This window comes from Rhineura floridana, chromosome 2, assembly GCF_030035675.1.
Source record: "Rhineura floridana isolate rRhiFlo1 chromosome 2, rRhiFlo1.hap2, whole genome shotgun sequence".
NCBI lineage: Eukaryota > Metazoa > Chordata > Lepidosauria > Squamata > Rhineuridae > Rhineura > Rhineura floridana.
Genome location: NC_084481.1, coordinates 187,360,655 through 187,432,743, shown reverse-complemented (window position 1 = coordinate 187,432,743; position 72,089 = coordinate 187,360,655). Strand labels below are relative to the sequence as shown.

The 72,089-nt window shown below is 41.2% G+C and overlaps 1 protein-coding gene and 1 long non-coding RNA gene across 2 annotated transcripts; one reads left to right on the top strand and one right to left on the bottom strand.

Moving 5' to 3' along the window:
- Window positions 1-15,942: 15,942 nt before the first annotated feature.
- Window positions 15,943-40,070, bottom strand: LOC133377489 (uncharacterized). Its single transcript, XR_009760720.1, has 4 exons — window positions 39,389-40,070; window positions 33,115-33,218; window positions 23,058-23,189; window positions 15,943-16,855 (listed from the first exon to the last, which is right to left on the bottom strand). It is a non-coding gene; the product is annotated as an uncharacterized LOC133377489 (long non-coding RNA).
- Window positions 39,923-62,155, top strand: MBIP (MAP3K12 binding inhibitory protein 1). The gene is made up of 9 exons (XM_061611670.1): window positions 39,923-40,151; window positions 45,091-45,201; window positions 47,023-47,244; window positions 47,352-47,448; window positions 49,814-49,879; window positions 57,919-58,071; window positions 59,376-59,473; window positions 60,523-60,561; window positions 61,087-62,155. Exons 1-9 carry the CDS (start codon window positions 40,020-40,022, stop codon window positions 61,189-61,191), a joined length of 1,023 nt encoding a protein of 340 aa, XP_061467654.1. The 5' UTR covers window positions 39,923-40,019; the 3' UTR covers window positions 61,192-62,155.
- The last annotated feature ends 9,934 nt before the right edge of the window (window positions 62,156-72,089 follow it).

The window sequence follows — 72,089 nt, the reverse complement described above, 5'->3', positions numbered from 1 at the left end:
ATCAGAGACATATCAAGACATAGTATGAAGAAATACTTATATAAGCATGAATGTCAAAGATGTTTATTATTTACACAACCTGTAAAGATATCTATAGTGCAATCTTATCCATGTTTACTCAGAAGCAAGTCCCAGTGTATTCAATGGGGCTTACTCAGACAGGGAATCCTGCACAAGACTGCAATTCAGTGATAAGGAACTTCACTCACCCAATCCAAAATTCTGAATCATGCCACATTAAGCTGTTTTGCAACTGTTTTATACTTGTATTATGGTTATTGGATTTTAAATTGCTTTATTTCTTGTGGTTTTTCCCATTACCATGTTGCAAGAACACCTGCACTTGGCTGACTCTCTTCTCCTAAAGATACAGGATCAGTCTCAGGCCCTGAACCTGGCAACCCTATTTCTAACCCTACCTCACGGGGTTGTTGGAAATATTCCATATACACACACACTGGAGATGTAAAAATACATGCACCCCATATAATAGTTTATTGTCAAAACCAGTTGGCCATTGCAGAATATATATTTTTTTAAATAGTTTTCTGCCAAATAAAAGCAATGACACCCAAGTAAGCCCTGCCTAACTGCTTTTAAAAAAGGGATCAGAGAGGGAAAGATTTACAACACAATGCTTTTCTATGTTCACTCAAAAGTCCCACTGATTTTCAGCACAATCCTAACCATGTCTACTCAAAAGTAAGTCCTACTGAATTCAATGGGGTTAACTCCCAGGTATGTGGAATTAGCATTGCAGCTTTCCTCCCAGAAAAGCTTCATATTGGGAAGGTTTTCAAAACAGGATATGAGTAAGACAAATAAACTGCCCTCTTCAACAGTCTAGTAAAATTTAAACTTGTTTGACTCCTTAATTAGAAAAATATAACACTGCAGCATGTACACTTTTTAAAACTTCTGTTCAAAAATTAATTGAAAGATAAAATATATAATATGCCATTTTTTGCAGGTAATTAAAAAGAAAATCCTGCATGTACACTTTTATACCTACCAAGATCCTGCTGTGATCTTCTGTTGTAGTGAAATCCTATGCATGTTTACTCAGAAGCAAGTCCCAATCCTGTACAGAGAAAATACTCTTTATGCTGCTGAAAGCTATATATTTACTGAGTTCCTGATGTGAGACAAGGAGGAAAAGGAAACTGCTCTTAGAACTTGAAATGGAGTTTAGCTATTGCCTGGGGATCAACAAATCTTGTCAATCACAACCCTGACTTCACTTATTGGCTAACAACCTGAAAGGGCAGGGATTAGAGCAGCCAGTACAAACATAAGTTGTGGGGGGAAGCTGACAAATTGGTTTATATCTTTTGAACTAGACCACCTAAAAGTTAATTTTTTTAAAAAATGAAAGCTAAGAGTCTCGAGATGTTATGTTATGTTTATTTATACCCCGCCTTTCGGCCAAACAGCCCTCAAGGCGGCTTACAGAAAAATAAACACAAATATAAAAATACATCAACAAGGCAATACATCAATAAAGCAATACATTGTACAAAAAAATTAAATTAAACAGTAAATAACATTAATTAAGAAAAAATATCCAGGAAAGGCATTCCATCTTGCCTGAACTTAAGGTGGCTCACCTGAAGACCTGGAGGACCCCCCAAAACTGGAGTCTACAGGCAAAGACTGGAGATCTGGCAACCCTAGACAGTGGGCCCAAAAAGGTTTGGCAACCCCTGGTTTAATACTTATCTCGGAGTAAGCCCTATTAATGTCTGAGCAGACATGGATTGCAATAGGAATGCAGCCAAAGTCCCATTAATCTCAACTGAAATTAAGTCAATAATGACTAACTTGTCCAATTAATTTCAATGGGACTAAAGGATGATTTAGTCTGGATCCAATCCCATCAAAACATATTCTTATCTAACTCTGAATATTTCTAAATTTAGGAGGCTGCTCTCTCTCTATCTTGTGTATGTGTGTTTAAAACTGGACGTTGATGGCAATACTAATGCTTTCTATGTTTCCAGGTAGCTGGAATGTAAGATTCACTCTTAATTTTACAAAAAAACAAATTGAATATTTACAGGAAGGGCAGAAGCACAGTGGTAGAGCATCTGCTTTACATGCAGAAGTTCCCAAGGTTCTACCCCTGACATCTCCAAGCAGAGCTGGAAAAGACTTCCTTGAAACCTGAATGAGCCACTTCCAGTCACTGTAGACGAATACTGAGGGACAGAGCACTCCTACATCAAGGAAGCTGGCGTAACTTAAGCCGGCTGAAGTTACACCAGGTTAAAGTACGCTAAATCATAACTCCATTCAGGAGCCCTTGGGAGGGGAGAATGCTGGCTCAGTTGGCAGAGCAAAGTGGGGGGGGAATAAAAGCAGGAAAAAACAGAACTATTGTATGTTTTTACGTAGACCACCCTTAATTTATACCAGGAATGGAGGTCATACGACTAAGCTGAACAGATGTAGGATATGGCATAATTCCCCTGTCCCTCGGTCCCACCCCTGCCAAAACCCAGAATACTCCTTTGTGGGGATTTAAGACACCTTAATTAAGCCAGTCTTGGCTGAGCTGGCTAAGCTGGAAGAGGCAGGGGTTTGTTGGCTGAGCCATGGCTAAGACACGATGAGACTTACTCCACGCCTAACACAGGATGAGACTTAGCCATGGCTAAGACTTACTCCAGTGTAGCCCAGCATAGCTGGGACCCAGCTGACTCAGCTGGAGATCCACCATATCCTAACTCCCCTCAGCCCAGCATAAATACCTACAGGAATGCATCTTTAGATGGATAAATGTATAAGACAGCTTGTCTTCTTATGTTCCTATAAGAGGGGCTTCTCTATCATAATTCAATTTCTGACAAAGCATGTGGCATTAAATTATTTTGTTGTTAGGAAAATTTTCATCATCACTGAAATTATTGGAAACCCCAGATGGAACGGAATAAGATCCTATTTTTCTTTTTTAAAAAATAATATTTTAATTGATTTTTTAATTGCAATTTCATTGAGGAAAGAAAAGAAAAGAAAAGAAAAGGGAGGGTAAAAAAAGAATGAGTAAAGGAAAAAACCCTGTCAGTTAACATCAACAGAACATTTAAACATCTATACATCAATTTTAGTTTACATGTATCAATCAATATATGCTGTCCAAATGTCCAAGTATGTATCCAGACAAAGTTGATGTTTATAGAAAGTGCGCTCAATTGTAGCAAGGGCATTTAGGTCATCAGTCTATTGCATAATTGTTGGCAGGTATTTATCCTTCCAGGCTCGAAGTATAAGTCTCTTAGAGACCATTAGGGGACATGAAGTCCATTCTTGTTGCCCTGTTATTTATCCTCACATAACAGGAATATAATTTAAAAGTACATGGACATCCACCAAGTTCAAGGATTTCGCGACTTCAAAGTTAACACAGACAACAACTTCAGACCAAAAAGAAAATATCACTGGACTTGTCCTCATTATATGCCTCAATGAGGCATTTCCAGCATTGCACCTCTAGCATCTATCTGAATTAGACAATGCCTTCCTAGAAAGACATTGTGGTGTCCAATATAGCTAGAATACCAATTTCTGCTGAATCAATCTCAATTTTAAATCTAGAGAAACATTAGTATAGACTCTAAAGCAATTTTCCATTTTTTAGGTTGTATAGCATATTCCTGTTCCATTCTTCCCTATGTTCTTGAGCTTCCACTTTACGTGCTTCCAATAAATATTTATAAATAACATTTACAGATTGGTTTTTCTGTGAAGATCCAATTTCCCCCCCAATAACTAAAGGGGTGCTGAAGCTCTCAAAGTACATAGGCCGTAGATAGACACCAACAGGTGTTGTAATTGTAAATATTGCCATTTATCACTCACTAGTAAATGATATCTAAACTGCAATATAGGAAACTGCAAAAAATTTCCATATGTTTCTATCAACTGATCTAGCATGTATATCCCATAGTCTACCCATTTCTTCCACAAAAAGAATTGCCTCTCTGTCCTCAAATCTGGTTAATCCCGTAAGGTTAATTTAGCATGAGCATATGGATCAAACTGTAACTGCTAAGCCAATATATACCATGTCTCTCCAGTTGCTAAAACTGAAGGCGGTACAAGTCCTTTCTTTTTCTACAATTTTTTAAATTAATAGTTTTTGATTCTGTGATGGTTTTATAGCACAAAAGCAGATAATTCCCACTAGTATGGGTAATTAGTGACTATCTTATCACATTAGAGCACAGAGGAAATGTATTTGCCATACAATAGCCTTCCTAATTGGAGATCCCTAGGATGACCATGCTCATTTTATATCTACAAAGATTTCCCACTGTGCAATGCATTCCCCTTAATAATGCCTGATAGCAGCAGATTATAACCAAAGGAAATCCCAACAATTAATCTACAATGGTTCAACAATCACTACAAGTGAGTCAACAATGTTCATTTATGATCAGGACAAGTCACCTAATTAGTTAATTGAAATTGGGCCTTTCTGCCAGTCTCTTGCTGTAGGCTTGTGACAGTGCTAAATAGTGAACAAATACAGATTAATACTTATGAATTTAAAGACAGAAAGTTCAGATTCAGCAACAAAGTGTAGTCTATAGGGTTGCCAACTGGTCACATACACACAGCCAGGCAAGTTCTTACGTTCTGAGGAAGTTGACTGAACAACAAGGAAGCAATGCTCTCTGTGTGTGTGTTTTCCACCTCAGCCTTTCCCCCACCAAAAAAAAATTGACATAATTTAAGTGAATAGATAGCATTTGTGCTGGGGTCAGTCATGGACCTACCAGAAACGATGGTGCTCTGACCTTGAAGCCACCAAATACTGATGGCCTCCACACACATCTCAGCTCCACTCCTAGATAGCGTCTAGGTTAGTCAGGGCAAGCGCTGGAGAAGATTCCCCACACCTGAACTAGACTGTTGTGGGTTTGCAACATAGGCTGAATCTAGAATGTGTGGCATAACATGTGCCATTTAGGAAAAGTGTAATTTGGGGAGTACATTTTTCATGATGTATGTAAATCCTTCATGACATTTGAGTGTCTTTCTTAGCGCAAATGATCCAAGCAAAGGTTTGAAATCCTATCGATTTCAATGCTAAGGTGGAAATCTGTCTTAAAAGTGCTTGATTGGATTGGATTGTGATCAAAATCTGTTAATGCTTGGAAATTGTTTAAAGAAGAAAACTAGCAGCTCTGAGCAATAGATGTTATGTTCTGTGAGTCATGAGGGAGGCCTAAAGTTTGGTTCCAAAGGTGGCATTGCATGAGTGAAGAGGGAATGATGCCTCCTTTCTGATGCAGCTCCCTATTCCGCTTCAGAAGGTCTATCTAGTATCTACCCTTACAAGCGGGTTTTCAGGGGACACAGGAGACTGCAGAGCAGTGGTATAGTGTTAAATTTAGATGTGCAGGGCCCCTTCATGTCACGTCCCCTTGAGCAGCAGTGCCCCTTGCGGCCCCCTCACTCACACACACACATACACTCCATGGATTCATCAGTGCTGCCAATCTGCCATCCCTGCTAACACAGAGAACAGGGAGGCAGGAGAGGAGGCCCCTCCAGGCCGAACTGCAGAGTGGAGGCATAGCAGAGCCAGACTGCGGAGAAGAAAGAGGAGGTACCACACCACGGAGCAAGAGGCAGGCTGCAGGCTGGTGCGGGTGAATATCTGATTAATCTGAACCCCCATGGTTGGAATTAAGCAGATTTTTCATCTGCCCCAGCTTGCAGCCTGTCTCTTGCCCTGTGGTGTGGCGCCTCCACTTCCGCAGTCTGGCCCTGCTTAGAGAGGCTGTTGCAGAGGCCTCCGCTGTATTGTTTGCCCGGGGGGGGGCTCCTCTCCTGCCTCCTCCTTCTCCATGGTGGTGAGGGGAGGCAGATTGGAGAGGGCAGGAGGGGGCAGCCTGCAGAAAAAGTAATAGGACGAAGTCCTGGCGCATCTCGCCAAAAAAACACAACTGCTGAAGACTCTCATATTGGAGGGAGGGAAGTGTTTTCATCACCCCTTACCTGCACATGCTACCCAGCAGTTTTTGCGTGAAAATAGGATTGAGCATCAAATGATTTTCAATTTCAAATGAAAATAATCAGGTTTCAGATATGCAAGAGATGGGTCTGTAGTAAAACATAAAACGGGTAAGACAGTAGTATAAAAGCATATAAAAACAAGAATTCATACAGATAAAAACAGGGCCTGATGTTATGGATCAGGGAAAGGCTGGGCTAAAGGATATGTCTTTACAAGACATCTGAAGCAGCTGATGGTTGCTGCTTCACATATGGCAGAGGGAAGGACATTCCCTAGTAGTTGCCTAGTAGTTTTTCTTGGTGTGCTGGTGTTGGCAAGTGTGTCAAGGTGATTTATGGATGCCTGTTGTAACTGGGAAAACTGGACAAGGGGTGATCCTGCAAACAGTAGGGGTTTCCATTTGGATTTCCGCCTACAGCTAATGCAAAATGCAGCAGGTTGAATGCTCACTGGGGCAGAATATTGCCAACATGTTACCCCACTGCTTAAAACATTGCACCGGTTGCCAGTTAGCTACCAGGCTAAGTTCAAGGTGCCAGTATTGCTGTAGAAAGCCATATACAACTTGGGGCCAGGATACCTAAAAGATCATCTCACCCCTTATATACCCAACCAATCAGACCATCCCATTAGGCTTTTAATGTGGCAGCACCTACCCTTTGGAACTCCATCCCATTATATACTATTATCCTTTTGTTGCCACCGGAAGGCCTTCCCTTTTCAACAAGCTTGTTAAGAGAATATTTTTATCTGATTCTGTACTGTATTGATTATTTTTATATATGTTTATATTGTTGATGTTTTTATGGGCTTTTTATTGCTTCAGATTGTTTCACAGAAAGCAATTCATAAATGTAATTGAATGAACGAACAAACAAATGAACAAATGAACAAACTTCCCTCTTTCTTGGGCTTTTATGTCTCTAGCTTCTGGGCTTAGCAGCTTTACCACTGGAATATGCACCCAGGCCTATCCCTATGTAGACAACCCTGTGACATCACCAAGCCTTGCTTGTTAAGTTTTAGGATTTGGGATGCTGCAGACCTGGCAGCCCTCCACCAGATACATGAGAATTGTCCTACATATGCAAGAATCCCAGCCTCCCGTGTGAGGTAACAGACTTTTTGTTCTCTTGTCTGCAAATGTATGAGAGCCTTAACTTGGACACTGCAGGAACAGTTCTTACTGTGGGTGCCAAATCTCAAGCAAAACAGTAAATGGGAAACTGTGCTGGATGGAATGAAGGAGAGAGAGCAATATGAAAGTCAAGGAAAAACAATATAATACAAAATGCTTTGCTGAACATTACTGTCACATATAAATATATAATCAAATATTTTGAAAACAAAACCAAACATTTAAAATACAAATATTTTATCTAATCATTACCAATGTGCAAAGGGTGAATAATAATTCCAGCTGCCATATGTGTTTCAAGTATTGTACCATTGTTTGTTTTAAGATACTCCATTATGGGTTGTGTATCCAACAGTGTTGCTCAGCTGATGGTAAGGCTTTCTTTAGCAGAATGGGGAAGGAAGCAATTTTTATTGCTTTCCCTTTCCCTTGCAACCTCACATGCCTTATAAATTTGCTCTCGAGCCCCCCACCCACAGACTTCCAGTTCACATTTAGGGGATGTGGACAGTGTAAAATTCTGGACAAAACCAAAAAGCAATATTCAGCACACATGTTCTGTCAGAGCAAGGACATTTGGCTGCACAACATAACTTCCCCTCCCCCTCCTTGCACCCCCATGCACCCCTAAATCTGTTCTGGGGGATTCCCTCAACCCTCCAGAACAGATTTGGGGAGGGTGTAGGTGTAGGGTCACATGGGGAGAGGAGGGAGGAGTTCCTTTGCATAAATGGAAATCCTTGCACTAATGGAACGAGTGCATTGGATACCACCCAAAGAACTCGGAGGCTCCAAGATGAAGATTCTAAATTGATAATCTGGCAACACAATGCTTTTCACATGCAAACATCCCCAGGGCATGCTCTGAAGGTACCTGGTATCCTGTGTTTATGATGGAAGGTGTGAATAATATAAATGTACTAAATAATAAAATTCCTAGAGTGTATCATAGAATACATAGCTGACCACACAATTCATTCTAGAATTTGGGCAAATAGTAGAATGAAGCTCACTGGGTGACCTTGGGCCAGTCACTGCCTCTCAGCCTCACAAAAACCCTATTCATACGGTCGCCATAAGTCGGAATCGACTTGAAGGCAGTACATTTACATTTTTAGAATGATTTCGGAATGGAACCAAGTGGTCGTGGTCATCCTTACTTGTTGCCTGCCACATTTTTTTGAGGCTCTGGCTTCCAGTTGTCCTCAGCTCCCCGCAGTCTCCAGACTTACCACATTCTCTAGCATTAGATGTTTTTCCCCTTGCTTAAACTAACAATCCATGATTCCAATTTTTTTTTTTTAAGGTTGAGTGTTGGTTCATTATACCATGTAATTGAGTCATGTTGCTATGTAAAGTAGACTATTTGGAAGCAGCTGTGACTCAGTGGTAGGATATCTCAGGGTCAATCCCTGGTGTCTCCAGGTAGGGCTGAGACTGTTGCCTGTCTGAAAACCTGAGCAGCCACTGCCAGGCAATGCAGGCAATACTGAGCTAGATGTCATGATTCAGTACAAGGCAGCTTCCTATGTTCCTATGTCTTTGGCATCATAGGGAAAATGTAAAGTAACATGTCAAATTAGGTCCCAAGGTGTGAGCATCATGTTCACCTCCACTGGTATTCAGAGTTATTTGATTTGGCAGTAATCTTCAGCCAAGAAGTAACAATGCCAAAGGAGAACAAAAAGCCTTTGTATGGAAGAGAGGTCTTTGCCAAAATGCTTTTGACACCTGGCAAATGATTATTTTGTCTATAGATATTTATACACTGACTGCTTCTTATGATTCTAACATATAACCTGTGAGAATGGTAAGTTTATATTTTATAGAATTTTGAAAAGCGTATACTGTATGTATTTCTGCTATCCCACATATTAGTGAGAAGATTAAAAAGGTTTTTTTAAAAAATTGTGTGAGCTGAACTGGAGTTTCACTTAAACCTTGAACATGCAGAGCTTAGCATCAATTTCTATAGTTAATTACAGTGCAATCCTAACCATATCTACTCACAAGTAAGTCTTATAAAATTCAATGGGGCTTTTCCCCAAGTAAGGAGTTAGGAGTGCAGCCTTAGATACAAAATTATAACCAGAAATACAGTAATTGATACTTCATCTCTAGGTCATCATCTGTATATTAAAAGTGGCTTAATGTCAGTAAGAGTCTTAATCAACTTTAGTCTAACAGTGACATTATAAATATGGGTTATAGGAGTATACAACTTTTACGTTAAGCTCAATCAGTACTGCTGTATGAATCCCTATCAAATTGGCTCAGTTGTGGCACAGTTCCTTAGGAAGGGGTTGTCCATTCGATAGTGCACTTTGGATAAGTAACAAATCTGTCACCAAGATCTGTGAAGATCACTCTGAAGCTAGAAAAGGATTTAATATAAAATGCTCTGCACCTTAAAACCGTCATAGTTAATTTAATTATGTAATCATTACTGTTTAAAATTATTGTTGATATTATTGTTGTTTTTATTATCATGCTGCTGTTCCAGAATACCAAATTATTTTAATATAATTCTTAATGCATCTCTGTCCAACATATATAGCTTTTAGATGCACAATTATCCCAGACCTCTTTAATGCTCTCTGGAGCTTTGTTTTTAAAAGTCTGTGGCATCTACTTCATTCCCCTTGTTATTCTTATCCTTAGAGAAATCCAGAAGTTAGTGAAGCATGACCCTTCATTCCTCAGACTGCATTGGCCATCCTTAATCAAGCTGTGCTTTTCTAAATGTCTCCATTTAATCTCCTAAAATGCTTTTTAAGACCTCTCCCCCCTGCTACAAAGGAATCAAAACTAAATGGTCTGTAATTTCCTGAAGTGTTCCCAGATCCTATCTTAAATAATGACATTTGGCTGGCCACTTTCCAGCCATCAGGTCGCTCCTGAATGCAGTGACTTTGTAAAACCTCTGCTGAATCTTGGATAAACTCTCCCCTACTGTCTTTTACAATCTTAGATGTAGGTTGCTTGACAATATGTATTTTGTGGAATGCCATTCTTAACTTTGCTGTGTTATATAATGAAAGATTTTTATTTTTAAAAAAGAATTTAAGAAATGATTTCTAGAAAAGATTACCTTCCAGAATTTAGCAAAATATCGGTTCTTTATGACAGATACCTTAAAAATTGTCAGTATCATTCCATATAAAAAGCCTCTTCTTCAAAATACGCTGCACAAATTATTTAAATGTATTTTTAATATATATATAAAAACATAGAAGCCTAGGCAGGTCAGTATTCACTTTATTTGGTCTCACGTGTTTTCAAAATGCTGCCATTCAAATGATGCCAAGATAGCAGGTAATTAACATACACACATGTAATAGTGTGGGACAATGAAATGTGGAGCAGTTCTCTGCTGCACTGGGACACATGGAAATGATGCTGTATATAAGTTTTGTCCCTCAGGTGCATACAGAGCCTTCACTTGAGCTGGCTTATTGCTTGCAGAACATTCATTAATTTTAAAGTGGGAGAAAAAAATAATGATTTATTTTTGTTGTAAATGTGCCAGGAAAGGTTTCTGCCAGGGATCTGTACCAACAACAAATGAATACAATTGATGGAGTGATGGAAACATAATAATTAGGATCAGCCATCACAGCATACCCATTATACTTTAAGTATTTTGCTCTATTAAATCTAATTCCATTTTCTGGCTTATGCATAATACTGAATTGTTAGCCCTGTGTAGATGTTCACTATACATGTAAAGTGAGAAGAGGGGTCATGATTGTGGCAACAGTCCTCCATCACTTCTGCATGCCCAGCTCCTGACAGTCAGATATTCGGCATTGTGACCTATGCATATAGGCAGGAATCACATTAGTGCTCTTCTGTACAAACAGGTGTATTGATCACACAGTTCCCATCTTATGTGCACAAGTCTGACCATGCATATAATCTGGCCAACACACTGATGATGAGCATGCAGAGGGCTAATAGTACAATTGTGGGCTTGGATCCTTCACTTCTGTTCCCAGAACAGAGCTCCTGTCACAGAATGGGGCTGTCCTGCCTCGTCCTTCACTCTACTGGGCAAAGTGTTTCTAACATTTACAGTAGGGCCCCGCTTTATGGCGCTTCGCTTTATGGCGCTTCACTAATGCAGCCGTCTCAATTAGACGCAATTAGACTAAAGCCCCACTCATACGGCACTTGTTCCACTTTTACGGCGGTTTTTGGGCATCGCACACCATTCTATTCAATGAGGTCCACTTTTCAGCGGGGGTTTGGGACGTAACCTGCCGTATGAGTGGGGCCCTACTGTATTTCTTTAACAAGATTTATCTACTGCTTAATCAACAAAAACCTCTCAGCAGTTTACATAAAACAGTATAACAATATAAAGGGTTGTTCCAGTGCTAGTCAAACTCAGAGTAATTGCAGAGTAATTGTAATTAAAGTTCATTAACTTAGGTTCATTAATTTCAGTGGGTCTTCTCTGAGAAGAACTTAATGGGATACAACCCAAAATATTTATTCAAAATACCAATAAAAACAAACATTAAAAACAAACTGACATAAAATTTATCAAAATATAAATAAAAACAATATATAATTATTTGTTAAAACTACATCTTAAAATTACATGTCTCAGGCTAGGTACACCCATATTATTCTAGAATCCATGGAGACTGCATTCTTGTTTCTTCTACCTAGCCCACTCACAATCTAGACTTATTGCATATTAATTTTTGCCCCTGAAAAGTGCTTATTAACAAACTGGATTCATTCAAAAAATAAAAGCTCTTTGCAGATTGATTCTGCATTATCCCACAGTGTGTCCATTTGCAAACAGATATAGGCAATCCCAGCAAGTGGGATGGGTGGGTAGTGGTGCTGTTGTGGGTGGGACTATACCAAGATTGCAAGGGGGCGGTTTTCAGGTAGAATCTAATCAAGAGAAGGATCTACAATTGATCTAGTTTGACAGCAGCATGTTGAACTATTCCATATTAAGAAAACCTGCATTTTTGTGTTACAAACAGCTAAGTGTGTACACTGCCTGGCTGAGCTTGCCTAAACAGAAAAAGGTTTTCGTGGTGCCAAAAACAAAACAGTGAAGGTGACTGCCGGGGCAGTGATCTTGCTTGCTTGCGTGCGTGCGTGCGTGCGTGCGAGTGAGAGATGGTACTTGACCACCAGGGCTGTGCACCAGATTCAGCCGACGCCTATTTGGAGGGACTCGGACATTGGATGTGTTGAGGCAGCTACGGATTTTTACGGGGGGAGTTAGATGACTCAGCAATCCGTGGCAGTGGGGTGGGGCATCAGTCAAGGAGGAGACCCAGGCAAGGCAGGAAAAAACCCACAGACCTACCTCAGATCTGGGAGAAAGTAGGCCCACTTTTTCTGCCTGCCTGATGCTCTCTTGCCTGCCTGATGCCTCCCCCCTGCACCGAAGGGAGATTCGCATGGAGTGGGGTGATGCTCCACACGTGGCTAAAGAAAAGTCAGTTGCTGAGCGCCACCCACACAGAATCGCCCTCTCCGCCTAACAGCTGCTCGATTCTACAGCGTGAAGGTGATGCTCCGCAAGCAGCTTTCCTTTAGGAAAGCTGTTAGTGGAGCATGACCAACAGCTATTCGGCGAAGGGGTCAATTCTGCAGGATGTTGAGATGCGCCCCCGCCGCCTCCAGAATCAATGTCTCCTAGAGTGTGGGGAGGCACTGCAGCACCCTGTAGAACCGACATCTTGGCTGTGGGTGGAGGAGGAGATGCAAGGTGGGAGGGAAGGAGATGTGCAGAACTGACATGTTAGTGTGGGGGGGAAGGAGACCCCCCTCTCAGCTATTGTTTTAATTAGGGTTTTAAATCCTAATTTAGCATTAGCCCTGACCCCAAACTTATTTGGGACCTGGTCTGGGGCAGGGTGGTGGTCCCCAGGTCAACCCAGGGCAGGTAGACCTGATACCCCCTGAATCAGAACCAGGGGACTGATAGGGAGGCTGTGCAGAGCCCTATTTACTGAAGAAGAGAGGAGGGTAGGACATGTTCCTTAGATCCCCATCCCCCACAGGGAGACTAAACATCGTCTGTGGAGAAGTCTCATGCGGACAGCCAGGCTTTCAGCTGAAGGTGCAAAGAATCAAAGAAATATAGAGTTATGCTTTAAATACACTGTAAACTCTTGAGTTTAGGACAGCTTTTAAAACAAAGTGTATGATTGTATGTTATTGTGCTCTTCGTCAAAGGAAGACTGAGCTTGTGCCTTTTACATGGTTCACTTAATAAAAATTACTGTGTATTATGTAGGCAGATGTAATTTGTTCAGAAATGAGTTCTGATTCTTAAATGCCCTTTAACATAACCTGTAGTATGTAGGCACTTGGAGAATGGCTTGAATGGGAAAAAGTAATGTGCTTCCATGTTATCACAAAAATAACCTTGAAATTATGGCTCAAATCAGAAAAATAAATCCAATATTTGTTCTTATAAATATAGTCGGTGTATTATAGTAATTGATTTAAGATCACAATGTGGAACATTCTTTCAGTGTGCAAAGTTATTTGCCCTCCCTTATTCTCTGATGCCCATGTGAGCATCGCCAGCAAAGTCTTTCTATGCATTCCTAATACAATAACCTCTTACTTGCCCCTTCCAAGAGATACAAGGTGCCATAATAAAAGGCAGAAAAATATTGGTATTACATATTAAACATAGAACATAACTAAAAGATATATGTATTGATGTCATTTTCTGGACGTTCCCATGCTAATGTGCCATAAAGTAGAGGGAGCTGTGATAATTAAAGCTCAAATCCAAATCACCTCTGCACCGGACAGGGTAATGGATTGGGCAGAGGTATGCAGAAGTGCCACTGGTGGGATCCCCACCTGTGGTAACCCATGGAAAGCCTCAAAACTGGGTGTTCTCAGGGCAGGGAAGGGAAGGAACTGAGCCAGCCCAGGATGTGTTGGATCCCAAGCCAGCCTCACCACCATCACTTGATGGCATCATGCCTAATTCACTGTACCAGCTCCAGGCTGGGGCAGCGATTTGCCTTCCCCCTTGCCTTCCATCCCAGCTAGCATGAGCAACAGGGCTGCAGATGCTACTCTGTTCAGCACTGCTGCTGCCTGGACAGGTTTTGGCTTGCAGTGTTAGTTCCTCAAACAAATTTTTATATCAGTTCCATTATATCTCTTTGCCGAATTCGAAGCTTTTTACAATCTTTTTTTTTTGGGGGGGGGAGAAAGGGTTTTATTCATAAGGCCAGATGTATCAAGGACATACCTGACATTCTATACTGTGGGTTGTATCCAGAGCACTCAGAGTAAACTCACTGAAATCAATGGACCTAAGTTAGTCATGTCTATTAATGGGTCTACTCTGGGTACAACTAACATTGGAGACAACTCAGAACTGTTTATTGGACCCAGTACAGTAGTTTTGCCACAGTCCCCCAAATACTAGATGAAGGAATTGTTCATTCATAACATGGATTGGGGGGGAGGGGTCTGAAAAGTGTAAAGATCATGAAATTGCTCACTTTCATCAGGAAGCCACACATTCAGCAAATACATTTCCTTCCAGCTTTGAAACGTACCAGCAACTGTGCTGGCTCTAATACCAGAAAAATAGCAAATATGAAACAGAAAGAGCCAGTACTCCAGTTAGCTTCAGCAGCACTTCTGTCATTTGATAGGCGATCGATTGAACTGGGTGCAGAATCTTAAAACAACAACACTCCAGGTAATTGAGGAACCTAATACACTGATCGCAAAACACAAAACTGCCCAGTCACCCACTTGCCCCACAACAGAGTGTGATATTATTGGACTGGGAATTGCTTTGTGCTGGGCAACCTCAGCTAATTTGGGGCACACACAAATATGGCAAAAACATAGTGGGAAAGAATGTGGCCCTCTTTTTTCTATTCCTTAGTAGCCAAGGATAGCCAGCATGGTGCTCTCCAGATATTGCTGAATTACAGGTCCCATCAGTCTCAACCAGCATGCCTAAAGGTCAGGGATGATGGGAGTTCTAGTCCAGCAACATCTGGAGAGCACCATGTTGGTTATCCCTGCCTTAGTGGCTTTGATCTGCACAGGTGAACTGGAGGGAAGGAAAAGAAACTTGTACACGTGAAAGGCAACTGCTCATAGACTTTCTTCCATAGGCTGTCCTGGGTGCTTCCACAATAGGTAATGTCTGTGGAATAGCCACACTTTGTTCACTCACATTCACCTGTATTGTCCACATAGCTCTTTCGTCTTTTTTTCAGACCACAGAAACCCTGATTTTTTTCTGGGGGGGTGGAGTGGGATAATGAAACCTTCAGGTTCAGGTTACTTTAGTTCTACTGTTCTGTGGGTTTTTTTAAAATGTGGTTTTGATGTGTATAGTGACATATCAAGCACATCAATCTATTGCCAAACATCTGTACCTTGGCCCTCTTTCACTATTTCCTTACCAGTCAGAACAATTTTAGCTTTTATTTTTAATTGATCTTAATTTTTGCTTTTTAAAAAAATGTATAAAGCAACTCAGGAACCAATTGCTGGGGAACATGAGTGGAAGAGGATCATTGCCTTCCGGTCCTGTTTGCTGGATGCTGGACTAGGTGGGCCCCAGCAGGGCTCTTCTTATGTTCTTAAATCTCCTCTCTGCCCACTTGTTGTTTTTTTCAGAAGCACAGAATTATTTTTTTAAAAATACACCATATCAACATTTATAATTCATTATTATTTATTTATTTAGTTAGTTAGTTGCATTTCTAAACCGCCCTATAGCTAGCAGCTCCCAGGGCGGTGTACAACATGATAAAACCACAATATTTAAAATACAGCAAGTGTGTATTGCGCAGACAATATAAACATTATATAAACAAAGTGAAAGAAAACTAAAAAAATAAGATTAAAAGCTTAAATACTTTAAAATGCCTGGGTGAAGAGGTGGGTTTTTACCTGGTGCCGAAAAGATGACAGAGAAGGCGCCAGGCGTATCTCATCTGGGAGGGCATTCCATAATTCGGGGGCCACCACCGAAAAGGCCCTAGATCTTGTTACTGTTCTCCGGGCCTCTGTATGGGTTGGGACCCGGAGAAGGGCCTTAGACGTCGAGCGGAGTGAACGGGTAGGATCATAGCGGGAGAGGCGTTCCATCAGATATTGCGGTCCAGTGCCGTTAAGGGCTTTATAGGTAAGGACCAACACTTTGAATCTGGCCCGGAAACATATTGGAAGCCAGTGCAGTTGGGCCAGAATAGGTGTTATGTGGTCGAATTTCTTCGTCCCAGTAAGAACTCTGGCCGCAGCATTCTGCACTAGCTGAAGTTTCTGAATCGTTTTCAAAGGTAACCCTAGGTAGAGAGCATTACAGTAATCCAATCTAGAGGTTACCAGAGCGTGAATAACTGAGGCTAGGTTCTCCCTGTCCAGATAGGGTCGTAGTTGGGCTACCAGCTGAAGCTGGTAGAATGCATTTCGTGCCACCGAGGCTACCTGGGCCTCAAGTGACAGAAGCGGATCTAATAAGATCCCCAAACTACGGACCTGTTCCTTTAGGGGGAGTGTAACCCCATCTAGGACAGGTCTGACATCAACCATCTGAGCAGAGGGCCCCCCAACTAGCAGCATCTCAGTCTTGTCAGGATTGAGCTTCAGTTTGTTTGCTCTCATCCAGTCCATTATCGCGGCCAGGCAGCGGTTCAGTACAGCAACAGCCTCACCTGAAGAAGATGAAAAGGAGAAATAGAGCTGCGTATCATATTATAATATTCCAGTTTAAATAACGCACAACATGTTGTTATTATGAAGAAAAAAACATTGTTCTGCCAAAGACACAAAATTTCTAATTTAATCTAACACTATTTGGATTATTCTTAGTGCAATACAGACTGATGCATTACATTTGACCATAACTGTTGATTTTTTCTGTATTCAACAAGAATATTGACTCCTATCTGAAAGTTACCATACCTTTGTTTTTGTTGTTAGTGTAGTCCAATACATATCTACTCTGTTGTATGGTATGATATTAAGTGTGTATTGCGGTATGATATTAAGTGTGTATTGGATTGCAGCCTGAATCTGAGATAGTGGGTTATTTTGGTCATAGCAGCAAATTCCCAAAGTTTCTCCATCAATTCTTTAATGGATGGTGTATTTGCTGACCTTCATGTCTTAGCAAATAATAATCTTGCTGTGCTTAACATATAAGAAACTAAATCTTTAAGTTCTGATACCACAGAGCTTTCCACATAATTTAGTAAAAAGAATACTGGATGGAGAAGAATTCCATAACCTAAGATCTGATCGCTTGAGGGGTGCATGTGCATGATTACACTAATAGCAGAGTAGAACTGTTACTCCATACTTCCCTGATCCTTTAAACAAAGATAATACCCTTGCCAGAAGGAAATACCCGTCGCTCTTAGTAGGTACAGGCCAGCTATGCTATCTAGTGCCTATGGGAGTGGAAATTGTGACTCAACTCATTTTTTTAAGCTGATAACCGGCACCACCCTAGGACATTATAATTGCCTTCCATAATGTCATGGTCACAAATGCTCTAACTGAAGCTTTCAGAGCTAAGGGCACAATAGAATATGAAGGGAAACCCATTTTATTTCTCCAAGATCTGAGCACTGAAACACTTCAGCGATGTAAAGCATTTAAACCAGCAATGGATCTATTAAGAGAGGCAAACATCAGATACAAATGGGGTTTCCCATCCACCCTAATAACTGAAGTGGATGGCATGGTGCACAAGGCTCTCACAAATAAAGATATGGCACATATCCTCACCCTCCTAAATATACCTATTCCATGGGGTAAAGAGGAACTTGATGAGGAAGATCTGTGAGACATTACCACACCTTGGGAAGACTGGCGACAGACATTTGCACCACAAAAAAGAAATCACTCCAAATTGGGTCCGGCTATGTCTCCACCGCATGTTTCCAGATTTACAAGATCCACCAGTGTCGAAAGAAAATGATACTCCACCTATGATCTAGATGACCTGCAATACTGTTACTTCATGAGAGACTGAGGGTGTTCTGCTCAATAGTATTTAATTGATTGTATTGGATCAAGGTGGGGGTGGGGAATATGCCCTGTCTCTCTTGCTATTGTCTTGCCACTTGTGTTCTTGCTTGTTGTACCCCAAAATAGTTTTATACTCTGTGCCGTTGCACATTTATTAAGAATCTTCTTAATTTATTAAGAATCTTCCAAATAAAAAAAACACAAACACTATGCTTAGCACTTAAACTATACTACAGAAGACCAGATGCAGTGGGATGGGGATTACTAAATTTGGATGTATATTATGATGCCTTACAACTAAGACAATTATATTTTATGATGAAAACATAAACACTGGATCTCTCTGGAGGATGAAATGTCAAGTCTGGGACCCTTTGAACACAATACTCTGCCTCACTTGAGGAAAATAAACAACCCTTTTACTTTATCAGGGAAGAATGCAAAAAGACAATACCTCTAGTTAAAAAGAGAGAAAGACCTCAATGGATGACTGAGGAAACTCTTAAAATGGTTAGAGAGAAGGAAAGCAAAAGCAAAAGGAGATAGAAACACAGTCAGAACCCTAAATGCAACAATACAGTGACTTGTACGTAGGGACAAAGAGAACTAGTACGTAGGGACAAAGAGAACTATTACAATAGTGATTGTATAGAAATAGAAGAGGACAACAAAAAGGGAACAACAAGAGCCCTATTCCAAAAGATTAGAGAAATGAAAGAAAAAATTAAACCAAGAGTAGGGAAGTTGAATAATCAACAGGGGAACACACTGACTGACCGAGATGAAATAAAAGGAAGATGGAAGCAATACACTGAAGAACTCTATAAAAAAGATGCAAGGATGACAGATTCATTTGTGGAGGAACCATATGATGAAGAACCAGAAATTTTAGAATGTGAGATGCAAGCTGCTCTTAAAATACTTGGAAGCAACAAATCACCAGGAACAGATGGCATACCAATAGAGTTGCTACAAGCTACTGAGACTGAATCTGTCCAGATTTTGACAAAAATCTGTCAAGAAATGTAGAAAACTAAACAATGGCCCACAGACTGGAAGCGTTCAATATACATCCCAATTCCAAAGAAAGGGGATCCCAGGGAATGCAGTAATTATTGAACTATTGCCTTAATATCCCATGCAAGTAAAGTAATGCTCAAGATTCTACAACAAAGGCTCTTACCATATATGGAGCGAGAAATGCCAGATGTCCAGGTTTGATTTAGAAAGGGAAGAGGCACCAGAGATTATATAGCAAACATACGTTGGATAATGGAACGGACCAAGGAATTTCAGAAGAAAATCACCCTGTGCTTTATAGATTACAGCAAAGCCTTTGACTGTGTAGATCATGAAAAACCATGGAATGCTTTAAAAGAAATGGGGGTGCCACAGTATCTTATTGTCCTGATGTGCAACCTATGCACTGGACAAGAAGCTACTGTAAGGACAGAATATGGAGAAACCGATTGGTTCACCATGGGAAAGGGTCTGAGACAGGGGTGTATTTTATCACCCTATTTGTTTAACCTATACACATAACATATCATACAGAAAGTGGGATTGGACCAAGATGAAGGAGGTGTGAAAATTGGAGGGAGAAATATCAATAATTTAAGATATGCAGACCATACCATATTACTTGCAGAAACCAGTAACGATTTGAAACAAATGCTGATGAAAGTTAAAGAGGAAAGCACAAATGCAGGACTACAGCTGAACATCAAAAAGACCAAAGCAATGACAACAGATTTATGTAACTTTAAGGTTGACAATGAGGACATCGAACTTGTCAAGGATTATCAATACAGTTATTGATAATTGGCACCGTTATTAACCAAAATGGAGACAATAGTCAAGAAATCAGAAGGCGGCTAGGACTGGGGAGGGCAACTATGAGGGCAGCTTCTATCACTAGAAGCTAAAACGATGAAACTGAGGTTATCATACTTTGGAGACATATTGAGAAGACATGATTCGCTAGAAAAGACAATAATGCTGGGGAAAACAGAAGGAAATAGAAAAAGAGGAAGACCAAACAAGAGATGGATTGATTCCATAAAGGAAGCTAAAGACCTGAACTTACAAGATCTGAACAGGGTGGTTAATGACAGATGCTATTGGTGGTCACTAATTCATATGCCTTCAAGTTGATTACAACTTATGGTGACCCTATGAATCAGTGACCTCCAACAGCATCTGTTATAAACCACCCTGTTCAGATGTGGAAGTTCAGGTCTGTGGCTTCCTTTATGGAATCAATCCATCTCTTGTTTGGTCTTCCTCTTTTTCTACTCCCTTCTGTTTTTCCCAGCATTAATGAGGCCTCACTCACCGCGTAGCTGATGGGTGAGGCCTAATTGCAGCCGGAGGTGAAGCTGCTGCCTCCATCTGCCGCTCGGGTAGAGTCGCGCGTTGCATCTATTACGCACGCGCGACATGCAGCGTGAAGGGGCGGGGTTTAAGGGGGCTATTTAACCCCAGCTGCCCCTTCCTACCTCCTCTTTGCTCGCACGACGGAGACAAGGAGCGTTCCAGCAGAGCAGAGAGGAGTGCGGTGGCGGCGGCCATTTTGTTGCTGCGTCGAGGGACAGCGCAGAGAGCATTAGGGCTGCTGTGTAGTTGCGGTGGCCATTTTGGGCACGGCTGCTTGGTCGGCGCCATTTTAGGCGCTCGACTCTCAGGGCACGGAGCCAATTTCGGGCCGATTTAGGCCTCTTTCATTCCCTCTTTTGAGGGTGGGCTGCTGGCAAGGGTGGTCGCGGGCTTGGAAGAGCAGCCGCGGCCGCCGTGGGCCTCGTTAAAGGGGCCTGCTCGGCCAAACTCAGCGGGCACCCATCCACCCTCCCCAACTAGCAGGGGAGGGAGACACAGGGTGCACTCCAGCAGCACCACCTCAAGGCTGCCTGGCAGCCAGTTAGCAAGAACACAGTACACTTATATTGAATTTATACAATTGGATAGATTATATTGTTTATGAATACATTATAGGTGTTACAAGTTTTATATATTAATCAGTGTATTCTAGTTACTATTGATATTGTTTGATGCTGTTACTGTTTGTGTGTTTTTAGTGGTTAGCTAAGGATAGCAATAGGCTAATTACACCAGATAGTCAGTGGCTTGTAATAATAAGCCTACTTCGGCTGTGGTGATTATTGATAAGTAAAGGCCTTCACTAAGTGTTTTGCATCATATGGTCAGTGGCCTTTAAAAATAACATTAAAATTGTCATTACTATTCTTGTTGACAGGGGTGGTATTAAGTAGTTATGCCATCCAAAAAAGGAAAAGGGGGGTCAAAAGTTAAGGGCAAGGCTGTTAGGCAGCCACAAAAATGCCCTCCCCCGGCGCCTGGCTCTTCGGATGAGGAGGAGGCGCCGCCATGGGCTGCCATCCTGGCGCGCCTTGAGGCTTTGGAGCAGCGGGGGAGGCTGACACCAACCCCGGCTCCTGGGTTACAGCCTGTTTCAGAGCAGACAGCCACTCCAGGGACTTCCACTGGGGGGGGGGGTTACCAGGCCAAAGCGCACGAAAGCAAGGGCTCCAGGTGGCTCAAATATGGGGCAGCAGCAGGGGGCTGACAGTAATATCCTTGCTTTAATTTTAGCGAGGCTTGATGCTCTCGAGACCCGCCCTGACGCTACCCAGACGCTGAGTGATGGGCCAGTGGCTCCCCCTGTGCCGACAGCGGCGTTAGGGACTGGAGGAGAGGTGGCGACACCCCAGACTGGAGTGACATCAACAGCTGTGGTGGACGGCTCTGTTGCTGGTTTGGCTGCACCGCTGATGGGAACAGGTGAGTCTGCCAGGCCTGCTCTGGCCGCTGGGTCGCCAGGCTGGGGGTGGACTTTTCAAGGCCCATGGGTTACCAGTCCAGGGACGGTGTCTACTCCTCCTCCTAGATTGGAAGTAGGTAGTACTGCTCAACCACCACTCCAAGCTGCATGTAGCCAAATTTGGCAACATGCAGGCAGTGGACAAGTGCCGACACCTGCTGTGTCACCTGGCGGGCCGGCTCTATCAGGCACCCAGGTTGAGGAGCAGCGGCTATCCACCGCAATGGTAAGCCAGGGCGATTTATCTGACCCTTTGGGGGCTATTGCAGCTGTGACGCCCTTCCCTGGCTCTCCCTGTCAGGTTCCTACCTGCTCATGGCTACTGCCTGTCACTAGGCACCACCAGGGACTCCACCAGTCCGGACTGTCCTTTTTTATGGTTTCTCTCTCCGCTCTAGCACAGACCTCACCAGATCCCCCTGTTAGGCAGCACCACCAGTCATGTCCTATAACCAGTATTCCCAGAGACTCTGCCTGAGTCTCTCTCAATCAGGTTACTTCTGTGACTGCGTGCTTAAGCTGTCCCAATCCCTTTGATCTATATAGAATGCATATAATTCTGGGTTGCTCTGGATACTTGTGGTGTTATATTCTTCCCTTCACCGCTGCCACCAATTGTTACAGTTTCCCTTCAGCCTTGGTAAGTACCTTGCCCTCCCCTCTGGTCTGTATATTCCCCAGCCAAGGATCAGGCCTCCGGTAAACCAAAATAGTGTTTATTAAATATTAGAAATAACAAGATTACTTTATAAAGGCACATAAGCATATGGTTTCATCTATTCCTGTGATACTTGTCTTAGTATTAATCCGAACTCCACACTCTCCCCACATCCACCAACTCTCCACACAATCTCCTCTCAAAAACCCCACCAAACACCTCTCAAACAACCCACTAACGTCCACCCAGATTCAACTGTCATCCTTCCATTTATACTCTCAGCCATCCAAACACTCAGCCAATCATCCAGCATTCTACTGCTCATTTACTCCCCCCTCCTCTTTCATTCCACTTACCACATATCTTCTATACAAACAGCACTTACCATATATACATTAATACAGGAACATCACAGACACGTCCATCACCTTAGGCTTCCACCTGCTCCCTTCAACGAAAGAAAAAATTTGGCGAGGGGAGTATGTCGACGTCTTTTCCCTTTTATATAGGGAACAACCTAAGAGGGATAAAGACAAGGATGTTGGAGGCAACGTGGAGAGGCCCAGACGTAGGAGGGTGGACCGCACATGGGCCAACTGGTTGCCAGCGTATTTAATATACGCTGGAGTGCTGATGGAGAGACAGCCCCAAAAGGGTCTGTCTCTCCTAAAGTACTTAGATATAATCTACAGGGCTTATGTGGAGTTCTCAGGACTGGCCTGGCTGTCCTATGATGAGGCATTTCATATGCACGGGGCATGCGATGGGTCTCTGCCATGGGACAAAAAGGAACCAGAGCTGTGGCTGCAGTTTATGACTGCGGCCCGTGCCATGACGGGTGACAGGTGTGATAGTGGGCACCTAATGAGCAGGCAGTTGACAGCTACCCTTCCCTGCGCTAATGCGGGGCAAGGGGTTCAACAACGGCTGCTGTGCTGGGATTTTAGTTCCCGGGGAGTCTGCTCACGAAACCCGTGTCGTTTCTGCCACGAATGTTCCATTTGTGGGGCAGCACACCCTTGTACTGCCTGCCCCAGGGGCAGGTTTTATAGAGGAGGTAACAGGGATCAACAGGGAGGTAGAAAACAACCCCCACCTGGGGCTGCTCAGGGAAAAGGGCCCCTCCCCAATTAAATTACAAGTTCTGCAGACCCGGCTTGCTGGTTACCCAGCGGTTGGTGATGCGCGTTTTCTTTCCCAGGGATTTTTGTTAGGCTTCCGAATTCCTTATGGTGGGCCAAGGGCCGCCTTCATGTCACAAAATCTAAAATCAGTTATAGGCATGGAGGCAATTGTACAAATGAAAATTGACAAAGAAGTACAGGCAGGGCGGGTGCTTGGCCCATTCCAGTCATCCCCACTCCCTACCCTTAGGATATCCCCACTAGGTATTGTGCCCAAGAAAGCAGCGGGTGAGTTTAGGCTGATTCATCACTTGTCCTACCCGCATGGACTGTCTGTTAATGATTTCATTCCTGACAGTCTTTGTACAGTCCATTACACCTCCTTTGACGCTGCAGTGCGCATGGTGCATGCTTGTGGCCGAGGTGCACTTATGGGCAAGTGTGACATTAAATCAGCTTTCCGCCTTCTGCCCGTCCACCCTGCAGACTTTGAGCTGCTGGGTTTCGCCTTTGCCGATAAATTTTATATGGATTGAGCATTACCCATGGGATGCTCGATCTCTTGCACAGTTTTTGAGTGCTTTAGCATTTTTTTGGAATGGGCTATTAAGCAAAGGACGGGTCTGAATTCGGTGGTACATTATCTGGATGATTTTTTATTTGCCGGGGGGGCTGGCACTGATGAATGCCTATATTTAATGACACGTTTCCAGGACTTAGCAACGGAACTTGGGGTTCCGCTGGCCCTGGAAAAAACCGAAGGTCCAGCCCCCGTTCTGACTTTCTTGGGTATTGAAATTGACACTAGCAGGCAATGCTGCAGGCTGCCCCAAGAGAAGCTTATAATCCTCCATAGGAAGATTACAGAAGTTACTGGTGCAACGAAGGTTTCCCTTTCCACCCTCCAAGAGTTGGCAGGACACCGAAATTTCGCCTGCAGGGTAGTGGCACCTGGCAGGGCATTTTTAAGGCGTGTTTATGAAGCCATGGTTGGGCTCTCACGACCCCGCCATAGGTTTCGGGTTACAGCAGCTTTGCGCGCTGACCTGGCGGTGTGGTCCTCCTTCTTACGGGATTTCAACGGAATATCCTTTTGGAGGCAGGACCGACTCTTGGAGGCTGAGTTACAGGTTCAGTCCGACGCGTCTGGAGGTTATGGCTTTGGGGTAGTCTTTGGGTCTTCCTGGTGTAAGGGTCAATGGCCACAGACATGGGTGCAAGACGGTTTAGACAAGGATCTAACCTTTCTAGAATTCTTCCCTATAGTGGTGGCTGTTTATTAATGGGCCGAGAGGCTGAGGAACTCTACGGTCCATTTTTGGTGTGATAACATGGCCACTATCCATGTTATCAACTCCCTTACATCTAGGAACGCCAGGGGTATGAGCCTTGTCCGGGCTTTTGTTCTCCAGTGCCTGCGTTTCAATGTTCTTTTTTGGGCACGGCATGTTCCTGGCATTGACAATAGCGTTGCTGATGCTCTGTCACGGAACAAGATGGACCATTTCCGTCAGCTGGCGCCGATGGCCAGGGCTCAGCCGGAAGCCGTGCCCCCTACGATTTGGGAGATGGGAGAACAGAGTCGGAGAGGGCCATAAGCCTATCCATTGCCCCCAGCACGCTCGCCAGCTACCAGAGAGCAGGTAGGGCGCTTCAGGAATTCTGGGCTGGCAAGGGCTACGCACCAGAATGGCCTATTCCAGTGAGTCATTTGCTGGAATTCCTGGCGGACGGCAGGAGACGTGGCCTGTCAGTCCGGGCACTGCAAGGTAAGCTGGCGGGGCTTTCCTTCTTAGCAAAGGCAGGTGGTTTTCAGGATTATGCAGGGGACTTTAGGGTCTGCCGCATGTTGGCAGGGTGGGCTAGGGAGCATCCTGCCACCCCTGATTTCCGTTGACCTATTTCAGTCGACATTTTAATAGCCTTGAGTGGCCAGTGGGACGAACTTTGCTCCTCCAGCTATGAAGCCTTACTGTTTCAGGCAGTGGCCCTCACACTGTTTTTTGGTGCCTTTCGAATTGGAGAAGTGGTAGCTGGCTCCAAGCGAGACTTATCTCGTCGTGCCCTTCAATTGGCAGATATTACCATGGAAGGGGGTTGTGCTGTATGGCAAGATACTTGCTTAGAGACAGTTCCCGCACCTAGGTTCTCCTTCTGCAGGTCACTTTAAATTGGGTTTATGTTTAATGTAATTTAATAAAGTGGCCCTTGTTCAACCCAAGCTGACGTCTCTGTGTTTTATTTCGCCCCTTGGCTGCAATTGTCTTTTCTAGTGAATCATGGCTTCTCATTATGCATCCAAAGTATGATAACCTCAGTTTCATAGTTTTAGCTTCTAGTGATAGTTCTGGTTTAATTTGTTCTAACACCCAATTATTGGTCTTTTTCGCACTCCATGGTATCCGCAAAGCTCTCCTCCAACACCACATTTCAAATGAGTTGATTTTTCTCTTCTCTGCTTTTTTCACTGTCCAACTTTCACATCCATACATAGAGATAAAAAAATAGCAGTTTATCTATCTGTTATCTTTTCGGCGCCAGGTCAAGACTTTCCTCTTCTCCCAGGCATTTTAGCAAGTGTTTTATACTGTTTAAATTTTTAAATTGTGTTTTAAATTGTTTTTATAAGATCTGTTTTAAATTGTATTTGTTTTAATGTTTTTAGTTACTGTAAACCGCCCAGAGAGCTTCGGCTATGGGGCAGTATACAAGTATAATAAAATAAATAAATAAATAATATAAATACACAAAAAGCTTCCCCCCCCCCAAGCATGGAAAGTCAACTGCAATTCTGTATGTAGCATACAGTGGAACAGCAATGACAGGGCAGCACTATTAGTTACCAGTGTGGAAGCACCCCATATGTATTCTGCAAAGGATGAATGAAAAGGATGAATTTTCTCAGTTCCCTTTTCTTAGCAGGGAGCTCCTCTAGATTAGAACAGGTCAGAGGTCAGGAACCTTTTTCAGACTTACAGCCACATTCCTTCATGGGCAAGCTTCCAGCGGCCACGACAAGTTTAAACTGGGCCAAAGCCACAGTGGACAAGACCAGAGGCTAATATGGATAGGGCAATGGATGCAATTCTTACTTTTGTACAGTAGGGCTGCATACACACTAATCAGTTTTGTAGCACAAAAATGTAGTTTTTCTCAGTCTGGAATCATTCATGGCCATCCTCAACATGCTGCTTTCAATCTAGATTGATTTTAGATCCTGCCATCTGTAGGGATGGATGTAGTTATTTGATACATGTTTGAAAACCCTCCTCTTGATTAGGTTAACCACACTTTTTCCTCCCTGCACCCAGGTGAGTGAAGAAAGACATGGTGATTACAATCTTTATATATGCCTACCCACAACATCATTGGGCAGGTGTGGATACACACACAGACACACACAGACACACCATACACACACACACACGCTGAGACTGCCTATATCTGTTTTCATTTGGACACACTTCAGGTAATGCAGAATCAATCTGCAATGAGCTTTTATTTTCAGAATGTAACCAGTTTCGCAAGAAGTGTGTTTCAGGGGCAAAAAAGGGGGGAAGTAAGCAATAAATTGTGTGTGGACTATGTAGAAAAAAATAAGTACTTAGTATACAAACACTGCATCCAGGAAAAAACAGACAGCATCACAGGCACAGGTGAAGGACACATTCCGAAAAAGCAGAAGCGGTGGAAAAGGTGTGGAGCAACATTAGTTCAGGGCACAGCCAGGACAGAAGGGTTGGAGCCTCAGGAACAGTGTGGCCTACAGAGGGCTATACAGAGTGGCCTGGAGATCCACACTTGGTTTCCGGGCCTGATGTTCCCCACTCCTGTTCTAGATTATGGCTCTGAGCGACTGGTCATAATCATTTCAGGAGCTGGACTGCAGGATTTGGCAAGCTTTTATCCTGTTCAAAATTTATGTGAGGCTGCTCTGTTATATATATATTATTATGAGCATGGGGGTTGGAAAGGATGATTCCTGTGGGTCCCCTTTCCAGCCTCTGATTTGGAATCCTATGCCTGGGGGCTGGCTCTGCTGGTCAGATGAGTCTCTCCTTTGTTTACCAGATAGATTGGCCAGGTAAGATAATGGGCCTATCAGCTGCCCAGCAATGGTGAATGGGCCAGGAACACCCTTTTGTCATTGAAACTCTTTGGGAGAGCATCCCCCCCCTTCCTGAAGCCCAGCAGAGACTTGTAGTTTTGAGCTTTGTCTACAGAATGCTTGCAGACTGCAGAGAGACTGGCTCTCTGCACCATGGCCTTTGGGGTGCCTCCTGCAACCCAGATGGAAAAGCTGGATATTGGACTGCTGATGCCTTGAATCCCTCCATCCTTGAGCTCAGGTTGGAATGTGTGTAAATAAATAAACCATATTTCATAATGACACCACAGTCTCGGCTGACCTTCTTCCCAAAGGAAACCAAACCCTGGATGAGCACAGGGACCCCAGCAAGCTCACCGCTCAGAGATTGGGAGGTGCGCAACAATATAAATCTTTAAATATATAATATAATATATATTGATATTATATATAAATCATGCTGTGTTTATATATATACACGTGCACACACACACTCACACACACCTCTGTCTCTCCCTTTATTGGTTTTCCCAACGTATTTTTCTTTACTTTAGAGGACGCATTCTTAGTATCTTACCTACACTTATTTAAGACATTCTTCATCCTTGGAAATTTGCCATGGTTTGGACCAAAGCAGTTTCCAGAAGGACTGCAAAGTGTTCTTGTGTTAGTGTAAAATATAAAGGGTGGTATTTGTCAGCAATTTAAGTGGCTTTCTGAGTAGATTAGTTAGTGGTGGAAGTGCATGGTCGAATACAGAGTACCAGGATAAGGTTCAACAGCGACAGAGCAGTATCATAAACTATTAAGTGGATTAAAAAAAGAAAAGAGGGCAACTGTGTTCCTTTGCTGTCAGGTGAAATGTGGGCCAGTGTGGTATGGTAAAGAGTGCTACACAAGGACTAAGGAGACCCAGGTTCAATTTTTCATTCAGTCCCTGGGTGACTTTGTGTCAGTTACCATCTCTTAACTCAACCTACATTATGAAGATAAAATGAGGGGAGGGGAGGGAAATAACCTGTCTTGAGCTTCCTAGATGAAAGGTGGTGGGAAATAAATGTAATAAATATACAAAAATCTACCACCCAATTTCAAGCAATTCCCCCTCTACCGTGCCCCCCTCCTCGGCAGCCCTGGACATCATGGCCCATGAAGTTTGGTAGATTACCTTCCACCCTCTGAAAAGGCTTTTTCAAGTGTACACTGCTGTGGTATGGAGGAGAACGGAAAGGGAAAGATCTGATGCACATATTTACCTTCCACTTCCTCAGTGGTAGATGCCACCCATCATCTCTAGAAAAAGAAGTGCCTTGTAAGCCCTACTTCTTATTGCCCAGATCTGTGCAGATAGGATGCATTTGCTCAGTGTTTAAGGGAAAGTATGCCACAATTTCTTTGAGGAAGGGACACTGCCAAAGATGGGCAAGGTGATGCTACATGGGTGTGGTTAATGAACAAGTGGTGGGACTACAACACCAACAGTTCCTGCAAGAGATTCTCCCCACCCTCACCCCTCCTACTTACATTACTTTTGATACCGTTCATTTCACTTGTTTCTGAGTAGCGATGCGTGTCCCAAACCCATAGATAATAAAAAAACATGAAAATATGAGAACGATTCACCTTAGCCAACCTGTTTGCCAATATGTTGTTTGGAGAAGTTGCCACAAGACAGCTGCACTGTTGAGGCATACCAGCTGTTGCCCTTACTTCTGTCAAGCTACAACTCCTATACAACTTCAAAGAGTGGCTGTGAATTTGGTAACAGGTGTTTGCCAAGCCTCCTAGTAGTCCTCAGGATTTTCCCCTGAGCTGTGGAATATCTAAGAATGGTTTTCTACAAAGAGAGATAGATCTGAAGGAAACACAGATCTTCCACAATCGTCTCTCTTTAGATGTCAAGTGAGCTGGAACATTGCTCTCGGGCTCCTTCTCTAAACCAGCCCATCATCTAAAATTATTTACATAAGACTCTCTGCATTATATTGTAACCTCTGCAATGCTGGTATTAACTACTGACATCTGCCAAGTCTGACTAGCAAGTGCTTTACAGTGTCAATTCATCCGAAAGAAAAATGCACTTCTGAGTGCTGCGGAGTCCTTGTTATTGCGAAGGAGAAGTATCAGCACTCGTATGACACCTAGCAGAAATTAGTACCCACATTCAAAGAAAAGCTTTTGTTATTTTTTCCCTTCTGAGTATTATGTGGACTTTGAGATGACTGCATCTGACACCTGCTGTAATATAAATGCAGCTATAATTAGCCAACTGATGCTCACTGCAGTTTAGGTCGAATCCCTTCTGTGGGAATTATGCTTTAAAATATTCAGAACTCCAAGTGGCTCTCATTACATTTAATTTTTACTTAGAATTAGGTGGTCCAGAGGAAAAAAAATTAGGATTGTAATAGCCCCCCGCTGAATGCCACACAGCAAAGTGAAAACCCATAGATTTTTTTTCCTCCTCCCCTGCAAATGAAAAAAATGAGAACAGCAGACTACACTACAGCCTTCAATTGAAGTCTGGCTTTGCTTAATTGTACTTTTTGCACTCATCAGTCTCTCCTCTTCAGAGCAAGCTACAAAAATTGCCTGAATAGCCAAAGAAAAGTTTCCCACAGTCACTGGTCACAGAAAAACAGCATTGTCCTTCCTCACAGTTTGATGGACAACATTTCTATAAATGGGTAGTCAGTCCATCAATGGCACCCTTGCTGAAAAGGCAAGAGAAGAGAAGAGATTCTGCCAATATCTGACAAAGCATGTTAACACATAATCAGGCATTCACTAACCAGGCAGCTGCCCCTGGGACCTTCATAACACAGGTGCCTTTAAGCCATTTCCTATTCACAGATAAAGGAAACAAGCAGGCGATACCTGGGAAAGGAGCAGTCTATTATGGCCTGTCAGATGTCCATCTTTTTGGCTGCATGCATAAAAATAGAAAGGGCATAAAGGAAACTTCAAATTGAACGGTTAAACTATAAATGCAGCATGGTATTCACAAACCCAGTCATAATGTGAACTTAATCTTTTTTTTTTAATTGAGTGGTACTGGACTCTCAATTGAGGGATAATTCAAACACTACTTTTTAACATATTGAAGTCAGATACCATCTGCATGAACTGCAGATAGTTCAACATCTGTCCACATTGTACTTCAATCCTGTGGTAACCCACTAACAGCAAACAGTAAGGTGGGATAAGACAAAGATTGAGACCAGCGGTTCCCAAACTTTTTTCCCCCATGGACCACTTGAAAATTGCTGAGGATCTTGGTGGACCACTGAATGTTTTTTTGCCACTTGTAGCAACTCTAATGCACAGTGCTAGATGCTGTATGATCTTAAATTGTATTTTTACAGGCATGCTGTGGACCACATGAATGAAGCTCATGCACCACCAGTGATCTGTGGACCACAGCTTGGGATCCCAATGTAGACACATTCTGAACCATTTCCAGGATTCGTTTGATGTATGCAAGCCACTTAAAAACATCAGCTTGAAGTGACTTGATCATGTAAAAAATGGTTATGTGAATCATTTTGCCTATGTAGATTTGTTTATTTCCTTCTCCATTCCTCTTAAATTTAATTGAGATCATTGGATTTTAGAGTCCTTCATTGGAAAGACTGGACATTTAGATGGAGTGCAGTAGAACCATTCTATAATGAATCATTGTTGTGGACTTTCAAAAGCAGTTTGCAATATGGCATGGAACCAGCTGTTCAAATTCATTGGTGAAACCACACTATATAAGCTTGAGTAGCTTTTTGGATGTCAGCCAATGGCTGTGGAATTCAGCAAGTCAAGGACTTGAATGTACGTAGTAGGAATTTGTTCCCCCTCTCCCACCAAAGCAGCCTCCCACACCACATTTGATATTGCTTTCAAAACTCGCCTGGGTTTCATGGATGACTTACAGTTTAGGGTGGGGTTGCCGAATCAAGTAACTAGCACTCTGCATGGACAGAGATCACATGTTATCAACAACTTAACATGGAAACTGCAACGAACAAGTTACAATCTGGTCCAAAACATGTTAGGCTGCTGTCCTGTACATGTTTACCTGGGAGGAAGTTCCATTAAACTGAGTGGGTAGAGGTGTAAAGAATTGCATTGTTACTTAGCACGTTTCTCTGGGACTGCACAGGAGAAGGGAAGCATACTCTCTGGCCTCTGCCTTTGGCCAGTGGACCAAATGCCATGAAGAAGTTGTACCAGGAAGAACATTATATTTATTTATTTTATTTTATTTTATTTATATCCCGCCCTTTCTCCCAGTAGGAGCCCAGAGCAGCAAACAAAAGCATTATACCAGAGGAAGACCAATGTGGCCCCACCCATCAGCTAAAGGAGGAGCAGCTGCAGGCACCTTGCTTCTCCCCCCCACCCCAAACAACATTTGGTTTCAACTATCAGTTGCCTTCAGACTGCCACTAGTCAGAGGCACAAGGGCTGCTGGGTCAGTTGCAGTGCCTCTGCTTGAGACCACCAGCAAGGGAGGATCAGCCTGACCCCAACGGGATATAAATGGTTGTTTTACAATTCACCACATTGTTCTGGCATTGTCAAATTGATCTCTCTCTCTCTCTTCCTCCTTTCCCCTCCACTTTCCCTCCCTTGTATGTCTTGTCCTTTTTTTAAGTTTGTATGCCTGAGGGCAGGGCTTCTCTCTCTCTCTCTCTCTCTCTCTCTCTCTCTCTCTCTCTCTCTCTCTCATCTTTTGTTTTACATTGCTGTTAGAGCTGCTTTGGGACACAGTATTTGCCTGAAAAGCAGGATAAAAATATGATAACTAAGTCGGGCTGCGTAAGGAATTTGCAACTCATTTTTGAACATTTTGAGCATCTGTTTTGCTGAGCCGGGTTGTATATTTTCCCCTCTGTTTACAACTGCTTCTGTCAGGAAAACAAAAAGCTAAGTCATCCAAAAAAGTACTGGATATGGTAGTGCTAAATCACTAAATGCAGAAGACAAACAATAATCGGGGCAACAACAGCAACAGCAGAAGTCTGGTGTCCTTATTGTAAGACAGAACAGGAGTAAACATCTTCTGAATGTCATACATCTACATCTGAAAGCCGCTAAGGACATTGCTACCACTTACAGAGACTCTTCTTCAGAGTTTATAAAAGAAATGTTAAAACCCTTGTGGCCAGATCATAAATGCCATTTCACAGCAGAGCGTAAGATCCAGTACCAGAGTGAGAGAAGCCTTACCTCCTTACCTGAGGGCTGAGGCTCAGCTGTCACCCTTGCACTGAGACAGGGGCAATTCTGCTTATTTCCAGGGAAGCCCTTGCACCATGCAGCTGTGTCACAACAAAGGACTCTAGGAGGCAAGGAAAGTGCAGAAGAGCAGGTTATGTCACTGACAACGCTTCATTCTCATCCCAAGGATTGCTGTACTAGCCTCAGGGGCTTTGCTAGGGTAGGCTCCTGGGACACAGCCCACAAATCTTTTTCTGAGTGCACATAGTGTTCCTGAATGGGTAATAAATTCAGGGGAAATTGAATTGGGGCATGAGCTAGGTTACTGGGTAGGATATTAATGCGGGGGAATTAATTTCAGTTGCTGTTATCAAGATATGATTTGAGGATAATCGAAGGGAAATTGAATTGCTTTAGAGCAGGATCTCTTGGGGGGTAAATAATTTGAAGGGGAACTGATTTTGGATGATCCAGGAACGGGTTAAAATTGACTGAAGAATTTATCTGGGGTGATTTGGACGGGAGATTAGTTGACTTGTATTCTGTAACACTGAAATTCTAAATTTGATTCTGTACATATAAATTAGCATATGCAAATATGTGTCTATGGGTCCCTGCCCCAAATCTTTTAAGTACCTGGCAACTCCTTTGACCAGCCCTGTCGCTCCAGGGCTGGTATTGTTTGAAGGCACATGGAACCACTACATTGCTGAAGCTAAGTATGCAGCAACAGAGAAAAAGGCAAATTCTAGGCTAAGGATCATTAGGAAACGTATTGAAAATAAAACTGCTAATATAATGCTGTTGTACAAATCTATAGTGCAATCTCATTTGGAATACCATGTACGGTTCTGGTCATCTCACCTCAAAAAGGATATTGTAGAGTGGAAAAAGTTCAATAAAGGGCAACTATGGGGTTTGAAGCATTTGAGGCATTTTAGTTTAGAGAAAAACAGAGTAAGAGGTAACAAAACAGAAATTTATAAAATCATGCATGGCCTGGAGAGTGGATAGTTTCTCTCCTTCTCTCATAACACTAGAACTCGTGGACATCCAATGAACCTAAATGCTGGAAAATTCAGGACAGATAAAAGAAATTACTTCTTCACACAGCATGTAGTTAATCTATGAAACTCACTCCCAGAGGAGGCAGTGATGGCCACCAACTTTGGAGGGCTTTAAAAGAGGATTAGACAAATTTATGGAGAAAAAAGGCTATCAGTGGCTACTAGCCACGATGGCTATGCTCTGCCTCCACAGTATGCTCTGAATACAGTTGCTGGAAACCATAGGAGGGGAGAGTGCTCATGTGCCCAGGTTCTGCTTGCAGGCTTCCCATGGGCATCTGGTTGGCCACTGTGTAAACAGTTTGCTGGACTAGATGGGTCACTAGCCTGATCCTACAAACTCTTATTATGTTCTTGTGTAAGCAAATCTGGGTCTGCTCCATGCGTGCATGAGTGACTGCCTAGGAACCACCACATGTACACTACATTATGTTCCATGATGAAAGGTAGGATATCTTTTTTTTTTTCAATAATTTTTATTCAGATTTTCATAAAACATACAAGACAAAATCATAAAACATTCAAAGACAAAAAACAAAATCAAAAATAGTTAAACAAAAAGAAAAAAAGAAAAAAAAAACAAAAATAAAAAATAAAGAGTAAAATATTGACTTCCCATTTGTCAAAGATCAAATCAGTTATAAGTCTATAATATATAACAATCCTGTCTCTTAAGTCATATTATAAAATCACTTTCCTCCAGTAGTTATCTTACTTAATCATCAAATCTCATAAACATTACTTTATTCTTTCCACAAAAAGTCAAAGAGAGGTTTCAATTCTTTAAGAAATATATCTATCAATTTTTTTTTCCAGATAAGCATATCGATTAATCCATCTCATTACTAATTATGATAATCTTGTTGTCATAACCATAGTCAAAATAAACATTTCAATTAATCCATCACATCAGAATCTGTTAGGTTCAATAATTTCAGTAGCCATTGTTCTATTATCCCTATTAGTTCCATTTTCCATCTTCCATCTTCAGTAGTCTTGTTAAGTCCAGTAATTTCAGTATCCAATCTTCCATTATCAGTATTCCATAATAATCTTGCTGTCAAAGCCATAGTCATATAGTAAGAGTCTGATGGGAATTACCTCTATCCCAAATATTTTCTTGCCATCCATTCTGAATAGGTTGCTGAAATACTGCTGTAAAATCATATCTCTGTTCTTTTTTTCAAAATACACTGGGTCATCTCTTGAAAGTTTTTCCATTGTCACATGGCTGCAGTTAATTCCATAGATTTTCTCTATATTGGGCTCCATCACATCATTCCAGTCCAGAAGATTATCCATGCCATTGATAACTTTATCTCTAGAATCTTCATTAATTTCTTCAGAGATAACATTGAGTTCCAAACAATAGATTTTATTTCTAAAGTCCATAGACTCCAAATCTTGTTCCTGTTCCACGTTTGTTCCAATCTCCGGGATCTCCTCTCTCACAGGGACCCCTGTTCCAGTCTCCAGGGTCTCCTCTCTCACAGGGACCCCTGTTCCAGTCTCCAGGGTCTCCTCTCTCACAAGGACCCCTATGTCTTTAATCTCCTGTGTCTCCAAACAATAAATTTTGTTTCTAAAGTCCATAGACTCCAAATCTTTTTCCTGTTCCACGTTTGTTCCAATCTCCGGGGTCTCCTCTCTCACAGGGACCCCTTCCAGGGTCACCTCTCTCACAGGGACCCCTATATCTTTAATCTCCTGCTTCATTTTACTCAATTCAATTTTCAGCTCCTTACAACCCTGTCGCAGGTTTTGTTTCGTTATCTCAATCTCATCCATTATTTTCTGAAACATAGTTATTTCCAGCTTCTCAGCCACTTTCTTAATTGCCATTTTAAAAGAAAAATATAGGAAAACCACTTCTTATTTCAGCAACAATTGGGTTAATACTCCAAACTTGGTGACATCACAGTATAAACAGAGCAGACAGCCTTATCTCTCCATGCTAAAGTAAACAAAATGCAGTTCCCAGGATCGAAACAATTAATGGCGATCGTCAGAAAACAGATTCGTCAAAATAAAATAAACCAAAAAGAGAGTAGTCTCAGACAATATAATATTCTTCAAAATAAAAATCTGGAATAGAAATCCCTCTTCTGTGTATATCTTTAGAATGCAAATCCAGGACAGCTTTTTGCAACAAAAACAGAGATAAGCTATTAATTAGTGAGTAGCAGAGAGAAGTTATGGCTCCCCAGTGAGATGTCAAAAACCGATCAATCTGGCAAATCTCTTTTAAACAGCAACAATTTAAGTCAAGTAAAAGAAAAATATAGAAAGAAGGGTGCTTGCCTGTTAGTGCGTTCTCTCTTAGAAGATAAGATGAACGTTCGCTTTTCCAGATAGAGCTTGTTGTTAAAAATCCGTCCCACCTTCGTCGGCTGGACCTCGTCCCATAAATTAATGAGATCTGGTCGTCCCAACAAAAATAGGCTTTGAGGTTAATCTCTTCGTTTCTCCCTACCCGGGAGAAGTTTAATCAGTCAAAAAAAGAAAAAATCTGACTGATATATCTGAATAAGCTTCTTTTGAGGCAGGAGCCCGTCTCAAAAGCAGGCACAGGCTAAGTCACCCTTCCCGGAAGTCCTCGATGAAAGGTAGGATATCAATGTAAGAAAAATAAATTCTGCAGCAGAGAGAATACTTGTTTTAGAATTGAGTGGGCAGCAGTAAAGCTTGCATTTTAGTGTTCCACGAGTAGACTCCCTTGCCCCTTACAACACAACCTTTTGATTTTTCATCTTTGCATACCAAGAATAAAAATACTATTTATAGAACCTTTTTTGAGAGTTCAAAACACTTTGTGTATGTATCTCAGTAAATCCTTCCAACAACCCTGTGAAGTTGGGAGAGAATTACCTCCCTGTTGGGCTGAAACTGAGGGACAAGCTGACATTGCCTAAATGCAGCTAAAGTGCACGTTTTTTGTTAACAGCAGTTAGGTGAAGCTTGAGGGTATGATGCATATTTGTTCTGTTCTGTTCCTGGGTTTCTAAACCCCACAGCACCATTGCAAGGCACTCCTCTTCCCATGGCAGTGGCATTGCAAGAGCTAAGGACCAAATATCACATGTGAAACAAGCACCACTTATGAAGGACAAGGCAAAGGTGAAATAAGTGGTCCTGATGAAAGAAAGGTGAGGATGGGATTGGAATGTTAACTGAAAGGAGAAAACAAAACTTTAGAGAAGCTTTGTGGAATGCTGGAATCCTGAGTTGAGGTTTAAAGGAGGAATGGTCTCCACAAGGTGAGCTTTCAACAGTAAGGCACAATGTAGCCATTGAGCAATAGCTAAAAATATCCATATGATTAACTGTATGTGTATTTTAAAGCCTTGCACACTTAAAAAATTGTGAAGCTTCAGACATCAGCAGAACTCCAGAAAAAGGGAGTTCCAGAATGGAGATGCCACTACTAATACTCTTTCCTGTTGTGTTCATGATACATCCCCAACACCAGGACATCTTTAATTGACAGCAGCAGCAGTCATGCTGGAACCGAGAAGCATTGGGAGTTCGGAGCAGTTCATTAAAAGTTCAGAGTGGCAGTGAGAAGGAAGATGTGGTGACGGCCACCAACTTGGATAGCTTTAAAAGGGGATTTGACAAATACATGAGGACAAGACTGTCAGTGGCTATGAATCATGATATCTGTGTTCTGCTTCCAGTATCTGAGGTGGTACTGGGAATCACAGATGGAGAGAGTGCTGTTGCACTAATCATAAAAACATAAGAGCCTGCTGAATCAGCCCAGTGGACCATCTAGACCAACATCCTGGTCTCACAGTGGCCAACCAGATGCCCATGGGAAGTCTGCAAGCAGGACCAGTGCAAGAGCATAGTCCCCTCCTGCAGCTTCCAGCAACTGGTTTGCAGAAGCATACTGCATCTGACTGTGGTGGCAGCGCACAGCCATTATGGCAAGTAGTCATTGATAGCCCTGTCCTCCATGAATTTGTCTAACTCTCTTTTAAAGCCATCCAAGTGGGTGGCCGTCACTACCTCTTGTGGGAGCGAATTACATAGTTTAACTGTGCTGTGTGAAGTAGTTACTTTTGTCTGTCTTGAATCTTCCAACATTCAGTTTCACTGAGTATCCACAAGTTCTAGTGTCATGACAGAGAACTTTTCTCTTTCCCCTTTTTCCATGCAGAGGGAGAAAAACTTTTCTCTATCCACTTTTCCCATGCCATGCATAATTATATACACTTCTATCATGTTGCCTCTGACTTGTCCTTTCTCTAAACCTGTTGTTGTTATGTGCCTTCAAGTCAATTACGACTTATGGTGACCCTATGAATCAGTGACCTCCAAGAGCATCTGTCATGAACCACCCTGTTCAGATCTTGTACGTTCAGGTCTGTGGCTTCATTTATGGAACTAAACTAAACTAGAAAGGCCCAAATGCTGCAACCTTTCCTCATAAGGGAGTTGCTCCATCCTCTTGATCATTCTGGCTGCCCTTTTCTGAACCTTTCCCAACACTACAATATTCTTTTTCAAGTAAGGCAACCAGAACTTTACACAGTATTCCAGTTGTAGTCACACCATAGATTTGTATAACAGCATTATATCAGCGGTTTTATTTTCAATACCTTTCCTAATGATCCCTAGCTTGGAATTTGCCTTTTTTTCACAGCTGCTGTACATTGGGTCAACCTCTTCATTGAGCTATTTGCTACAATTCCAGGGTCTTGTTTGGCTTCCCATAGGCATCTGGTTGGGTGCTGTGAGAACAAGATGCTGATCTAGATGTGCCTTTAGTCTGATGTAGCAGGGCTCTTCATCTGTTCTTATGAAAAAGCAAAGATGGGTCATGTTGCTCTAGCTCAGCCTTTCCCAACCAGTGTGCCTCCAGATGTTGTTGGGCCACAACTCCCATCTTCTTGACCATTGGCAATGCTGGCTGAGGCTCATGGGAGTTGTGGTCCAACATCTGGAGGCACACTGGTTAGGAAAGGCTGCTCTAGGTGATGCAGAGTCTTCCCCCCTGCTCCCCGCCCCCCACCCCCCACCCACACGCTGTCTGTGGCCCAGGTTCATATACTGTTTCCCCCAGCTATTGGGATCACAGATGCTTAAGCCTCCTCCTTTCACCCTCTTGGTTATCCTGACCACAGGCTGTCAGCACCTGGTCGGAGAAGCATTAGTTATGCAATACCAGCAATGAGGTTTGTGCTGATATTGGGGAGTTCTGGACTGTTGTTACACTTACAAAGGGCTTGGACGGGCACTGCTCCTTGTAGCTCCGAGGAGATTAGGCAACTCAGGCTTTGATGAGCATCTTCAGCCCACTTTGATTTGCCTCTTCCCTTACTATAGGTACGCTTGACCGATTCGTTGTGTAACTGAATGCATACCCTTCCCCTGTTTACCCGTTCCTCCGTCTGTTGCCTCCCCTATGGTGAATTTTAAGACTGTAAGCTCCTCGCGGCAGAGTCCTGTCTTCACAACATTTTTATATGCATGCATCAAAGCGTCCCCACTCCCTCCCGTCCTTTCCCTAGATACTTCCCATTACTGCTACGTTGGATAACTTATCAAAACAGCTACTCCGCACCGCTGGGAACAATTGGGGAGAAAAGCTGCCGCCACCATCTCACAATGAGTGTTTAAGTGAGACCGCTACTGCACCTAGGAAGACATCGCTTTCCAGCTTCGTAGTAAATTGGCCTTACTGAAATTACTCTTCAGTCAAGTGAGTGGGCGGGGAAAAGGACGAGGTCCCGAAATCGTTCGAACGAAGAGGGCTTGCTTCGTCATCCCCGAGCGACGAATCGCGAGGGGCGGAGGGGGAGAACTATGGCTTCCGCCGCGCCCAGGAATGCTTGTTCGGGCCGGCTGTTATGGCTTCCGTTGCGGGTGAGACTGGCTCGAATCTGCTTGAGGTCTCCGCCCCGCTAGGGGATTCTTTTGAAGAGGCGGTCAGAGAGATCCTGAGAGGCTCTCTGCGTTCGCTGCCTACGTTAGTGGAGCAGGTTAGTGTGCGGCGAGGAAGGAGGCGGATTCTTGGGGCCGTAGCCGCACTTCATGGGGGAGTAGGAGGATGCAGAAGGGTTGAGTTGTGCTGCTGCTGCTGTGCCACGATCCTTGTGAAAGAGGCTGGCCGACGGCGGGACGGGAATGAAAAGAGGAGGCTTAATGGGGAAATAAAAGGGCGGCTACAGTAGTTAACTCCGAAATTGCAGATTCGCCCCGAAAGAGTCATCTGCACAAGAGATTGTGTTCAAAGAGTTTAAGGCTCTTTCTCTAAGGAAATAATCTTAATTTTTAAATGTGACTAATGTTTCAATGCCCTCTTCTCACATGTTTTGCTTGGACCTACATTTAGCCTTGAGTGGTATATCTAGGCACCTGCAGCGGTAACTGTATCCCAAACCTAAATGTGTTTGTTGCAAGTAGCTCCCATAGATTTCAGCGAGAACTGCTGCGACGCTGGGTGTTTCTTTCGTTGACATGCATGTCCCACAAAAATTAATAAGATTCCAAATAACATTTCAACATTTGGTTCTTTCATAGTAGGCTGCTTTCGTGGTTCATGTATCTTTTTATGCTCAAGTTTTCTTTGATGTATTGTTACAATTGTTTTCTTTCTCTTACCAGTTTGTAATGTAAATTTACAAATTTGGGAATCTATTTTGTGTGGGGACCTTTCTCTTCCACTCTTTCCCTAGTTTTTTTTTATAGTTAACATTATTGTGAATGGAGCAACACTGGCCCATACACAGTAGCTGGTCTTTGGAGTGAACAAATGTGCGTAGCTGAAGGACTGAGTTCAAATTGAGTTTTACATATTATTAAATTTATATCCCATCCTTCCTCCCTGAAGGTACTGAGGGCAACAAACAAATGATAAAACACTAAAAACATCTTGAAAACAAAACATCTTTAAAAACAATTCTAACACAGATGCAGACTGTGATAAGGATTCTGCTTAAAAGGCTTGTTCAAAGAGGAAAAAAACAACAGAGGCAATGCCTATTTAATGTTTAGGGGGGGTGTCCAAAGGGTAGATGTCACAACACTAGAGGTCTGCTTGTAAGGAAGGCGAGCAAAAATCTCATGGGAAACTCAACATTTTGTAATTACTATGTTTCCCATGTTTATAAGCATCCATACACTCACACGTGTACTTTTTGGGGCTGCCCTAATAAAAGATAGGAGCCTCTTGTTTTAAGGCTTGTATTACAATGACTCTTAAAAAGCCTGTGCTATTAACCTAGGTAAAGTTTGATAAATACAGTCCTGTCCTCAAAATCTTCTCTTGCATCCTTGAGCCTTTACATGTATTTCAATTAAAGATAAGCACATATTGAACCAGGAGTAGATGATTTACTTCTGTCTACATTGCTGGCAAGATGGCTGGTGGAGTGTCCAGACTCTTAAAAAGTGAGTTGAAAGTTGGAGAGGATACAGAGAGAAGGTATAAGAATTCTTTACAATGTTGAAAAGATCTATTACAATGACATATATAGTTTCAAGAAATGGTTTCATGAAGTAACTTTAAGGAGGAAATAGAAATTGATCAGAGTCAATAAACAGCGTCATGTCTTTTGTCAAACTATAGTGGATGGAAATTAGTTGGATGAAAACTAGTTGACTGGCTTCTTGAAGTGGTATTTTCTCCAATGGATAAATAATTGGATTTAGATCTGGGAAACAGGGGGTCAAGCCTTCATCTGTTTTGGATTTATTTTGTCGTCTTGGCCAAATATCATTCTCAGTTCCCTCTCTAAAATGTTGTCATGAGAATATTGCCTCATTTGCAATAAAGATTGTAAACCCTTTTCAAAACTGATAGTTCAATCCTTTTTTTTTTTTTTTTTTTTTCAATAATTTTTATTCAGATTTTCATAAAACATACAAGACAAAATCATAAAACATTCAAAGACAAAAAACAAAATCAAAAATAGTTAAACAAAAAGAAAAAAAAGAGAAAAGAAAAAAAAAAAAACAAAAATAAAAAATAAAGAGTAAAATATTGACTTCCCATTTGTCAAAGATCAAATCAGTTATAAGTCTATAATATATAACAATCCTGTCTCTTAAGTCATATTATAAAATCACTTTCCTCCAGTAGTTATCTTACTTAATCATCAAATCTCATAAACATTACTTTATTCTTTCCACAAAAAGTCAAAGAGAGGTTTCAATTCTTTAAGAAATATATCTATCAATTTTTTTTTCCAGATAAGCATATCGATTAATCCATCTCATTACTAATTATGATAATCTTATTGTCATAACCATAGTCAAAATAAACATTTCAATTAATCCATCACATCAGAATCTGTTAGGTTCAATAATTTCAGTAGCCATTGTTCTATTATCTCTATTAGTTCCATTTTCCATCTTCCATCTTCAGTAGTCTTGTTAAGTCCAGTAATTTCAATATCCAATCTTCCATTATCAGTATTCCATAATAATCTTGCTGTCAAAGCCATAGTCATATAGTAAGAGTCTGATGGGGATTACCTCTATCCCAAATATTTTCTTGCCATCCATTCTGAATAGGTTGCTGAAATACTGCTGTAAAATCATATCTCTGTTCTTTTTTTCAAAATACACTGGGTCATCTCTTAAAAGTTTTTCCATTGTCACATGGCTGCAGATAATTCCATAGATTTTCTCTATATTGGGCTCCATCACATCATTCCAGTCCAGAAGATTATCCATGCCATTGATAGTTCAATCCTAAGCATGTCTACTCAGAAGTAAATCCCATTGAATTTGGTGGGATTTAACTCCTAGTCAATAGAGGAATCCTAAATGGGGCTGTGATGGGAGAATGAATAATGTGGTGGATCTACTGTTGCACCCCAAGCCCTGTTAGTTTGTGCTGGCCAAGGCAGAAACGTGCGTGTGCTTGTGTGTAGGGAGTTTCTTTAATTTTTCACTTTACCAAATCTGGACTGGCATAACTTCCTTTGGGGAATCTACGGGGCTTTGGTGCAGTAGATCCAGACCTGCTGGCACCCTGCCCAGAAATACCATTTTAGGGCTTTCCCCTTGCTATTGCTGGTGAAGGCCAGTAGAGACAGATGCATGAACCATCTTCTCTCTCACACACCCCTAGCCATCAACATGGGGAGGGGATAGGAATGCACTTTTAAGCTGCAATCATATAAAGTAATGTCTGGGGAAAGACACCAGTGTAAATAATTTGGTAAAAAGAAAACTTCCTCCCACTCTGCTTGGCCTCTTATTTGAAACTGAAATTAAATTGCTCAATGAAATATTTTCCTATAGATGAGACTAACACCCCCCCAATATTAAAATGTATCCTTATTTTAAAATGTAAAACAGCCACCATTCGCATTGAACCATGGAAATGCAGCATTTTGATAATTGCAGCTCCCTATCCCAGCTTCATCCCCATTTTCTGAGAACATCTTCTGAACAAAGAGCAGGGCACAAGGAGCAACAGGGGGAGAATCCTGTTACACAACAGTAGAAAAAGTGGGCTTGGAAATAAGTTAAAAAAGGCTCCCATCAGAAATTTCTTATGGTGCTTCTGCCTGTCCCTCCCCTGGTCAACATATGAGAGAATCCCCCACGCCCCCCTCACCAAGTGGTCAGAATGTGCCAGATGTCTTAGCGGAGGGGAAAGCATTTATGGCAACCACAAATAAAGTTGTGGCCAACATTTTTGAACTCGTGAGTGTAAATCCTACCTCTGTATTTAAATATAGCAGAAATAGGACCTGTCTAAAGTAAGAACATTGAGAAATCCTCAAAATCAATGATGTTTGGGAACAAAGGGGTAAGTTTTCTAGAATCAAAATGTCAGTACTTCTTAGTAGAAAAATCGGAACGGTGGTTGGAAGTAAGCCAGAGTAAAAGTGGAGCTAACTGCCATGCAAGCTAAATTAGAATTCCAACTTCTCTGAATCTGATTTTTTTTTAAAGTTGGGTTGATTAACAGGAATTCTCTGCCAGTAGATGTGATGATAGCAATGAGCTTAGATGGCTTTTTCAAGTAATAGAGAAAAAGTCTGTTGACTACTAGCAAAGATGGCTATACAGAACTTCCTAGTTCAGAAGCAGTATGCTGTGGAATAATAGTTGCTGGAAAGAAAGAGCAGGAGATCGCTATTGCCTTTAAGACCTGCTTGTGTGCTTCCCTCATGCATCTGGTTTGACCACTGTGGGAAGCAGGCTGCTAGATTGGATGGACCACTGGCCTCATCCAGCAGGGATTGTAGCCTTAATCCAGGCTGTTTTTAAAAAACAAAAACAAAAAATCACATTGACTTTGGGGCATGTGTGGACCCCAATGATATTTCCAGTGGAAGGATAGGGTCACTTTGTATCCCACAGACCTTTTTTTTTTTGTCACACTACCAAAGCACCTTGAGCCAAAAAACACTTGAGCAGAGGAGGTAGAATTTTTCTGAGCAGTATTCGTTGGGTCCTTCTACATGCATATTGAGTAAACTGGGGTATTTTTGGAACCAGTGGGTTTTGTTTCCAGAAGGAAAACGGTAAGTGGGAACTGGCTGAGATTTGGGATGTTGTATGGGTGACAGTTTGTGACAATCTCGTAGAAGGACAGCTAGTAGGTCTACTCATGTGTAAGTTGCACAATAAAAGACAGAAATTTGCCCCCAGGGCTTTTTGCTGGGATTCCCCCCCCCCCCCCGAAAGGAAAACAGTAAGTGGTAACTGGCTGAAATTTGGGGACATTGTACAAGTTGAAAATTGTGACAGTGTTGTAGGAGGACATCCCTGCAGGTCTACTTATTTGTAAGTTACACAATGAAAAGTGCACCTGAGGGTCCAGATGGACCCCAGAAGTCAGGATGAATAACATTTACACTTCTGAGTATGGGAAATCCTCATTTAAATCTGTTTATGTGGATGACAGGGCTCTTGCATTGAAGCCCTCTTGTGACATGATTTGTTTGGCTTTTGAAGCTTAATCTTGGAGAAGATGTGGTGAAAATTAACATCGACTGGAGCAAGCTTCAAGGTGCATCATCCATGTTGCTCTTTACTGCTCTTCAGCAGCATATCTCAGCTTTACAGGTAATTTTTTTTTAAAAAAAATAAAAAATAAAAATTGGAACTTAAACTCAGATTCTCATATTAATCCTTAAATGCAAAACCTCAACTCCGATATTAGGATTGTTGTATAAGGAAATGGTGTATCTAACAATGTTGTATATCTGAGGTTCCGTTGTGCTTCCCAAAGGGCTTAAATCTGTTACCTTAAGACTATTATAAGAAGAGATGTGGGGATAGCATTGCAGGCTACTGTAGGTAAGTAGATTGTGCAAATGCAGTCCTGTTGATTTCTATACTTCCATTGTAAATGCAGTACATTTCATCTGTGGTGGGTTATAATTAAGCAATAACACGGCAGGTGTGTGTCATGCTAGGATAATGATTCTGTGCGTTGGGTAAGTTCTGTGGTTCGTAGAGTGCTTTCAGTGGATCAAGAAGTAGCATTATCCCAGCATGATACATCCTGGTGTGTGCGTCTGCAATTAACCATGTTTCCAGCACAGATTTTTTTAAAAGTAACTTCTTAGATAGTTAATGTTTCATCTTGTCACATAACCATTTGCAGTGTTTTATCAGTTTTCATTTGACACTTTAAAACCTTTATTATGTTAAGTTGTGCTACTTGCATCATTTTTGTTTTTCATTGTTATCTTGGATCGTTTGCTAGCACAGATCTTGTGGTATCTATGATGCCTCAATGAGAACATGTCTTGCATTAAATTGAGGTGTCTGTCACAACATCTCCTTTGTGAGTCCTGTTTTGGGTGCAGGGGATTCATTTCCTGTCTGTTCTTGTGCGACTTGTATAGCAGAAATGTCCAACTGACTGTGCAATCATTCTAGGTAACATATTTATTAAAAGGTAAAAAACAGAATAACTTCTTGGACAGTGAATACAAAGGGCTCTTGTGCCATTGTTTCTCAGTATGAGAACAAATAACCTTGTAGTGTGAGGTCACCATTTTGCTATTCCCTTTTCAAAATATTTGATAGTGCCAACTGAAGTATTTCTAGTAGTGGCAAATCCTAGCTTTGTAGCTCCAAATAAGGAATAAACATTAAGCCCAATTAAATAGAGGTGTGTGAATTGTTGATATTGTAAATAACTTCATATACCTCAATTGTGCATGTTTTGTAAGTTCTGTTTCTTGCTGGGTCGATTTTTGGCATTTTTAATGCAGGTACTTTAAAAATGTAACAGAAGAGTTGATGAGCTGACTTTTACTTGTGTTTTTTGTACTTTGTATGTAAAATGTAAAGGATTTAAATGTGGCTTTTAAACACTGATGAGAAACATAAGGAGCATCTATTTTCCTTCTCCGAGTATTGGCTGTGTTGGGAGATACATGGGTCTGGAGCACAATGTTTGTATTCTCTTGTGCATTTTAGGTGGCTGTGTTTCAAGAGGAGATGCTGTCAGTGATGTAGTGTTAAAGCAAGAGCTTTAACAGAATGAGAGTCTTGGCTCTTATGTTAAGGAGGAAAAATACTTAAGCCTTAATGTTCTGAGTAAGCATTTGAATGACATGTAAATTAAGTGACGTTGGTGCCAAAGGGTACTGCTTTGCTTTGGGACAAAACAGATGAGTAACAGGCAGATTTGCTGAGATAGTCTGGACTCTCCAGAGAGTTTTTTTTTAATATACAGATTAGTAAAAGGCCCTGATTGAAAGGGCAGTGACATTCGGAGATGCTGTATTTTAATAATGATTGGATTGGATTACATACACAAAGGTGATAGCATGTGGCCTCTACAATTATTTTAAGACAGTTGTTTTAGAAATTCTAGTTTTTAAAAAAGTGTTGTCAGTTTGAGTCCGATCTCTCTTTTCTTTTTCTTAGCCTTTTATAGAAAAACTAAAGTCTTTGATTAAAGAAGAAAGCACTGTACCCGTTGATGATTCCAATAAGACAGACGGCGGAAAGTGTGAGACTAATTCAGATGTAATTGAAAAAGACAGGCAGATGAAAGGAACACATGGAGCCTTTGGTTCTTCAAGCCTGAAAGAGGCTCATGTTGATTTTGACCCAGAAGTAGTCCAAATAAAAGCTGGGAAAGCTGAAGTAAGTGACTCGGGACACTTTTTCCTGTAGTCTAGACAATTTCTCTCCCCTCCCCCCCCCCATTTTGAATGGCAGTAAATCTAAATACAAGTTCTTGTTATCTGCAGATTGAAAGACGAATATCAGCCTTCATTGAAAGGAAACAAGCTGAAATCAATGAAAACAACGTCAGAGAATTTTGCAATGTTATTGATTGTAATCAAGGTAGCTGTCCACTTGGGGTTTAATTTTCTTAGTCTTTTAAGTGTGATTCCAGCCCATCTCCCCAATGTTTTGAACAGCTCTTTTAAAAAGATCTTGAGGAAAGGCAAAGTTAGATTGTTAACAGTGTGAAAGGTACTGGTTAGGCAAAATGTAGGGAGAGTCTTCACTTACAACACTATGATCAGCACCCATTTATAATTAAGTCCCAGTGACTTCAAAGATAAACTGCTTCTTATTCTAGTGTGTTCCCAGTGACTGCATTGAATAGGTGGGTGAACTCTATGGTCTTATAGGCCTCTCCCAACTCTACTGTTCTGTGACTGATTTGTAGATTGCCCCCTTAAGTAAGAATATGGCTGTTGTAAATATATATTAGACAAAGCTTTCTAAGAATGAATGGGAATAGTTGCCCATCCCTTGAGTGCCCTTTATTATAAATCAATCTGTACAAGTCTCGGTTAGGTGGTTTTACAACAGTTCATTTCTTATTAATTGCATTTTGGTGCAACCAACTGTACACCCAAAGATGCCACAGAAGTTGCAGCTTTTAATAACGTGCTCTCCTGATTACTTCAAAGTTCTTAAAATGTGAGGTGAAAAGTATGCTCTTGAAGAAGTATGGATTTCATAATTTGGGTTTTGTATGGATTAAAAGTTGTTCAAACACTTGAGGATTGATGCAGCAGTGCTGATTATAGAATACTGATGTTCATTTTAGTTGAATGTTTATATATCTGGACAAGAAAAAGAGCGGATTGACTGAACGAGTGACTGTCCCTGGCTGAGCTTTCATTTTAATAAATGAGGCAAACCACAGGACATTAACATAGCTAAGTGAAGTGTAGGACCACTAGTTAGAGGATGGAGTGTGCTTAGAATTAGAAATATACCATGTAAGTGGAAATAATAAATGGAAATGGTGTGACCAAGGGGTGCATAAATATATTCTCAGATTAGTTGCTCATGAAGCTTTGAGAGCCATGTATAAATTTCTGACTCCATAAACAATGCACTTGCTATGTGCAACCCATCTTCTCCATTCTTATTTTTGCCTATAATTCTTTAGCTCAACTGTCTCTAATTTTTCAAACAGACTTTGCATCCCCAATCCTTTTTTAAATTTATTTTGCTTGTGCTACTGAAGCTAGCAACTTTTGAACAAAGCTTCCTCAGTCTAGTATTCCATCCCTCAACTCAAAATGTATTTTGGGGGAATTCTTGTACAGGTACAAGACCAGCTCATCAAAAGCACAAAGTGAAGTGTTATAGAAGTACTAAGGGACAAGGCTAGATACCATTTTAAACCTGTGGAATCACTTGAAGATCTCTAGACCATGTAAAGCAGCATGTGGCCTTCTGACTTTCCAGAGGCTTTCCTTAACTTGTACCATAGTTCCTTAAGGTGTACAATCCTGGATCCTGGATTGTACCGTGTGGGGCATAAAAATCATTCCTATGCAGTCAGTAAGGACAAGTGAGTAATTTTCCACTTGATCCACAGCAGGGCTAAAAACATGGCTGATCAGAAATATGGAATTAGTGCCCCATCTGGCACTCTATGCTTTAATCTTTTTCCTAGTGATGTAGCTATACTGCTGTTCTTGACAAATATTATGTTCTGGGCAGTAGGAAATGTAGAGCCATGCAGGGGCAACTAGTGTGGTCAGTTAACATTTCTGTGCTGGTGCCCTGACTTTGGAATGCCCTTCTGAAGAAGACATATTGGGTGCTGACATTACAATATTTTCAGTACCAGCTTAAGGTTTGCCCAGGAATTTTAGATCGTTTTAGTTGTCACTGCCTACTTCTGTTTCTTAGTTGTTTTTTAGGTTGACTTGGTGGTGGTTTGTTTTTGTTTAATATTGTATTCATATTTATGGTACCCTTTTTTGGAATCATCTGATGGGCAATTTAAGAAATATATTTTAAATAAATAACCTCTCTGTATAGGTGGGACATGATTATCTGTTTTATAAAGCTACTTAACAGCATTCAAGTTTCAAAAAATGTATTATCACAGTGCATGGCAGCAATTTATAAAGCAAATATTTCAAACTTCAAATTGTTCTCATTCAAAAGGAGAAATATACTGTTCTAAAGAAGATATATTTAAAACAGTATTGATTGTTCTGCACTTTTATGGTGAAATCCAATGTTTGTCATACTTGGAATCCTGATTGAAGTCAGTAGTCTTCAGTAATGTCTTTTGATTTCAGTGGGTCTGCTGTGAATATGACTTGGTGGGATATCACCTACAGTCTGCATCTTTTTTAGATATGTTGGCTGGCTCTACTGAGCTTTTGGAGTGAAACATGGGCTTTTTAAAATGACTGCACTAATGATCTCTTATTAAAAACATCCTTAGAAAACAGTTGTGCAAGGACTGATGCAGTGTTCACACCTTACCCAGGATTCAAAAGTCATGTGAAGGGTAAGTACTGTTTATCATATCTGTCAGAGTATTTAATGAGGGATTTTGTCTTTCAGAGTAACTCTTTAAAAGAAGAAGAGATAGTACAGTTAATATGGGCAAGGGAGGACTTGATCAGTTCTTGAACTAAAATTATTGTATCTATATATTTTTTCACTTTGATGATCTCTTTCTAAAGTGAGAGAGAGATCGAGGAGATACTCACTAATATGAAAAAACCCTTGCATTTTAAAAATGTATCTATAGCCAACAGATATTTCTATCAAACCTTAAAAAGCAGGGAAATTGGGAACCTATGGTGAATGCAACCAGCCCAAAATAACAAACAAGTCACGTGCTGTGCTGATCTAGTTTTAGCAGGGAGGAAGCAACAATATTAAAACACTTGATATAGTTTAGATAGTCATTTTAAATATGTTTAATTTACTTAGCAATTTTAGTGAAGTTTCCTATGGTAAATTTCTTTCTTTTGCTTCTGTTTCTGTGACTATGTAAAGTACAGCCACACTTTGCATAATTTACACTGAAAAACCTCCAAAAGCAAATGTGGAATAATGGCACTGACTTTTCTATAGAATAGTTTACAGCTGACATGAGGAGTGTCTCAGTTTGCACAAGTGGGACGTGAAATATATTTTAGCAAAATTCTAGGTATGCTCTATGTTTTAATTGACTATGCCCACCCTTGCTTAAGTGGAGTGGTTTAAGCATAGCAGGCTGAACGCATGCATCTTGGGCAGGCCAAGTTTGTTTTTTCCAACAGCTAGATTCATGGCTTAAGTAGCAACATATTGTAACCAGTCTGATTTTACATGAAAGCTGCAATTTCAGATTTGACTGTTAATGCACCCAAAATACAAATAAAGTATAAACCTGCAGTTTGAAACACAAAACGCTGTCTTCAACATCATATGACATTGACCAATTTGAAATTAATCAAAATAAATTTGACACAGATTTCTAGGATGAATAATGAGTGAAATATAATTTTCTAGGTTAGATTCTCTGTAGAAACAGTAGTAACACAGGAAAGACACAAATCAAGAACAGAAACAAACATACAAAAAATGTAATTCTCCATCTTTGGAGATGTAGTCCTAATTGTAGATGTTGCCACCACTCACCATATGCTCAGAGGCACATGCTACCAAATTCTTCCAAGCTACATGGGAAGTGGATTGGATTGTGAAAGACCAACCCTAATTGTGTTTGCATTTTGACAGATGTGTAGTGCAGTACAATATCTCAGAGAGGAGGTCAGGTCAGGTCTCCTCTGCTGGTGCATTCACTATAGCTGCCCAATTTCCCTTCTTTTAAAAGTTTGATAGAAATATCTGTTGGCTATAGGTATGTTCTTAAACTGCAAGGTTTTTTCATATTAATAAATTTCTGTGCTTTTTAATCTGGGAAGTAAGAAATGGAATCCTGTGCAAGTTTGCTGAGAATGGGTTGATCATTTGCATGCTTATAGAGTTCAGTGGGATTTCCTCCAGTGCACTCATGCTTAGGACTGACTGGGGAGGGGGAGGGGGAGGAGGAAAAGGAGAGAGGAGGGGGAAGGGGGAGGGAATAATAGGAGGAGGGGAGGGCAGGTTTTATTATTTGCATGCTTAAATGGGATTTACTCCTGTGCAGTCATGCTTAGGATAGGGGTGGGGAGGAGGGGAGGAAGGGTAGGAGTAGGAAGGAATGGGGAGAGGGGTGGAGCAGAGGAGGGAGGGGAGTAGATTAAGTAGGTGAGCACTGGGCAGAGGCAAAGCCCCTTTCCTTTCCGAAAGGAAAACATTGTTAACAGTATCATTATTTGTCAGGGTTTCCCCCAACTTTTTATTCTACAGCAGGCACATGTAGCCTCCCACTCAAATTTAAACCAAAGCTGTCCCTGCCCACATCTGCACCAGATAGTTATTCCACTTTAAACAGTCATGGCTTCCCCAAAAGAATCCTAGGAAGTGTAGTTTGTGAAGGGTGCTGAGAATTAGGAGATGCCCTATTCCCCTCACAGAGCTACAATTCCCAGAATTGTCTGGGAAGAGGGGCTGACTATTAAGACACTTTGGTCACTGGAGCTTTGTCAGGGGAATAAGAGTCTCATAAGAACATAAGAACATAAGAAGAGCCTGCTGGATCAGGCCAGTGGCCCATCTAGTCCAGCATCCTGTTCTCACAGTGGCCAACCAGGTGCCTGGGGGAAGCCCGCAAGCAGGACCTGAGTGCAAGAACACTCTCCCCTCCTGAGGCTTCCGGCAACTGGTTTTCAGAAGCATGCTGCCTCTGACTAGGGTGGCAGAGCACAGCCATCATGGCTAGTAGCCATTGATAGCCCTGTCCTCCATGAATTTGTCTAATCTTCTTTTAAAGCCATCCAAGCTGGTGGCCATTACTGCATCTTGTGGGAGCAAATTCCATAGTTTAACTATGCGCTGAGTAAAGAAGTACTTCCTTTTGTCTGTCCTGAATCTTCCAACATTCAGCTTCTTTGAATGTCCACGAGTTCTAGTATTATGAGAGAGGGAGAAGAACTTTTCTCTATCCACTTTCTCAATGCCATGCATAATTCTATACACTTCTATCATGTCTCCTCTGACCCGCCTTTTCTCTAAACTGAAAAGCCCCAAATGCTGCAACCTTTCCTCGTAAGGGAGTCGCTCCATCCCCTTGATCATTCTGGTTGCCCTCTTCTGAACCTTTTCCAACTCTATAATATCCTTTCTGAGATGAGGCGACCAGAACTGTACACAGTATTCCAAATGCGGCCGCACCATAGATTTATACAACGGCATTATGATATCGGCTGTTTTATTTTCAATACCTTTCCTAATTATCGCTAGCATGGAATTTGCCTTTTTCACAGCTGCCGCACACTGGGTCGACATTTTCATCGTGCTGTCCACTATAAGCCCGAGGTCTCTCTCCTGGTCGGTCACCGCCACTTCAGACCCCATGAGCATATATGTGAAATTAAGATTTTTTGCTCCAATATGCATAATTTTACACTTGTTTATATTGAATTGCATTTGCCATTTTTCTGCCCATTCACTCAGTTTGGAGAGATCTTTTTGGAGCTCTTCGCAATCCCTTTTTGTTTTAACAACCCTGAACAATTTCGTGTCGTCAGCAAACTTGGCCACTTCACTGCTCACTCCTAATTCTAGGTCATTAATGAACAAGTTGAAAAGTACAGGTCCCAATACCGATCCTTGAGGGACTCCACTTTCTACAGCCCTCCATTGGGAGAACTGTCCGTTTATTCCTACTCTCTGCTTTCTGCTTCTTAACCAATTCCTTATCCACAAGAGGACCTCTCCTCTTATTCCATGACTGCTAAGCTTCCTCAGAAGCCTTTGGTGAGGTACCTTGTCAAACGCTTTTTGAAAGTCTAAGTACACTATGTCCACTGGATCACCTCTATCTATATGCTTGTTGACACTCTCAAAGAATTCTAATAGGTTACTGAGACAGGACTTTCCCTTGCAGAAGCCATGCTGGCTCTGCTTCAGCAAGGCTTGTTCTTCTATGTGCTTAGTTAATCTAGCTTTAATAATACTTTCTACCAGTTTTCCAGGGACAGAAGTTAAGCTAACTGGCCTGTAATTTCCGGGATCCCCTCTGGATCCCTTTTTGAAGATTGGCGTTACATTTGCCACTTTCCAGTCCTCAGGCACGGAGGAGGACCCAAGGGACAAGTTACATATTTTAGTTAGCAGATCAGCAATTTCACCTTTGAGTTCTTTGAGAACTCTCAGGTGGATGCCATCCGGGCCCGGTGATTTGTCAGTTTTTATATTGTCCATTAAGCTTAGAACTTCCTCTCTCGTTACCACTATTCTCTTAGTTCCTCAGAATCCCTTCCTGCAAATGTTAGTTCAGGTTCAGGGATCTGCCCTATATCTTCCACTGTGAAGACAGATGCAAAGAATTCATTTAGCTTCTCTGCAATCTCCTTATCGTTCTTTAGTACACCTTTGACTCCCTTATCATCCAAGGGTCCAATTGTCTCCCTAGATGGTCTCCTGCTTTGAATGTATTTCTAGAATTTGTTGTTGTTGGTTTTTATGTTCTTAGCAATGTGCTCCTCAAATTCTTTTTTAGCATCCCTTATTGTTTTCTTGCATTTCTTTTGCCAGAGTTTGTGTTCTTTTTTATTTTCTTTATTTGGACAAGACTTCCATTTTCTGAAGGAAGACTTTTTGCCTCTAAGAGCTTCCTTGACTTTGCTCATTAACCATGCTGGCATCTTCTTGGCCCTGGCGGTACCTTTTCTGATCTGCGGTATGCACTCCAGTTGAGCTTCTAATATAGTGTTTTTAAACAACTTCCAAGCATTTTCGAGTGATGTGACCCTCTGGACTTTGTTTTTCAGTTTTCTTTTTACCAATCCCCTCATTTTTGTGAAGTTTCCTCTTTTGAAGTCAAATGTGACCGTGTTGGATTTTGTTGGCAATTGGCCAGTTACATGTATGTTTAATGTAATAGCACTGTGGTCACTGCTCCCAATCGGTTCAACAACACTTACATCTCGCACCAGGTCCCGGTCCCTACTGAGGATTAAGTCCAGGGTTGCCGTCCCTCTGGTCGGTTCCATGACCAACTGATCTAGGGAATAGTCATTTAGAATATCTAGAAACTTTGCTTCTTTGTCATGACTGGAACACATATGCAGCCAGTCTATGTCCGGGTAGTTGAAGTCACCCATTACTACCACATTTCCTAGTTTGGATGCTTCCTCAATTTCATATCTCATCTCAAGGTCTCCCTGAGCATTTTGATCAGGGGGACGATAGATCGTTCCCAGTATTAAGTCCCTCCTGGGGCACGGTATCATCACCCACAACGATTCTGTGGAGGAGTCTGCCTCTTTTGGGGTTTCGAGCTTGCTGGATTCAATGCCTTCTTTCACGTATAGAGTGACTCCGCCACCAATACGTCCTTCCCTGTCCTTCCGATATAGTTTATATCCAGGGATAACCGTATCCCACTGGTTTTCTCCATTCCACCAGGTCTCGGTTATGCTCACTATATCAATGCTCTTCTCTAAGACCAAGCACTCCAGTTCTCCCATCTTGGTTCGGAGGCTCCTAGCATTAGCGTACAGGCACTTGTAAGCAGTGTCTCTCTTCAAGTGTCTTTGGCACTTGTGGTTAGGCCTGTGGTAATTTTGCTCTTCTGAATTTATATCCTGTGCCCCTGCTCTCACAATGCCTACTTCTAGGCCTACCCCTTTTAAAATTTCATCATTTCTTTGGTTTTTATCCCAGGGGGGAGGTTTATTCCGAACTGGACCTTTCTCAGCTCCTGTCGGGTTTCCCCCCTCAGTCAGTTTAAAAGCTGCTCTGCTACCTTTTTAATTTTAAGTGCCAGCAGTCTGGTTCCATTCTGGTTCAAGTGGAGCCCATCCCTTTTGTACAGGCCCGGCTTGTCCCAAAATGTTCCCCAGTGCCTAACAAATCCGAACCCTTCCACCCGACACCATCGTCTCATCCACGCATTGAGACTGCGAAGCTGTGCCTGTCTGGCTGGTCCTGCGCGTGGAACTGGTAGCATTTCAGAGAAAGCCACCTTGGAGGTCCTGGCTTTCAGCATCCTACCTAGCAACCTAAATTTTGCTTCCAGGACCTCACGGCTGCATTTCCCCATGTCGTTGGTGCCAACGTGCACCACGACCACTGACTCCTTCCCAGCACTGTCTACCAAACTATCTAAACGACGGGCGATATCCGCAACCTTCGCACCAGGCAGGCAAAACACCTTGCAGTCTACACGCCCATCACACACCCCACTGTCTATGTTCCTAATGATCGAATCACCGACTACAAGGATCCCTCCACCCCCTGGAGATATATCCTCGACACGAGAGGATGGCTGCTCATCCCCCAAGGAATGGGTCCCTTCTAAGGGATCATTTCCCTCTTCCTCAGCTGGATGCTCTCCTTCCCCGAGACCATCGTTGTCCATGATAGCAGGAGAGCTATCATCGATGGAGTGGGACACAGCTATAACGTCCCTTGAGGCCTCCTCCACACACCTCTCTGCCTCTCTCAGCTTTTCCAGGTCCGCCACCTTGGCCTCCAGGAAATGAAGTCGTTCCCGGAGAGCCAGGAGCTCATTGCACCGAGAGCACACCCACGACTTCTGTCCAACAGGCAGCCAAACAGCCAAACAGCTGTGAGTCTGGCTTTTAGAACACTGACAGTTGGTTCTTAGTGAGCATGCCTGCACTATTATAGACTCCAATGTTAATTTTCTTCAATTAATTAAAAGTCAGCCATATCCATATTTTGAACTTTTAAACTGCAGAAGGTGAAGGTCAGTAATAGGATAACAGGTACTCTGTGAACAAGGCTGATTTTTAATTAATTTCAACAAATTATGAGACCAGTGACAGAAAAAATTCCAAAAGGGGTCTAAATTTTTTTCTTCTTGTTTTACACTTTGAACTCTGGATTCTCTCCAAGTGTTTTGTGCATCACCACGAAAACTTAGAGGATTGTTAAGCAAACATTTCTGAGTTCTTGGCTATACATTTTGTAAGATTTTGTTCTGAAATGAGCATATGGGAAGCAGCAGAATGGCATGGGGCATATTTTCAATTTAACATGTCAGAATGTGAAAAAGCCTTGCTGGCTATACTCTTGTATTCTTGTGGCTGTATAATACCTAGTCCAATGAATGTTTACTCAGAAATGTCCCTGCTGAGTTGTTGGATTGCAGCTTCAGTTCATTTTATAAGCCAGTGACAGACACCTTGTTCAGCTACATTAGAAATGTTTGCCATTTTATATTAAATTTAGCTCTTCAAAAGCAAGTGCTAGAAACTTGGGGGGGATTATTTTTTTAACAAATTATCCAACTGCGATTTTAAGCACACCTATTAGGGAACAAATCTCATTGAACTCTGCAGGACTTATTTTGAAGCAAGCATGCTTATGATCAGACTGTCAGCACTTTAATAAAAGACGATGGGTAGTTTTAGAAGAAGAAAATGGCTTTTGGGTGAAAGTCGCCTTCCATTATTATATCAACATCTCTCTAATTGCCTTCGTAGGATGGTCAAAACATTTCATTTTGAAGGCTTTTGGACCATAAATCATTGTTCCCTTTCTGAAATGGTTCTAATTACTGGGATTGAATTATTTTTGATGGTAGTTTTCTTTTTCTCGTCCTCTGCTCTTTTAGTGTGCTATGGCTCCATTATTGCCATTTATTGCCAATTCTTTTTTTAAGCTGCTAAGTTGTTTAACTTTGAGATGTTAGCCACCTTGGGGCTATTGAGGAAAGATGGGGAATGAATGTTTTAAATAAAAAAAAATAGATTGCAGTGAAGTTCAGAGAGTAACTCTCTAAAATAGTTGTCTAGAGCAGAGGTGGGGAGCCCATTTGACTCCCGGCCAGCATGGTCAGTGATCGGGAAAGATGGAAGCTGTGGTCTTGCAACATCTGGAGAGTCAAGTGATGTTGCCCCTTCTCTTCTTTTGTGGAGGGTTTATTGTGGGAGTTTGGAACTCCTGCTATGTTATGTTCTTAGGGAGTGAAGAGCAGGTGAGTCGCACCTTATTAAGCTGAGCACAGCAGAATCTTTCATATGTAATAGTTGCTAATTGACTAAATTGAAAATACATTCTACCATACAGTCTCAAACTGGAGGCACTCTAGGCTAGCGTAGAATTGCACATAGTACTCATGACAAGAACAGTACAACGGCACATGGGCCAGTCATATTTTTCCCAGCCTGAGGTGCCCAAAGAGCAGGCATATTTAAGTGAGTAAGGAAGAGTAATTGTGAAGAGTATGAAGTGAACTAGGGTGTGAAGTTTAGCGACTACCAAAGTAAAATGTGGGACATTGCAATTTACGGTAGGTACAAATAGTTTTGAGATTAGCTAGCATTATATTCTGTAATTAAGGAAGCAGCCCCCTGTGTAATTTCCTGGGAGTAAGCCTCATTAAACATTGCACTATAAAGAGTATTCTCTTAGCAGATGTTCTTGCTTGTTCCTTCCATGTGTGTAAAATATTAATCTTCTACTTCTTAATTCTAGTTTCTCGAGTTGTAAATACCTATGGCCCTCAGACTAGGAATGAAAGTGCGCATGGGTCCAGTCATAAAGCTAACACCCTTTCTCGGGTTTGTGGGAATCAGGCTGTAGAAGAGAGGCTGCAAAATATTGAAGCACATTTAAGGTTACAAACAGGTTTGTAGAGAGTTTGTTTCTGTGCTTGTAGAGAGCTAGTATTTGTGCTCTCTGTTGTGATACTTTCAGTACAGCAGAAACCATCAAAAGTGTAAATTCAAGGTGTAACTGTAGAGAAGGCTACACTTTTATCGGTAATGTCATGTTTTTTGGACTCCAAAATTTGAAGAATGAGACATGGATTGGGACTGTTGGTTCTGATATGCCTAAATCGTGGGATGTGCTAAGCAATGAATTTGCTGCACTTTCTGTCCCCTCCCATCTTAAGAATTACTTTGCAAATGTTCAGTCATTTTATCTAGTCAAGCTGACTATTTGGACCTACTTCTCTGTGGCTGGTGGCCTGTGACTTGTGTACATACTTACAGCTGTCAAACAAAGGCATCTTTAAATTATTCACCATGCCAAATATTTTCCTACTTCTCTGTACTGTTATAATCTTGTGAAGCCTGACTTTTTCCAGCTAGCTGCTTAAGGTAACCAGTCCTTCTATACACAAAGGAGATTGTGCACACCTTGCTCTCGTCCTTATTTGGGTCACCCATTATGTTTCTTCACCCCTTCCTAGAAGAGGATGGCTTGGTTTGGGGAGACATGCAGGTTGCTGGGACTTGCTGGGCAGCCTATTAAAGTTACTGCCAGCCCTAGCCTCTGTTCCCAATCCAAGAAATGGGAAAGTTTGTAAAGATTCAAGAGATAAAGAGGGTTCTTGGGGTATGTTATATAATCTGTGAATATAAATTGGTGCATTTTATTTTCCATGCTTGTCATGCTTCACGTTCAGTACATCACACATACAAAACTTTGAGGTAGACGGTAAGAACTCTGGCATACACTTGGGAAGAAGACCCTAACCCACAGCAATAAGTGCAGTCAAGGTCCCCTTGCAGAAATTTTGACCAGGGCAGATAAGCAATTCATTCCATTTTGCTTTGGTGGAACACAATGGAGGGAGCTGTATTTTCAGAGAATAAGAACTAAAGTACGAGATGAGAATTTTATTTTTCTGAGACAAAATATTAAACAGATGTCTTTCACAATTATATTCAGAGCCCTGGATCAGCACTTGTATATAAGCAAGGGACCTCCCAAACCAGATATGAGAATTCTGTCTTGCTAGAAATCCCATCAGGTTTTGGCATTGCGATTTACTGGTGTGTGCTTTCCCGCCTATCCACTCTTTATGTTCACATCTTGATTAAGTGATTAATCTTAAAGACTATATTGAAATTTTCTTTTTTTAATCTTCCTAGTCATGCTAGTTTTTCTGATGCATTTTCTTCCTTTTTAAAAAATGTTAACAGGTGGACCAGTGCCAAAAGACATATATCAAAGAATAAAAAAGCTGGAAGATAAAATTCTTGAATTGGAAGGGATGTCTCCTGAATATTTTCAATCTGTGGTAAGTAAGTTTAACTCTCTTGTTATTAATAAGGCATAAACAGCAGGGCATGGAAGTTTCCTGTGGGTTTTTTTTAAGTTACTCCAGTTCAGCAATTTCATTCTAGGTACAGTTTTTTCTCATGTGCTTTCCCAACTCCGCACACTCTCTTGTTCATTTCATTGAAAGAGACAACTCTGCATAATGATCTCCATCAAGGGTAATTAGGGTACCAGTAGATACTATATATTCTGTGTACACCATGGAGAATTCATGAGGTGATATTTGAGAAAGATGTATTAAGATTCTTAAACTACAGAGTATTTTCTTCTTACAGAAGTGCAAATACTTTCTCAAGAGATAATAGACTCATTTGGATTTTTAAAAAAACCATGGGTCTTCTTGGGGTCGTGTCACTTCAGGATTCAGGATGACTACGTGTACTTATTTGAATTCTCCCTTGCATTACAAAAAAAAGCTTCCCTCCATGTAGAAAATTGGTGTATTAGGGATGAAGCCTAACTAGAGTCATTCTCCTTGAGTTGCTTATTTTTTACAGGCAGGTGTTCCAATCGAAAAGAATGCATAGCCAGGCCTGCATGGTCAGAATCTTTTCAAAAAGGTTAAAATTCCGTTGATCGTTGGTTTGGAGAAGAGATTAATCCAGCATCCATTCCTACACAGCAGCATTTCAATCTCTTTTTAAATGGCTCCACGTGTGCAATGTCAGCTGTTGAATCAAAAAGGGGATCTACATGTACATGAGTCACCTGTACATGTGCCTTACCATCCATCAAGGGATATATGTGCATGGAAGCCTCCTCTTGCACATATAGTGCCCTGAGCTGTGTTGAAGCATGCAAATTTTACATTTTACTCAGATGCTCATATTTCCCTTTCATAGAAAATGGAAGCCCTATATGAGGGATGGGCTCTAGGTTGCAGCCGCTTTCATTAATGGTGGAAAAAAGATTTTTTGTTATAGGTAATTCTTGATTATATTTGTAATAAAAATCGATAATTGAAACTCTGCTGTGCTTTTATTTGGATTTGCTTGATTTTTTTAACAGAATATGTCTGGCAAAAGAAGGAAAATCCAACAAAACCAAGTGAGTGCTGTTCACCTATGTGTTTCTTGCAATTATAAATTCAGCCATTGGTAATCTATGGGGTGCCCTACTCTCAACTTGATTAGAGTAGCATGGGCATTTTCTTTGCTTATGTGAGCATAGCATAGCTTTGAGTAATGTTTAGTATTTCATTGTTTCATAAGCTTAGAGATGGGATGGATTTGTACAGCACTGCGGCCCCAGCCAAAACATTCTTCATAGCTCCTGGCACCTGGGGGAATCTTTGAATCTGCTTCTCAGTCAATAAGCTGGATTGGATGGGAAAGAGTGGTATCTCACCTTTCTGGGGGCCAGCTATGCTAACATGGTACTACTTGCATAGTCCAGCCAATCTCCCATATAGAGATGTGAAGGCCCAGAAAACAACTGGAAAAATTGGGTGGGGAAATTGTAATTTCCTGGATTTTAACATCCATAGCAGTGCCTTTAAAAAAATGGGCTGTTTGAAATGCGTATGCAACAAATCCAAGATGTTAAACTCACCTTTTTTTATCTGAATGACAGAACTATTCTTTGGCTGAACTTGATGAGAAGATCAATGCACTTAAACAAACATTGCTGAGAAAAACAAATGAAGGGAGGCCCAAGGCTGTTGGTCAGCTTCTTTGAGTATAGTGATGTGACTTCTTCATGCTTTCATGTGTATTTAACTCCTTTAGACTGTCTGAGTGCTGTTTATCTAGGCATTGTGTGGCAAGGAAATGAAACAATGTGTATGAACCATTCTAATTCTTATTGGAAACCTAGATCAAGTGAACTTCTTTGTTTCTTCAAAGTGAAGAATGACTTCAGCATAGCATTATAAATATCTCTTCCCTTCTGTTGGAAAGGAGGGTTTGCAGAAATTACTAATAAAAAGAAAATCATACTTTTGTATGTGATGTCCATGGATCAGAATGCCTCTTTAAATATAGTTCTATCCAAAGACTAAAATGTGATTGTTCATATAATTCACACAGCTTTGTGAAATAGAGTTATATGTAGAAAAATAAAGCCAGTTTGCAGTTATCATGAAATTGCCTGGAATTTTGGTGGTGCATTTAATGGAGTCATGGGTCTCTTGATGGAGGAAGGTTGACCATTCATCATTAGGTAGGGGAATCCTTCATGAGTTAATATTGAATGGCTATAGAAGTGAAATCCATATGAAATTTCAAAAGAAAAAATAGGTAAATTATCCCCTTCAAGGAACCCTGTTACACGATATAAAACGAATAGTCTTTCCATCTGAACTACTTTCACAGTGGCTTTTTGAAGTGTCAGGCCCAAAGTTTTTGCAGTCTTGCATTGACATTGTAGAAATGCAAGACATAATAGTCAGTATCTATACTACAGCATTCCTGATAGCTGGCCATCCAGCCTCTGCTTAAAAACCTTTAAGAGAAGAATAGAAGTGTGTTTTTTTAAAAAAAATGTTATGACCAGTACTACTGCTATGGTCATGAACACTGACAGCAGGTGTGTTGAGTACGAAAAAGGTTGGGTGTGGTGGACTCTTTGTTAAAGTCCTGTCTTAGCTGTAAAGCTCGGTGGGGTGGCCTTGAACAAATTGTTAATTTCTTAGCCTAATTTAGCTGATGGGCTTATTGAGAGAAGAAATGAATCCTAAACCATATCTGCCATCCTGAAGCCTTTGAGAGATGAATAAATGGCATTGAAAACTCTACAACCAACGTTAATAAAAATTACTCCCTCTTTACAAATCTTTATTATCTACTTTGTAAGGTTAGTCCTCTTCTAATGCAGCTGGGTTTAAAATGTTACACGGTCAATAAATCTTCCAAGAAAATGGGACTGCAATCCACCATGGGATAACTGTTCACTGCAAAATTGTCACAGTAGACATACAACCTAGTTCTCCTAATTTGTCAGCTGCTTAATAGCAAACAGCGTCCCCATATTTCAGCTACTTACCATTTACATAATGACAACTAAATTAAAAACAGCTGGGCCAAAAAATCCCAAGAAAACCAACCAAATTCTACAAATGGGGTGCTTTTTTTTACCCCAGGCAATATTAATTCTTTTTTTTTGAGGGGGGGGAATCCCATGTGGGGTTTTACCCTGTATCAATTTTATGCTATATTAGTTGTTGTTTGGGGTAGGAATTTACTCTATAAAACTGTGTCTAATTTTTAGTTTTCTTAGAAAAGGGTGAGTGTAGATATGGAAACCAAGTACTCCACAATGGAATTTGGAACCTTATACAGACAATATAACCATATATTCACAGACAATACAAACGCATTGGAAAAATCTGCAGAATTTTTACCAAGTGCCATTAGAACAAGATCTATTACGGCAGTTTTGAGTTTTAATCTGATGCAGTTTTTTGTTCAATTGATAGTTTTATTTGTTAGTTTTATGCTGATAGATTCTGTATATATTAATTTATTGGCTGGCATGTCATGTAAATGCTGGAAATTTAGTTGGGTAATTTGATCAAGCTGTTTATCTGGTTTCTATTTTCTCTGTATATTCCCACTGCAATGGTTTGTGGCTAATGCAAATAAAGGACTTTGACATATTGGAAAATAGGGTTATTTAAATAGGATGAGTCAGTATCAAACTTCTGTTTGGAGATAAAAGTGCTTGAATCCAAACTCTTTAACTGGAAGGAGGAGACACTGCTGCCTAGAGATATTTCTCAGCTGTACATCCTAGTAATTGCTACAGCTAAGCCATGTTATTCAGCAATTTCTAATACATCAATTTTGTTTCCCTTCTACAAGCAAATACACTGTCTTGCCTAGGGGATCACATTATGGCCCTACATGCCCCCAGTGTAATAAACCAATTGGAATCCTATATGTCATTGGAGATATTAGCTACATAGTGAGAAATACCATTACAATGTTTAATATCTGAATTAAAAACTTAAGGGAGGGCATAAAGCAAACAGCAAATACACACAAGCTCTAAGAGCTTATAGATTAGGACCTGGATAATACATTAAATTAGCCACAATAAATGGAACATTAGAAAAGTATGTAACCTGTCCCTAAGATCAACCTCTTGAGCTGAGGACTGGAAAGTGACCAGTATAACACCATTTTTAAAATAAAGAATGCAGAAAACGACAGACCATTGGCTTAACATCTGTTCTGGTGGAAAGCATTATGAGAAATACCAATCATGTAGAAGAAGTCTTGCATAAGAAGAATCAACATAAATTCTGCAAGAATAAAGTCCTGTCTCACTCGTCTTTTAAAGCTCTGTGAGAGTGTTGTCAAAAAAGGGTCACATATACACTAAGCTGGCAATGTCTGACTAGGAAAGGGATCTTGAGTTCTGTTGGGTAACTTAATGAAAGTGTTGGCCCATGGTGTAGCAACTGCGAAAAATACTAGTTCAGTGATGGGGATAATTAGGAAAAAATGAATCTGGTGATATTATAGTACCTTTACACAAATCTATGGTGTCACTACACCTGGAATTCTGAATCCAGTTCTGTTCCCCACATCTCAAAAAGTTTATTATAGAGCTGGAGAAGATGCAGAAAAGGACAACTAAAATGATCAAGGGTCTGGAGCAGCTATCCAGTGAGCGAGGGTTTTTTGTTTGAAGCTACCTAGTATAGAAAAAAGGTAAGGGTGGGACATGATAGAGATGTATAAAATAGTGCATAGTGTAGATAAACTGCTTAGGCCTTATAATTCTAGAACCTAGGGTCATCCACTGAAGCTGAATGGTGGAAGATTTGGGACAGACCAAAGAGAGAACTTTAAACGCTGTATAACTAAACAATGGAATTCGCTTCCACAAGTTTTAGTGTTAACTAACTCAGACAGCATTAAAGAGAATTAGCCTTATCTTCCATGGCTTTTTCTATCAGCTAGTACTAGTCATGACGGTTATCTCCAGGATCTGGGGCAGCATGCTGGGGCAGAACAGCAAAAAAGAGGGCTACTGCTGTCATGTCCTTCCGGGGGGGGGAGGTAAAGACCTTGTTGCTACTGTGGTAACCACTTAGCTTGATTGCTGTAAATCTTGATATTTCGGGTTGCCAGTGAAGGTAATTCAGAAAGTTCAGTTGATCCAGCATGGTGCAGCTACATGAAAAAATGGATGTTAACTTCCAGGGGTCAATGCTGCACAAACTACTGATTACCAACTCGTTTCCAGGCTAACTTCACTATGCTGATATTTTTTAAACTGTGTTCTGAATGTGGTGCGTTTGTGAATGGTGTGTGTGCGCACGCGCACTTCAGCTCCACCCCCTTTTGGATTAAGCTTAGCCATTTCTGGTATGGAGACCCATCATGCAGCTCATGGGGGGGGGATGACCCCAACCTTGTTTTAAAGCTTTATACAGTATATATCTAGGATACCCATTTTCTATATGTGCCTCCCCAATCACTGATTCTATCATGGATCTCCGTTGCAAGTGCTGCCTTCAGAGGCCAGATTGCATTCAACCATTTTTAGAACATACTCTGTTGCTGTGCCATATTTATGGAACCCATTAAGCCTTGAGATTGGCCACATTGAAGAGCTTGGCTGATTTAGATGAGCTATTAGGACCAATAGGGCTAACTTTGAACTTCCATGTTTGAAGTTTGTTTTGTTTTATTCTTCCTACCCCAATATAATGCTGTTGGTTCAGTTTGTATCATTCCTTGGATGTTTTAATATAGTTGGAATGGCAGTTTAATGTTGTTCACTGCTTTGGGAATTCATTTGAGTTGAAAAGCAGACTTTAAACAAATACAGTATCAAAGTACCAAAATATAAAGACATAGAAACCATTGTGATGAAACAAAATGATAAAAATACAACGTAACTGCAGGTATTTGCCATTTCAAACAGTGTGTACGATGATAATTGCAAAATCAGTGAAAACGTAATGGAAAACTGGTCAACTAACCTGTTTTATAAATTGAGTTATTAATCAGTGTATAAATTCAAACAACATATATCTGATTATCATTTCTGCAGTTAATCCACAAAGGATTTTGTATGTAGCACAGTATAATCTAATAAAGCCTGGAGACTACTTGCACTCCATTTTAAAACTGTTACAAGCTACAGACTTTTAACAGTACCTATAAATGGGTCTCCTCCTAGAGGTGTCTCTCCAAAACCAGAGTGACTTAGAAAGTTCTTCACTCTGGCTACAAGAGCATCCTCTGTTTGAATCTACACAAGTGAGTCAGTGCTTGTAGGAAACAAAAAAAACAGGAGGGGTGAAAAAAGGATAATTACTTATTCCCTCTTCAAGTGTATGCTTTGATGCCTGAAAAAGGAAAAGGTAGTTCTGATCTCTGAAACAGAATAGCAAGAACACTGTAGCATTTTACATCCTGAACTGCAGGGTTACGGAACATTTCACAGATGAATAAAATCAGGTCTCATCTTTCTCATGTAGTTACCTGTATGGACAGTTTATAACAGCATTAATTCCCTGTTCCTCTTTGGTCATGATGTCTAATTTTAAAATAATGTTTATTCACATTAGCATAACTCAATAAACCTGCACAACCACCTAAGGGTAACAGGTCCTTCATGAAAGCTTTTCAATGAGAATCATCATACATTTCCTGCTTTAAAAAAAAAAACACACCCCTAATACTGTACCCAGATGCAGACAATGTAACACGTTGTTGTTATGTGCCTTCAAGTCGAATACGACTTATGGCATCCTTATGAATCAGCAACCTCCAATAGCATCTATCATGAATCACCCTGTTCAGATCTTGTAAGTTCAGGTCTGTGGCTTCCTTTATGGAATCAATCCATCTCTTGTTTGGCCTTCCTCTTTTTCTACTCCCTTCTGTTTTTCCCAGCATTATTGTCTTTTCTAGTGAATCATGTCTTCTCATGATGTGTCCAAAGTATGATAACCTCAGTTTCATCATTTTATCTTCTAGAGAAAGTTCTGGCTTAATTTGTTCTAACACCCAATTATTTGTCTTTTTCACAGTCCATGATATGCGCAAAGCTCTCCTCCAACACCACATTTCAAATGAGTTGATTTTTCTCTTATCTGCTTTTTTCACTGTCCCACTTTCACGTTCATACATAGAGATGGGAACACCATGGTCTGAATGATCCTGACTTTGGTGTTCAGTGATATGTCTTTGCATTTGAGGACCTTTTCTAGTTCTCTCATAGCTGCCCTCCCCAGTCCTAGCCTTCTTCTGATTTCTTGACTATGGTCTCCATTTTGGTTAATGACTGTGCCAAGGTACTGATAATCCTTGACGGGTTCAATGTCCTCATTGTCAACTTTAACGTTACATAAATCTTCTGTTGTCATTACTTTAGTCTTTTTGACCTTCAGCTGTAGTCCTGCTTTTGTGCTTTCCTCTTTAACTTTCATCAGCATGTAACACATTAGTTGGCCTTATTTTATAATTTGATTTTGGAATGTCTGCTTTTGCTGCAAGTTCTTCTGCGAAAGGAGTGATTCATCTCTAGGAGGCTAATTTCTTATAGCCAAGTGCAGGATTTTAATAAACAAACCAAAAAGTGAAGTGCCTTTTTGAACAGCCCTCACATCAGTAGGAAATATGAGTGGTTCAGGAAACTTAACTGTTCACTATTCTGTCTAACATTGTTTAGAACAGTAATAGATTTTTTACCCTTAATAAATTATAAGTGATCTCTTTGTTTGGTTTTAATTAAGGAATTGCGCTACCACTGAGGAGTTTTCACTCCTAAACACTAAGTAAATAATCTGGAATACAAACTAAACAGGAAGGCAGGCTGACAATAATTTTGAAAATCCACTTTCAAACTGTCAGCTTCCACCTGACAGGCAGACAGACAGTTGTGCAGGTGGGTCATGTCCTAGAACATAGAAAGGGCTGGAGATCTCTAAACAGGGACTCTGGCAATGGGACCAAGATACCACCATGTGCCACCATGGTAGCTTGCTGGAGAAAAGACCAGTTGACCTGCTGTTTGCTGTGCTCTTGGTGGCCAGAAGATGGTGATGTTGCTGCTAACTCAGCAGGGATAAGATGACAGCAAGGAACCAATAAGGAAGCACTTGCTACTATAAACCAGCTGGCTTTAGATTGGCTCCTGGACCTGCACAACTTCTAACACCCAGTTGGGTTGCTAGATTGTAACTTTGGGCTTGGAATTTCATGAGCAAGATTCCATACCAGCTCAAGAATGCACAGAGCCTTTGTTTCAAGAATCAGTTCTCAAGAATGCACAGAGCCTTTGTTTCAAGAATCAGTTCTTTTGGTTTTATTAAGACTCACCTTCTGAAGGTATGATAATTAGGGTGCATTCACACTATTTGTTCTTTCACACCATGTAAAAGCCAGTTCCAGAGATTGAGGAGAATACAGTGGAAGTTTAGCACCTGTTTCCATGATTCCAGAAAAAAAATCAGTTTGCAAACCCTTAAACCTGGGAAATCGTGGGAGTTTTGCACGCTCATTTTTCCACTGTGTTGTCTTGCAATCACGTCACTACCCCTCACGTGACAAGCTGTGATGCAATATCCCAGCATGCAGTTTGCTCTCATCCTTTTTAAGGCTTATGCTCACCTCATGAAAATGGTGCCGGTATTTCAGCATAGATGTGGATGGCAGCTGCACTCCTTCCAAATGTCTGAAGCTATAGGAAGAGGGGTTGCATGGAGCTGTGATGAGATATTAGACCTTCTGCAGATTTGGGGTGAAGAAAAGTTCAAATGAAACTGAGGAGTAACCATAGAAATACAGATATATTTGAGGATATATCAAAGGTATGCCCAGGATTGCATGTCAAAAACCAAATTTATGTGGTTAGAGCAGCCTTTCCCAACCAGTGTGCCTCCAGATGTTGTTGGACCACAGTTCCCATCTTTCCTGACCATTGGCAATGCTGGCTGAAGCTGATGGGAGTTGTGGTCCAACAACATCTGGAGGCACACTGGTTGGGAAAGGCTGGGTTAGAGTATAAAAGGGTAGTCGCACACAATTTGCTGTCTGGTCACCAGCTGTTAACCTGCTCCAGTTTTGAGCAGTTGTGACACATCCTTGCAGGTGATGCTAGTTATCACCCCCAAACGTGTCTCCAGGAGCCTGGTTATCAGGTAACAGCCATGCAATGAGCAGCAGTGATAGACGTCAGAATTCCTCTGAGGAGATGTTTTCTCAGGACCTACAGATTTTCAATGTTCCGGAATATCTTGGTGATGAAGGTAAGATTTTTTTTCATCATTATACCAGGACATTCTGGAGGGCTGATATTCGTATTATACATGTTGATAGTCCCTTAAAAAGAAGAAGTGCATTGGTGCCCCTATTGAGTATGTGGTTTCAGTCACACAAGAGACTGCTCTCACTGGTATGTCATCACACAGGTACTGAAAATCTTCCACCAGCCAGAGTCTGTTGGGTACACCCACCAGCGTCTTCCAGCAGCACCAAGTTCTAGTGCTTTAAGGGAAAAGCATTTCTCATTGAGGGGAATGTAATCCTTACCCACTTTTGCCAAATGAGGGCACATCTCCTCACTAAATGTTTCTTCACAGCAAGGAAGAGCATGTGTGTCCTTTTCTGCCTCTGTTTCCAGAGAGAGTGCACTTCATGTACAAAGCCTCCAAATACAGCTGAATGAGGTTTAATTCAAACTGTAACTTCCATTTTTTAATAAGCTCAGCAGCATTTTGTAGCTGAGGAACACTTTTTGTTCTACTGGTATATCGGCATACAGCAGCAGGAATAAAAAAAGTGCACACTCGTGCGGTGAATTATGGAGGAACTACAGTGTGTGTGTGTATAACAGGTGAGTGATGGCAGCAAATAGTGGTTTGCTGTAGCAGTGTGAAAGAGATTGAGTGCAACATGGTGGTATATCGATCAAAGAGCCATTTTCTCTCAGAAAACGTGTGTTGTGCCATTCAGAAAGCTTCCTTGCATTTTTATATGTTTATAAAAGGAAGTCTATTATGCAGTAAATATTTTACAAAGTTAAGGACTCAGTCCCATTGACTTGAACAAGAAAGTTATGTATATTGTTCTCAGCACGAGTCTCCCTACAGGCTTGACTATGGTTCCATTGTAATGTGCTCTTACTCTGTTTCAAACCATTTTTTTTGTACTGGTAGTGTTGTAATACAAGATTAAAACTGAATTCTTTGAGAAAACAAGCTCCACACTAGTTTTAACTTAGTTACAGCATAAACTATTTTGTTTGCTTTAAACCTTTTGGTATCCCTTTATTCACTGTCTGCTTAACATCCTTTTTTCTTACAAAACAAAAAATATGCCACTCATTTAATTTCTGGTGTTCATACTAAATTGTCTGTTAACTGGACCTTTACATGGCCCATTATGTAACTTAACACACTCCCTTCATAGAGTGAGGGGGAAGGTCACTGCCTTACCCTGACCTTGCCCTCATGTCCTTTCCACCAGTGACCGGGGGGGGGGGACTGGCTGGTGCTATGTCCCTCTCACCTCTCCAAAGGCCCCACCTAGAAATGTGGCTGCTCCATCTGACAAGGAAGGGTGCCACAGGGCTGTATCCCCACCCCAAAGGAAATGCTGTCCTCAAGCCAATGAAGATCCCCCACCCCTGACCTGGTGAAAACAGAGGCCAAATTGCTAGATATCTATAATGATTCAGCTGTGGTCTTCTTGTTGTTCAAACTGCAGCTTCTTGGCAATAAGAACAAAAATAATATGAAGCACGTAATGCCATAGTCAATGATGATAGTGAGCAATGGGATGACAGAGGATCCTTCTGCACTGAGACGGTGATAGTCCAGAAATATGTTGATGAATTGAGGCCACACACCATTTTCTGCTGTGGTGTTTCAGTTTTTTTGCTTTGTAATGGTTTATTGGTTGATTTTTTGTTGTTAGCCACCTTGAAGTGTAAAGGCAGGATACAAATTATACTATAAAATAAAATAAACATTGAAGAAATGCTGTCATGCCCTTTGAAGACATGGAAATGTATAAATGCTTCAGAATGAGATGTGTGTCCGGACTTCCGGGAAGGGTGACTTCGCTTGTGCTTGCTTTTGAGACGGGCTCCTGCCTCAGAAGAAGCTTATTCAGATATAAATCAGTCAGAACATTTTTTTTTTGACTGATGAAATTTCTCCCAGGCAGGGAGAAACGTAGAGATCAACCTCAAAAGCCTGTTTTTGTTGGGAGGACTGGATTTCATTAATTTATGAGAAAAGGTCCAGCCAGCAATGCCGGATGGACTTCCGAACAAGCTCTATCTGATTAATGCGACACGTTTATCTTTTCTTCAAAGAGAAAACGGACTAACAGGCAAGCACCCTTTTTTCTATTCTTTTTTTTACTTGGTTTAAATTGTTGCAGCAAAAAGAGATTTGTCAAATGAATCAGCTTTAAAGAACTTCTGGGTGAGCTATAACTCTTCTCTGTTATTCACGAAATTAACAGCTTATCTCTGTTTCTATTGCAAAAAGCTGTCCTGGAAGTGCATTCTAAAGATATAAACAGAAGAGGGATTTCTATTCCGAGGAGAAAAAAATAAAAAATATGAACTTTGGAACATTATACTGTCTGGGACTATTCTCTTTTTGGTCTATTTTATTTTGACGAATCTGCTTCTTCACGACGCCACTAACTGTTTTGATGCTGGGAACTAAATTTGTTTTGTATTCTTGAACATAGAGAGATAAGGCAGGCTGCTCTGTTTATACTGTGATGTCATCAAGCCTGGAATATTAACCCAATTGTTGCTGAAATAAGAAGTGGTTCTTCTTTATTTTTGTTTTGTTTTGTTTTCGTGGTTTTAAAAATGGCAATCAAGAAAGTGGCTGAGAATCTGGAAGTAATTATGTTTCAGAAAATAATGGATGAGATTGAGATAACGAAACAAACCCTGCGACAGGGCAGTAAGGAGCTGAAAATTGAACTGAGCAAAATGACGCAGGAGCTTAAAGAAATAGGGGGTCCTGTGAGAGAGGAGAATGAGATCAGAGATGAGAAAAGAAAAAATAAAGGGAAGATACAAGCCCTGGAGATTGGAACAAATGTGGAATTGGAAAAAGATCTGGAGTTTATGGATATTAGAAATAAAATCTACTGTTTGGAATTTAACGTTATCTCTGAAGAAATTAATGAAGATATTAGAGATAAAGTTATCAATGGCTTGGATAATTTTCTGGACTGGAATGACGTGATGGAACTTGATATAGAGAAAATCTATGGAATTAACTGCAGCCATGTGACAATGGAAAAACTCTCGAGATGAGCCAGTGCATTTTGTAAAAAAGAAGAACAGAGATATGACTTTACAACAATATTTCAGCAACTTATTCAGAATCGATGGCAAGAAAATATTTGGGATAGAGGAAATTCCCATCAGACTCTTATTATATGACTATGGCTATGACAGCAAGATTATTATGGAATACTGATAATGGAAGATTGGACACTGAAATTACTGGACTTAACAGGACTATTGAAGATGGAAGATGGAATTAATATGGATAATGGAATAATGGCTATTGAAATTATTGGACCTAACAGATTTTGATGAGATGGATTAATCGATATGTTTATTTGGACTATGGT

Excerpts from the sequence above, each read along its gene's own strand:
- MBIP (XM_061611670.1), top strand. The coding sequence starts at position 40,020 with ATGGCTTCCGTTGCGGGTGAGACTGGCTCGAATCTGCTTGAGGTCTCC. Across the intron at positions 47,449-49,813 it reads TGTTATTGATTGTAATCAAG|AAAACAGTTGTGCAAGGACT; the intron begins GTAGCTGTCCAC and ends AAACATCCTTAG. Across the intron at positions 59,474-60,522 it reads CTGAATATTTTCAATCTGTG|AATATGTCTGGCAAAAGAAG; the intron begins GTAAGTAAGTTT and ends TTTTTTTAACAG.